At 42.2% G+C, this 59,094-nt stretch overlaps 1 protein-coding gene across 1 annotated transcript; it reads right to left on the reverse strand.

Moving 5' to 3' along the window:
- Nucleotides 1-9,677: 9,677 nt before the first annotated feature.
- Nucleotides 9,678-54,982, reverse strand: LOC308531455 (uncharacterized protein; the record flags this gene model as incomplete). The annotated part of the gene is made up of 3 exons (XM_081108383.1): nucleotides 9,678-11,862; nucleotides 50,424-50,519; nucleotides 54,844-54,982. The coding sequence occupies 3 exons, from the start codon at nucleotides 54,980-54,982 to the stop codon at nucleotides 10,442-10,444; spliced, it is 1,656 nt and encodes a 551-aa protein (XP_080964509.1). The 3' UTR covers nucleotides 9,678-10,441.
- Between the last annotated feature and the right edge of the window lie 4,112 nt (nucleotides 54,983-59,094).

Below are 59,094 nucleotides of genomic sequence, written 5' to 3' on the forward strand. Positions count from 1 at the left end.
TTGCTTGTTGTCAGTATATAGAGTTCAGTTGACTTTGTACGTTAATCTTGTATTCTGTGACCTTACTCAATTCACTTATTTAGGTTTTTCCTTATAGATTCATTCTTATAGACAATTAAACCATCTTCAAATAGATATTTTTATTTCTTTTTTCCAAACCTGTGCCCTTTATATCTTTTTATTGCCTTACTAGAAGCCCGGTGCATGAAATTCGTGCACTTGGGGGGGGGGGTCCCTCAGCCTCGCCTGCACCCTCTTGTGGGAGCCCATGGGGGATGTCTGACTGACGGCTTAGGCCTGGTCCCCTGGTGGTCAGTGCACATCATAGCGACTGGTCGATTGGTTGACTGTCTGCACCATGGTGGTCAGTGAATGTCATAGTGAGCGGTTGAGTGGCCTTAGCATATTATTAGCATACTAGAGGCCCGGTGCACAAAAATTTGTGCACTTGGCGGGGAGGGGGGGCCCCTCAGCCCAGCCTGTGCCCTCTCGCAGTCTGCGACCCCTCGGGAGATAACAACCTGCTGGCTTAGGCCTGCTCCCGGGTGGGAGAGGGCAGGCCCAGTCCCTAGGTGCAGCCCCTGGTCGGGCTCAGAGCAGGGCCAATTGGGGAGTTGGGGCGCCGCCCCCTGTCATGCACAGAGCAGGGCGATCGGGAGGTTGTGATGCCAACCTCAGTCATGCTCAGGGTAGGGCCGATTGGGGGGTTGGGGCACTGTCCCCTGTCACACTCAAGGTAGGGTCGATGGGGAGGTTGCGGTGCCACCCCCTGTCACGCACAGAGCAGGGCCAATCAGGGGGTTGGGACACTGCCCCGTGTCACTCACAGAGCAGGGCCCATCAGGGGGGTTGGGGCTCTGTACCCTGTCATGCACAGAGCAGGGCCAATCAGGGGGTTGGGGCACTGCCCCCTGTCACGCACAGAGCAGGGCCCATCAGGGGGTTGGGGTGCCACCCGCTATCACCCACAGAGCAGGGTCGATCAGGGGGTTGGGGTGCCGCCACTGTCACATTCAGGACATGGCCAATGGGGAGGTTATGGCTCTACCCCGTCACACACAGAGCAGGTCTCATGGGGGGGTGGGGGGGGCGTTGTTGGGGCGCCGCACCCTGTCACACACAGAGCAGGGCCGATCAGGGGGTCGGGGAGCTCCCCCCTATCAGGCACAGAGCAGGGCTGATCAGGGGGTTGGGGCGCCTTCCCCTGTCACGAACAGAGCAGGGTGGATAGGGAGGTTGTGGCCCTGCCCCCTGTCACACACAGAGCCACAGGGTGATCAGGGGGTTTGGGCGCTGCCCCCTGTCAGGCTATCCCGGTGCTGGGAGGCATATTATGCTTCTACTATATAGGGTAGAGGCCTGGTGCACAGGTGGGTGCCGGCTGGTTTGCCCTGAAGGGTGTCCTGGATCAGGGTGGGGGTCCCGCTTGGGTGCCTGGCCAGCCTGGGTGAAGGGATGATGGCTGTTTGCAGCTGGTCACACATCCTTCAGGGTGGGGGTCCCCACTGGGGTGCCTGGCCAGTCTGGGTGAGGGGCTGAGGGCTGTGTTCAGGCTGGGGGTGACTGAAGCTCCCAACCGCTCCTTTTTTTCTTTTTTTCTTTTTTATTCTGGGCCAACTTTAGCTTTGAGGCTTGGCTCCAGCTCTTAGGCCTCCGCTGCTGAAAGTAGGTTTCTGGCCTTTGCTTACAATGTTGTGATCCTGCTGGCTGAAGCCCAGTGGACTAAAGCAGGTTTCTGGGGTTTTGTTTAGTTTCTATATTTGTTACATAGTTGCTTAGAGTTGCAGCACAGAGGCCTGCAGCGGCAGGCTGGGAACATTGGAGTCCTCCGTCACTGAAGCAGGCAAGCCTCATCTTAGTTTCAAGCTGCCTGACTGCCGGCTGCCATCTTGGCTGACAGTTAATTTGCATATTGCCCTGATTAGCCAATGGGAAGGGTAGCAGTCATATGCTAATTACCATGTTTCTCTTTTATTAGATAGGATTACGCTTCAATTGGTTCAATGGCCAACCAAACGACTGGACACTTAGCATGTTAGGCTTTTATTATATAGGACTAGAGGCCTGGTGCATGAAATTTGTGCACTGGGGGAGTGTCCCCTCAGCCCAGCCTGCACTCTCTCCAATCTGGGACATCCCTCTCACAATCCTGGACTGCTGGCTCCTAATCGCTCACCTGCCTGCCTGCCTGGTCACCCCTAATGGCCTCTGCCTGCCTGCCTGATTGCCCCTACTACCTCTCCCCCCCCCCACCAGCCTGATCACTCCTAACTGCCTCTGCCTGCTGGCCTGATCACCTGTAACTGTCCCCCCTGCCAGCCTGGCCACCCCTAACTGCCCCTGCCCATCACCCTGGTTGCCCCCAACTCCCCCCCTCACCTGCCTGGTTGCCCCTAACTGCCCCCCCTGACAGCCTGGTCACCCCTCACTGCCACCCCCTGCTGACCTGGTTACCCCACGCAGCCTGCTGTTTGGTCGTTGCATGAGGGTGTCCCAACCAATTTGCATATTACCCTTTTATTAGTATAGATTGGAATGGCTAAAACATTAGTAAGAGCAGACATCCTTGCTATTTTCCCAGTTTTAGAGGGAAAGCATTCAGGAGTTCAGTCTTTACCATGAAATAGGATTTTAGCTGTGGGGTTTTTTGGTTTTTTTTTGTCAAAGCTCTTTATGAGATTGAGGAAGTTCCCCTCTGTTCCTAATTCCCTAAGATTTTTTTGGTTATATTAATATGATTGTGTGATTTTTTCTTCTTTGGTTATTGATATGAGGGACTACCATGATAGGTATATTGCTAGATTTTTGAATACCGAACCAAGCTTTTATACCTGGAATAAATACCACTTAGTCATGACATGCTATTCTTTTTATTTATTATTGTATTTGATTAGTAAAATTTAATACTGGATTTTTTCATCTAAGTTCATGGGAAATATTGATCTGTACTTTTCTTTTTTGTGCTGCTTTTGCCAGGTTTTGGTATCAGAGTAATAATGGCCTCATAAAGTAAGTTGGGAAGTGCTCTCTTTTATTCCTTTTTTTTTTTTTTTTTTTTTAGAAATTGTGCAAATCATTCTGTGACTGGTAAAATTCTTCAGTGAGACCATCTTTACATGGGGATTCGTTATTTTTTGATCTATTAAATTACAAATTCAGTTTCTATAGTTGTTATAGGACTATTCAGATGACCTACTTCATTTTGGCTGAATTTTGGTAGATTGTGATTTTCAAGGAATTGGTTCATTTCTTCTGTGTTGTTAGTTATTTGTGTAAAGTTATATGTAGTGTTCTTATTATCCTTGTAATGGATTATCTATGTACTAGAGGCCTGGTTCATAAATTCCTGCACAGGTGGGGTCCGGCTGGCCCACCCTGATCAGGGCCAATTGGGCCGGGCCGGCCAGGGGGAAGGGGTGTGGGAAATTGGCCAGCTGGCCTGCCCCCAATTGGAGTGGGGGGAGCCGGTTGGGGCCGGGGCTGGCTTGGGGGAGGGACTGCGGTGGTTAGCAAGCCAGCACTGGCCCCTGGTCGAATTCCCGGTTGAGGGGACAATTTGCATATTAGCCTTTTATTATATAGGATAATTCATTAAAAAGTTGATCCTTGAACAACAAGGGGTTTGAACTGCACAGGTACACTTATTCAGGATTTTTCCCAATAAATATAATTCATATTCATTTCCTATCAACATTGCACCTGCAGATCTAACCATATATGCAGAGAGTCTACTGTATGCATTGTTCTATGTCATTTTATATTAGGGACTTGAGCATCTATAGATTTTGTTATCAATGGGGGTCCTGGAACCATTTCCCTGTGGAAACCAAGGGATGACTATAGTTAATTTTGGGGGGAGTCAAATGTTATACAGATTTTCAACTGTGCAGGGGTTGGCGCCCCTAACCCCCATGTTGTTTAAAGGGCAGCTGGATTCTATATCCATGTATATGAAGGATATATATATATATATATATATATATATATATAATCTCCTTGTAATCATAAAAAAAATTTTAGACTTTCTCTTTCCATTCATGGATTATTTAGAAATATGTTATCTGGAAGTGTTTGGAGATTTTCCTGTTGCTTTTCTTTTATTGATTCATAGTTTGATTCCATTATTGTCTCATGTGAGGGCACAGTCCACAAAAGTCTTCCCTTATTTCTGACACCAACAGCAATTTCAGGAGTTTCCAAGACCACCCTTAGGTTTAATAATTCACTGGAACAGTGATGGTGAACCTATGACACGCATGTCAGAGGTGACATGCGAACTCATTTTTTTGGTTGATTTTTCTTTGTTAAATGGCATTTAAATATATAAAATAAATATCAAAAATATAAGCCTTTGTCTTACTATGGTTGCAAATATCAAAAATTTTCTATATGTGACATGGCACCAGAGTTAAGTTAGGGTTTTTCAAAATGCTGACACGCCGAGCTCAAAAGGTTCGCCATCACTGCACTAGAAAGACTGATAGACCTCACTGAAAGCTATCATATTCACAATACAGCAAAAAGATACACATTAAAATCAGCCAAGGGAAGAAGTACATAGGGCAGAGCCCAGGAAGGTTCTAAACACAGAACCTCCAGTATTCCTTTAACCCCAGAATCATAAGCATTGTTAACTTTTCCTATCAACATGCATAACAATATGCATGGAGTATTGCCAAATATGGAAGCTCACCTGAGCCCTGATGTCAAGAACTTTTATTGTGGCTCCTGGTTGCCGGCTGACTTTTAGTGTCCAACCTCCCAGGAGGTAGAACTGATACCTTAGTCTCTAGTCTCTTTAGAGTAGAATTGATGCCACATGGCTCAAAGCATCATGAATTCCACTGTTAGACTCTCTGGTGGCTGTGGTCTCCAGGTAACAAAGACTCTGTAGAGATCACCTCCCTGGAGATGAATACAAAAGCCAGAGCTCTCTTTGGTTAAGGTTAAGTTCTTTACTATATATATCACAAGAACATACTCTATATGAGTTTGTTTTAAATTTAAAATTTGCTTCATGACCTAGAATATGGTCTATTTGAGAAATGTTCAATGTGTACCTGAAAACATTGTGTATTCACTGTTGTTGGGTGGCATGCTCCATAAATGCTGGTAACATCCTATTGGTTGATGGTCCCATTCAGTTCTTCAATATCCTTGCTGATTGTCAGTCAAGTAGTTCCATCAATTGCTGGGAGTAAGGTATTTGAGTAAAGTATTTGTATATTTCTCCTTTAAGCTTATAATCAGGTTTTGCTTCCTGTATTTTGAAGTTCTGTTGGTGGTACTAATTTTCTTTACTCTGAAGTCTGATTTGATATTATTATAGCCATTTCTATTTTCTTTTATTACATTTACTATTTATATATTTTACTATTTACATTTACTATTTATATATTTTTGCTTTCAACATATCATTATGTTTGACATGACATTTTTATAGTCACCATGTAATTGGGTCATGTTATTTATTTATTGTGCCAATCTCTGCCTCTCACCTGGTGGTTTAGACCATTTACATTTAAAGTAATTATTGATATGTTAGGGCCATGGTTGGCAAACTGTGGCTCGCGAGCCACATGCGGTTCTTTGGCCCCTTGAGTGTCGCTCTTCCTAAGCCTTAAGAGTACCCTAATTAAGTTAATAACAATGTACCTGCCTATATAGTTTAAGTTTAAAAAATTTGGCTCTCAAAAGAAATTTCAATCGTTGTACTGTTGATATTTGGTTCTGTTGACTAATGAGTTTGCCGACCACTGTGTTAGGGTCATTTTATTTGTTCTTTGCTGCTTCCCTCTGTTTCTTTTTCTTCTTTCTTTTTCCTTGCCTACTTGTAAGTTGATCAAATAATTTTAGAGTTCCATTTTGATTTATTTATAACTAGTGGCCCAGTGCACAAAATTCGTGCACATTAAAAGGGGATTAATTAGAGGAAATATTTTAATATTGCTATTTGCCCTTTCTCTGTAATGGAAGTGTCAGAGATAAAAGAAAATTAATAAAATGTATATGAAAATTTTCCACCTGTCAGAGTCTGGGGCACACTACGGGACCCAGAGTCAAGTCCCTGCACAGCCATAGCAACTCAAAATCATGCGAGACCCAGACACAGCCAGCCCCACCCACATTGGGCGAGATCCAGACCTGGCTGGCCCCACCCTTGTCAAGCCCCACCAGGCAGGGGGCGCAGCTTCAGGTCCCCCACAAGCCCTGCCAGGTTGGGGGGCACAGCTTCAGGGCCCCCGTCAAGCCCTTCAGGGTAGGGGGTGCAGCCTAAGGTGCCCCGGCCTGGCTCTGGGGCAGGGGCCGCACCCTGAGATCCCCCAGCCTGGGCTGGGGGGCACACCTTGAGGTCCCCATCAAGCCCTGGCAGGTCGGGGGCATGGCCTCAGGTCCCCGGCCTGGGCTGGGGCAGGGGGCGTGCCTTGAGGTCCTCCGTCAAGCCCCATGGGTGGGGGGCACAGCCTGAAGTCTGTCATCAAGCCATGTATGGCAGGGGGCACAACTTCAGGTCCCCCAGCCTGGCACCGGGGTAGGGGGCATGGCCTGAGGTACCCTGTCAAGCCCCATCAGGCAGGGGGCACAGCCTCAGGTCCCTGCTGATTGCTCATTAAGGCTCATTACAGGAACTCAGCCTCCACTGTGGGTGCAGCCATCTTGTGTTATGGAATTCCTGCCTCCACTGTGGGTGCAGCCATCTTGTGTTACGGAATCCCTGCCTCTGCTGTGGGCGCAGCCATATTGACCATTACAGTGTGATGGTCAATTTGCACATTCCCTCCTTATAAGATAAGTTGCTTTTTTAAAAAATATATTTTACTGATTTTTTACAGAGATGAAGGGAGAGGGATAGAGAGTTAGAAACATCGATGAGAGAGAAACATCAATCAGCTGCCTTCTGCACAGTCCCCACTGGGGATGTGGCTGTAACCAAGGTACATGCCCTTGACCAGAATCAAACCTGGGACCCTTGAGTCCGCAGGCCAACGCTCTATCCACTGAGCCAAACTGATTAGGGCTGGGTCTGGGTCTCGTGCGATTTTGAGGTGTGGCAGGTGTGCGGGGACTTGACTCTGGGTCCCGTAGCATGCCCCAGATATGTAAATAGTAAACATATCAAATTTAATTCAAAACATGTCACCATTTTGTAGGTCAGGAATTTGAGAAAGCCTTGGCTGAGCAGTTATTGATTGGGGTCTGTCATGTGGTTCTGGGTGGGTGCCAGTGGGCTTCAGTCATCTGAAGAGTTGGGTGATCACTTGGAACTTAGCTGGGGCTAATGACCAGGGTGACTACACGAAGACTCTAGCATTATGCTCTCAGTATGGGTGGACTTCTTTGATGGAAACTCCATTTCTCAGAGTTAAGAGTTAAAAGCCTCATCTGGTCTCCATTTAAATTTCCTCTGTAGTATGAATTGTTGTATAAGGAGTAAGATATGGCTAAAGTCATTCTTACAATAATTTCATTTGAAAAGTTCTCATCTAATGTAACTTTATGGTGTTGTATAAGACTTGAGCTATGGCTAACTTTCATATTTATCATTTTTATATGACCAGTAAGATATAGGCCATAGGTAAAGATTATGCCCTACACCCTTTATTTTATTCATAGGGTTTTTATCCAGTTAGAATTCTCTAATGTTGAGCAAAGAAGATGCTAAGTGCCTCCCTTTCTCTAGTATAACTTTCTGATGTCATATAAGGCATTATTGTGGCTAAAGGTAATCTCACATTTATTACATTTGTCTGCTATTATATTAAGATTTAAACTACAGTTAAAGTCTTTGTACATGCATTATATTCAGATTCCCAGTTTTCACAACATTCATAGTGTCCCTCTACTATGAATTCTCTGATTTGAACCATTACCATACTGATAATATTCAGTTTTTTCTCTTCAGAACAAATTATCTCATACTGTGAAAGTGCCGAGTTGTTTGGTAGTATCTACCAAAGCCACCAAATGTAGATATGCCTCAGGACCCAGAAATTCCACTCCTAAGTATATACACGAGGGAAATAAATACATGTACATTTAATGACTAATATATTCACAAAAGCATTACTTATTATGACCCTAAGCTGTAAACAAAGAAAAAGCCCACCAATAGATTGGATGTGTTGCGATATACTATCTAATAAAAGAGAAACATGGTAATTAGCCATACCTCCACTACCCTTCCCATTGGCTAATCAGGGCGATATGCAAATTAACTGCCATCCAAGATGGCAGCCAGCAGCCAGGCAGCTTGAAGCGAACAGGAGGCTAGCTTGCTTCAGTGATGGAGAACTCCAATGTTCCCCGCCTGCTGCTGCCGGCCTCTGAGCTGGCAGTTTGAAACATTGTTACAAATATAGAAGCTAAACAAAACCCCAGAAACCTGCTTTCAGCCAGCCGGGATCTCAGAGCTGGCTGGAGTTGAAACAGTGTTTCGATTATAGAACCCAAATAAACCAGATACCTGCTTTCAGCAGCCGAGGCCTCAGAGCTGGAACCAAGCCTCAGAGCTAAAGCTGGCCCAGAATAAAAAAGAAAAAGAAAAAAAGGAGCGGTTGGGAGCTTTAGTCACCCGCCAGCCTGAAAACAGCCCTCAGCCCCTCACCCAGGCTGGCCAGGCACCCAAGCGGGACCCCCACCCTGATCCAGGACACCCTTTAGAGCAAACCAGCTGGCCCCCACCCGTGCACCACGCCTCTATCCTATATAGTAAAAGGGTAATTTGCCTCCCAGCACCATGATCAGTGGAGCCGCGAGGCCTCCCGACACCGGGATCAGCGTGACAGGGGGCAGCGCCCAAACCCCGATTGGCCCTGCTCTGTGTGTGACAGAGTGCGGTGCCCAAACCCCCCCACGCCCACGGGCCCTGCTCTGTGTGTGATGGGGTAGAGCCATAACCTCCCCATCGGCCCTGCCCTGAGTGTGACAGTGGCGGCGCCCCAACCCCCTGATTGGCCCTGCTCTGTGGGTGATAGTTGGCGGCGCCCCAACCCCCCCCCCCCTGCCCCCACGGGCCCTGCTCTGTGTGTGACAGGGTAGAGCCATAACCTCCCCATCGGTCCTGCCCTGAGTGTGACAGGGTGTGGCGCTCCAACCCCCTGATCTACCCTGCTCTGTGTGTGACAGGGGGGGTGCCCCAACTCCCCTATTGGCCCTACTCTGTGAGTGACAGGGGGGAGTTCCTCAACCCCCTGATGGCCCCTGCTCTGTGCGTGACAGGGGGGAGCTCCCCAACCTCCTTATCGACCTTGCTCTGTGCGTGACAGGGTACGGAGCCCCAACCCCCCTGATGGGCCCTGCTCTGTGAGTGACAGGGGGTGGTGCCGCAACCTCCCCATCTACCCTGCCTTGAGTGTGACAGGGGGCAGCGCCCCAACTCCCCAATCAGCCCTGCTCTGAGCCCGATCAGGGGCTGCACCTAGGGATTGGGCCTGCCCTCTGCCACCCGGGAGCAGGCCTAAGCCAGCAGGTCATTATCTCCCAAGGGGTCCCAGACTGCGAGAGGGCACAGGCCGGGCTGAGGGACCCCTCCTCCCCCCCGAGTGCACAAATTTTTGTGCACTGGGCCTCTAGTACTTATATAATGAATAATGAAATTCTATACAGAATAAAAATACACAAATTTCTGCCACATGCACTAATGATGAGTTTTTTTTGTTTTGTGTTTTTTTAAAAATATATTTTATTGTTTTTTACAGAGAGGAAGGGAGAGGGATAGAGAGTCAGAAACATTGATGAGAGAGAAACATCAATCCGGTGCCTCCTGCACACCCCCCACTAGGAATGTGCCCACAACCAAGGTACATGCCCTTGACTGGAATCGAACCTGGGATCCTTCAGTCCGCAGGCTGATGCTCCATCCACTGAGCCAAACCAGTTAGGGCGCTAATGATGAGTTTTAGAGACACAATAATGAATGAAAGCCAAATATGAAAAAATACATGATATATAATCCAATTTATATAAAAGTTAACAATAAGTAAAAACTATAATGTTAGAAGTTAGAACTTTGGTTAACTCTGAGGAGGTAACAGTTTTTATTCCATATTTTCAATGAGAAATACAATTCATACCTCCTTTCTTTTCAAGTCTTTTGTTCACAGTGTGGTTCACATACCAACTGTATATTACTGGTTCACAATTAGGTAGGTATTGAAATTAAAAATAAGTAATTTTAAATATGTATAGCAACTTGACAGAGACATTTTATATCTAATGAATGTAACAATAGAAAACTGGGGATTGTATTTTCAATGACTTTTGTCATTTAATTTGTCTAGTAATTATTTTGTGTGTATGTTTTATAGGCTAGCAAACAGTAAGTAAATATGTGATATAGTACCTTAAACTGTTGACTATTATTACACTTGCAAGCAACATCATATACTGGGTTTACTATGACTTGAAAAGTTTTTTACTAAAAAAAGAGTCACATCCTTTACTATATTCCAATGATTTCTACCTTGTGAGTTTTCTGATGGACAATGAGATTTGACTTACAACTGAAGAACTTACCACATTCTTTACATTCATACAGTTTCTCTCCTATGTGAGTTTTCTGATGGCGAATGAGGTTTGACTTCCTACTAAAGGCTTTGCCACACTGAGGACATTGATTGGATTTCTCTCCTGTATGTATTCTCTGATGAACAGTGAGGATTGCCTTCTGGCGAAAGGACTTCCCACATTCATTACAACTATAGGGTTTCTCCCCTGTATGAATTCTTTGATGGAGAGTGAGGGTTGTCTTTTGGCAGAAGGACTTTCCACATTCATTACAAATATAGGGTTTCTCTCCTGTGTGAGTTCTTTGGTGTACAGTGAGGGTTGTCTTCTGGATAAATGCCTTCCCACATTCATTACATTGATATGGTTTCTCTCCTGTGTGAGTTCTCTGATGATCAATGAGGTATGACTTCTTTCTAAAAGCACTTCCACACTGAGTACAATCATAGGCTTTCTCCCCTGTATGTATTTTGTGATGCCTGGTGAGGGTTGCCTTCTGGCGGAAGGATTTCCCACAATCCATACAAATGTAGGGTTTCCCCTCTACATGTGTTTTCTCATGAAGAGTGAGGGCTGTCTTTTGACGGAAGGCTTTTCCACATTGACTGCAAACATAAGGTTTCTCACCTGTGTGAATTCGCTGATGCTCAATGAGATATGACTTCCTTCTAAAGCTATTCCCACAATAAGAACAATGAAAGGGTTTCTCTTCTGTTTCAGATCTCTGATGTATAATAAACATGGACTTCCTGCAGAGGAAATTCCCATATTTGCTATATGCATGGGACTTCTTCTCCATAAGATTTTGTGGATGGACACTGGAATTTGACTTTTCAATGAAAGGCGTTCCATCTTTATTGTATTCAAAGAGTCCTTCTCCTCTATGAGTTCTAGTATGTGTAAATAACATTTCTTTCATAAGGAAGGAATTTTCACATTCATTATGTTCAAATGATTGCTCTGGAGTTTGAACCTTCTGATGTTTAATAAGCTCTTGTTTATTACTCAGACTGCTTTCTGTTTGTTTACAGAGATTTTCTGCAGTATGAGTTTTCTCATGCTTTGTATTGAGAAGTGATTTCTCCCATCCGTAACCCTCACCAAACTTCTCTCTTACAGGGCTTATATTTCTAATGACTAATTCTGAAATATTTTTCAAAACCTTTCCATCAGGTTTATATTCATGTAGTGTTGTTTTTGAAATAATACAGTTCTTGCCTACAGTAAGTGTCTTCCCCAAAATATTATTTTTTTCCTTAATTAGTCTTTCATGGTTGATGAATACAACTGATCTAAAATGCCTATCTTGGTATTGTTTAAACTTCATTAAGACATCTTCATCTTTCCCATCTTCTTCTAGAAAAGAATACAATAAACAGTGTAAGTCTTGATATAAATGTTATGAATTAGACATATATACAAACAATCTATTGTACAACTGTCTGTCTCACTATTGTGATCTACAGAAAGGCCAAAATAAACTACCTCTTGGTAGACAAAATGCATGGAACTTAAACACAAATCCTGCTATACTGTTAAAATGAAGAATAATTGGAATAAGCAAAGAACACTCATATCTTTGACATATTGTAAATATAAGTTACATCAAGCAGGTCTAATTAATACAAGGGCAAGTAAGCAAAAGATGGTGAAAGTGGCATTATTCTTGGAATGGGGAGGGTTAGAGATGATGGAGTGAGCCTATCAAGAGTACTAACCAGTAAACAAGCAAAACTGTTCAGGTGGAGATGAAAGCATATATACTTATTTCCTCATGCCTAAAAAGGTGTTATAAAGGTGTCATTTGCTATCTATAACAAATGAACTTTATCAAGCACTCATTTTATTATTTTGAAAGAAACGCTTATCTATATCTAGGCCCTAGCTCTCCATATAACTGATTTATTTTCTCTTGAAAGGGAAGAATTAGAAAAACATTTAATTAGGAATTATAAAATAAACCAGAGGACAAAGCATACTTTCAAATGAACATAATCACTGATTGCTGCTATATCTATTTATTTTTCCAGGGGGATGGTCAATAACTAAATTCTACTGATCATCAATTCTAATTGTCCCTCCTTTCAATTTGCTGAAGTACTTTTTCAGTGTTAGAGAAAGATGGGTTCAAGTTTTCCTCCCAATGCAGTAACATGCCTTAAACTCTGCTATTCCCTACTGGGACTGTGAAGGACTAGATTCTTCAGTATATGTGTATAGCACTCATTGACCTTACCTATTATCCTATATAATAAAGAGCTAATATGCTAATTAGACAGACAGCAGAATGACCTTCCACAATGACCTTCTGGAACAACCAGTGGTTGGGGGGCAGGGTCGCAGGGCCATGAGGCAGCAGGGGCTGCAAGGGCCTACTTTTGCACGAATTTTGTGCATCAGGCTTCTAGTTTTTCTTATAAATTCTTGGCAAATTTTACTACTGTTATCTTACTACAACCCACATCCGGTGGAGCAGTTTTAAAGATGGGTTTATCTTACCCATATTTGTACCTTATTTACAATAGCCCGACTGGAAACAGCCCAATTATCTATGAAAAGGTAAACAGGCAATATTGTGTCATGTAATTATACAAGGTAATACTACTCAGCAATAAAAAAAGGGGGAGAAAACCTACTGATGACAAAGGGATGAAGCTAAAACATTTTTCAGAGTGAAAGCTTTATGCAAAAGAGTAAATATTGCACAATTCCACTATGTGTAGTCCTAGAACATGTAAAACTAATCTGTATTGTAACGGGAGTTACATTGCCATCCTGAGAATCTTAATCACCTTCAAGAACATGCTACTACTCAATTTATCCAAGCCTTCACATATTCTTTCTATCCTTCAATGTCTAATTTGTCTGAAATTAGAATATAATTATAGTCTGGACTACCCATTTCAAGAAATATTCCAACAGTTTCAATGCGGGAACAAGGAGACATATGAAACACTTTCAATAATAAAGAATTTATATTAAAAAAGACTACTAGTATATTTTGAGGATTAAAAATGGTGGGAGAGTAGGAGGATGCTGCACAGACATGCTCCCAGGAATAAGCTGGAATTACAACTGAAATATGGAAAGGCTTCCTGAAAAATCAATAGAAAACTCACAGGATAGAAACTTGATACCCAAGGACTGAAGGTGGAGACCGCATAGAGACTGGTAGGAGGGACGGAGGCACCAAAGGGCTGGCCAGGCACCCACAGATGGCAACTGAAGTCCTGGAGAGACATATCAGCTGTGGTGGGGTGCCACTGAGAACTCTGGGATCTAATCCCCAATTTTGGCTCCCCAGCGGAGAGCACCAAACTGAGGAGGGTACCCACATAACCTCTAGCTGTGAAAAGCTGTGGGGTGCTGTCTGCCAGGGAGTGGCAGCTGAAAGTTCAAGCACCCTCTTAAAGGGCCAATGCATAAAAATTCCCTGTGAAGCCACCCACCTTATGCTCTGGCAGAGGGAGGGTGAAGTGGACTGGGGCTGTGAGAGCAGAACCCAGGACTGGGGATTCGTGGGGATAAAGCTCAAAAGGCATGCACCCCAAGTTTCCTGGGCTGAGTCATTCCCTCACACAGTGGAGGACATATTTCCCAGATAGACATTTGTCTTGCCTGGGGAGAAGACAGTCAACACAACCTATTGGAAAACACCTTGCCCTGAGGCCACTTAAGAGATTAAAAGTAACAACTAGCCTCCAGGCAGAAGCAACTGCCCCACCCTGTTGAAAAAACTCTCACCACACCTGAGGACAATTGCCTGGTGGCAATTCAAGTCAGAATCCTGTTAGTCTGTAGACAGAGGTAGTCTCTGGAGGCTTTGAGTCTTTGCCTGGTTCAATTTGTAAGAAATAGCCTTGCCCTAGCCAGTTTGGCTGGGTGGATAGAGTGTTGGCCTGCAGACTGAAGGGTCCCAGGTTCGATTCCGGTCATGGGCATGTGCCCGGGTTGTGGGCTCGATCCCCAGTGGGGGGTGTGCAGGAGGCAGCTGATCAATGATTCTCTCTCATCATTGATGTTTCTATCTCTCTCTCCCTCTTCCTTCCTCTCTGAAATTAATAATATATATATATATATAACAGCCTTTAACATTGTCCTGCACTAGAGATTGAGAGGTATAGAGGATCTACCTAAAACATAGTCACAAACCCAAACAGACAACCAAAATGAGGAAACAAAGGAACAACCCCCAAATGAAAGAACTAGTGAATTCTCCAGAAGAGATAAATGAAGCAAAGATAAGAAATTTATCTGAAACAGAGTTCACAGTATTGACTGTAAAAATGCTCAACAGCATGAAAAAAGATATAGTAACTATGAAAAAAGAACAGTTTGAGATAAAAGAATGACATAACACAAATAAAGAACACATTGGAAAGAATACATACCAGATTAGGGGAAGCTGAGGAGCAAATCAGTGAATTATAAGACAGTTGAAAATATCAGTCAATCAGAGAACAAAAAGAAGAAAAAAGTAAAAAATAGGAAGACAGTTTAATGGAACTGTGGGACAGTGTGAAACATAACAATATTAGAATAGTAGGTGTGCCAGAAGAGGCAGAAAGGGAGAAAGGAATAGAGAAGGTGTTTGAAGAAATAATGGCAGAAAAATTCCTTAACCTGGTAAAGGAAAAAGTCACACAAGTTCAGGAGGCACAGACAACCCCAAACAAGAAGAACCCAAACAGACCCATGCCCAGACACATCATAATTAAAATGCCAAAAATTAAAGACAAAGAGAGAATCTTAAAGGCAGCAAGAAAAAAAAAAACCTGTTACCTACAAAGGCGTTCCCATAAGGCTGACACCTGATTTCTCATCAGAAACTCTACAGGCCAGAAGGCATGAAGTACTCAAGGTAATGAAAAGCAAGGATCTGAGACCAAGATTACTATATCCAGCAAGGCTATCATTCAAAATAGATGGTCAAATAAAGAGCTTCCCAGATAAAAAAAAAAGGCTAAAGGAGTTCATCACCACCAAGCCAGCATTACAAGAAATGCTAAAGGGATTTCTGTAAGGGATTGCTGAGAAGAAACAGAGAGAGAAACCTAGCCATACAGAATTGAGATGACTATAAATAAGTACCTCTCAATAATAACCCTAAATGTAAATGCATTAAATGCTCCAATCAAAAGGTGTAGGGTAGCTGAATGGGTACAAAAACATGACCCAACTATATGCTGTCTACAAGAGACCCACCTCAAAACAAAAGTCACACACAGGATGAAAGTGAAGGGAAAGAAAAAAATTTTCCATGCAAATGGAAAAAGAAATAAAAAGCTGGAATAGCAATACTATATCCAACAAAATAGACTTTAAAAGCATCATGCCAAGCAAAATAACCCAGTTGGAGAAAGATAAATATCATATGATCTCACTCATTAGTGGAATATAATGAAAAACAAACTGATGGACAAAAATAGAGCCAGAGGGGGGAAAATATACTAGAATATAATAGAAGTAATCCTGTTATTTGCAGATTTTTAATATTTCCTACTTTTGTGGTATTAAACTATGTTAGTACAGTTTTGGTAATATTATTATACTTAAATCCTTTTATTCTTGAAATATTAATGTTTATTGCATGTAATATTATTATATGTAAGATCATTTTTCTGGAATAATTGGTGTTTATTGCATGTAACATTATCATATTTAAAATCGTTTTTCTTGAGAAAAAAAGACTATATTTCAAATTAGAATTATCAGGGTTAGAGTTGATTGGATTCATTTTATTGGATTCATGAGCTCCAGGTCTGATCGTTTCAATTCCACTTATTATGGGATTTTCTCTTTCCAAAAATTATATTATATCACTACTGATTCTATAATTTAATAAAGCAAATATTTTCATTTAAAAAAATATTTCAACAATCTGCTATTTCAACATGAACATTCTATGTAAAATGCTTAATTTGAAAATATTGTCTTCCCAACTGTAACCTATGCTCTCAAAAGTCATTATTTTATTATCTTCTTTGAAACCTCTGAGTATACATTAACACACTTGTTATGTGAAGTAAAGGGATGTGATCTTGGCATGAATGTCAGGATTTTATTTTATTTTTTTAAAAATATATTTTATTGATTTTTTACAGAGAGGAAGGGAGAGGGATAGAGAGTTAGAAACATCGATGAGAGAGAAACATCAATCAGCTGCCTCTTGCACACCCCCTACTGGGGATGTGCCCACAACCAAAGTACATGCCCTTGACTGGAATCAAACCTGGAACCTTTCAGTCCGTAGGCCGATGCTCTATCCACTGAGCAAAAACGGTTAGGGCCAGAAATCAGGATTTAAAAAAGATTCCCAGGTGATTCTAATGTGCAGCCAAGGTTGAGAACCACTGAACTAGAGAATAGGATTACATAATTTAAAATATAACTGAGAAAGAGCAGAAAAAAATATTTGGCCAAAGTTTTCCAAATATTGGACAAAATGTTCCCTAATTTGATTTAAAACATGAACCCTATGAACTCACTAAATTGACATATTAGTTTTAATAGTTCTTTTCTTTTAGATTCCTTGGGAGGGATTTACTATGTACACAATCATGTCATCTATAAATGAAGATAGTTCACTTTCTAATCTGTTGCCTTTTAACTTCATTTTCTAATCTTATTGAAGTGATTTGTGTCCAATTCAGTGTTTAATAGAAGTGGTGATAGTGGGCATTCTTTCTTTGTTTTTGATCATAGAGGGAAAGCATTCAGGCTTTCACCACTGAGTGTATTGGTAGCTATAAGTTTTCCAAAAATATCCTTTATGAGGTTGCTAATCTGCTCTAAGTTTTTATAATAAATAGGAATGGAATTTAACTATTTTCCTGCATCTACTGACATGATTACATGGCTTTCTCCTTTATTTATTTCTAGTTACCTTTTTTTTAAATCCTCACCTGAGGATATTTTTTCCATTAATTTTTAAAGAGTGGAAGGAGGGAGAGACAGAGAGAAACTCTGACGTGAGACACATTGATTGGTTGCCTCCAGCATGCCCCAGGTCAGGGCCAGAATCCTGCAACTGAGGTACATGCCCTTGACCGGAATCGAACCTGGGACCTTTTGCTGCAGTCTTTTTGCAGCAAGGGTTCAGGAATCTAGAGAAGGGGCTGCGACATAAATGAAGAGACTAGACAAGAAAAATAAATTTGGAAGGCATGGGGGAAAGCCAGGCAGAGGCCTCACCCTCTAGTGAAGTGGGCTCTCTGAGTGTCTGGATCCAAGGCTTTTTATTCACACATCTTGCCCTTTAGCAAAGCAAACACACATATCAAAGGTAAGTTTTGGTAAACAGTAAAAGATTATCAGGTTAGGGAAACTGCCTACAGCTGATCAGCCAGCAGCAGGTAATAATATGCAGATTTTCAGCCCTGCTGAATATCATGAAATCCATCAGCCTTCCGGGGACCTGCTGGTCTTAGCCTCCAGCAACCCTTCAGTCTGCATGCCGACATTCTATCCACTGAGCCAAACCAGCTAGGATTCTAGTTACTTTTAGAGCTTTTTTCACCTTTACATGGTGAATTATACAGTTTGCTTTTTGAATACCAAGTTAAATTGTTTTCTTGGGATAAATACTTTTTGGTCATGAGGTATGATACTTTTTATTTTTTGATTTCAGAGAGGAAAGGCGAGGGAGACAGAGAGAAACATCAATGAGAATCATTGATCGGCTTCCTCCTGCATGTGCCCTGACCAGGAATCAAACCGTGGCCTGCTGGCTCATAGGTCAACGCTCAACTACGGAGCCACACTGGCTGGGCAAGGTGTTATCCTTTTTAAATATTGCTAGATTTAGTTTTAAAATAATTTGTTAAGGATTTTATATCTAGTTTCATGAGAGATGTTGGTGTATAGTTTTCTATTTGTGCCTTTGGTTGTGGATAATGCTGGCCTTATAAAATGAGTTAACTATAAAACAAAAGGAATCCGTACCTTTTGCAACAGCATGAATGGACCTGGAGATTATTATGCTGAGTGAAACAAGCCAATCAGAGAAAGACAAATACCATATAATCTCACTTATATGTAGAATCTAATCCTATATAATAAAAGCCTAATATGCTAAGTGTCCGGTCATCCAGTGACAGGTCAACTGTTTAACCAATCAAAGCATAATATGCTAATGATATGCTAAGGCTGCTCAACCGCTCGCTATGACTTGCATTGACCACCAGGGGACAGACGCTCCGACCCGTAGGTTAGCTTGCTGCTGGGGTCTGGCCAATCGGGACTGAGAGAGATGGGCCTGAAACACCCTGGAGCCCTCCCGCAGTGATCTTGCACCAGTGGGGTCCCTCGGCCTGGCCTGTGCCCTCTCGCAATTGAGGATCCCTCGGGGGATATCAGAGAGCTGGTTTCGGCCCAATTTCACAAGCCACTCCCCTCAGGAGGGCACCAGACACAGGGCTCACGGCTGGTGAGTGCTGCTGTGGCATGAGCCTCTCCCAATCAGGGCAGGGATAAGCAGGAGCAGCAGATAGGAGCTGCAGGCAGCTTTGGACTGTGGGTTTAGGCCCCATCCCCGCAGGCCACACAGAGGGACCACCCATGCTCGAATTCGTGCACTGGGCCTCTAGTGACTATAATAAAATGAAAAACAAATAGAACTAGAGGCATGGATTCATGGAACAGACTGACAACTGTCAGAGGGTAGGTAGGGTGGGGAAAACTGGATGAAAGAAGATGAAGAGATAAGCCAAAGAACATATATGCATAGCCCATGTACACAGACAATAGTGTGGTGAAGACAAGGGGGAGTGGGTGGTGGGTACTGGGCAGAGGTGGTCAAAGAGAGGGAAAATGGGGGTCATCTATAATAGTGTAAACAATGAAAAATAAAAGTAAGTTGGGAAGTGTCCACTCCTACTCTATTTGTTGACATAAAATTGCTTGTATATTCCCTAATTATCCTTTTAATGTCTGTAGGATTTGTAGTGATATAACCACTTTAATTTTTTATATTGATGATATGTCTTTCTGTTTTTCCTGTGCTTTACTGATTTTATTAACAATAAATCAGCTTTTGGCTTCACACATTTTCTCTATTATTCTGTTGTGTATTTCATGATTTCTGCTTTAGTCTTTTATTATTTTTCTTTTCCTACCTTTTGGGTTTAATTTACCTTTCTTTTTCTAGCTACTTAGGCTGAGAGTTTAAATCTGTGATTTGATGGAATAATTTTTTAAATGCTGTTTATTTGCATCCATAAAATTTTGATATGTTGTTTTAATTGTCATTCAGATAAAAATTTAGTTTTACATTTCTTTCTTGATTCATGAGTTATTTTGGAAGTGTGGTGATTAATTTCCAAATATTTTGGGGACTTAGAGGTATCTTTTTATTTTTAAATTAATTCTATTGTGGGCAGAGACCATGCTCTTTGATTTCAGTTCTTTTTAATTTGTTGATACTGTTTTGTGGCCCAGCATATAGGGTTTATCTTGCTGAATGTTCCATGCAATATATTCTATAAAGATTAGCTAGGCATAATTGATTGCATTTTCAAACCTTCCATAACCTTATTGATTTTCTTTCTCTTTATTCTGTCAATTATTGAGGGAAGGGTATTTATATCTCAAGCTATAATTATACTGCCTCTTTCAGGTCTATCAGTTTTGCTTTGGTATTTCATGCCTTCTCAATGGGGGTGATATTACTCCCGAGAGAGCAAAACTAGTTCTTGGGAAAATGGGGAAAATTCTTAGACCTCCAAAGGGCAATGAAACATAAATAGATTATGGTATTAAAATGTCATGGACTGGTGGCAATTAGAGTATAAATCTCTAAAAAAACTCATTAGGGAAATGATAATGATTTTTTAAAAAAAATGCGAAGGCCCTAGCCGGTTTGGCTCAGTAGACAGAGTGTCGGCCTGCAGACCAAAGGATCCCGGGTTCAATTCAGTCAAGGGCACATGCCCAGGTTGCAAGCTCGATCCCCAGTGTGGGGCGTGCAGGAGGCAGCCGATCAATGATTCTTTCTCATCATTGATGTTTCTATCTCCCCCTCGCCCTTCCTCTCTGAAATCAATAAAAATATATTTTTTTAAGAAAGATGAGAAGCACCCTAACCGGTTTGGCTCAGTGGATAGAGCATCGGCCTACAGACTGAAAGGTCCCAGGTTCGATTCCGGTCAAGGGCATGTACCTTGGTTGTGGGCACATCCCCAGTAGGAGGTGTGGAGGAGGCAGCTGATCGATGTTTGTCTCTCATCGATGTTTCTAACTCTCTATCCCTCCCCCTTCCTCTCTATAAAAAATCGATAAAATATATTTTAAAAAAAAAGATGAGAAGCACTGGTGTATTTTTTTTCAATAAAAACAATTTTAAATATAATATGGTATATGCAATAAACACCAATTATTCAAGAAAAATGATCTTAAATATATTACATACAATAAACATTAATATTTAAAGAAAAAAGGATTTTAAGTATAATAATATTACCAAAACTATACTAACCTAGTATGATATCACAAAAGTTGTGGGAAATATTAAAAATCTGCAAATAACAGAATTACTTCTTTCTCTTTCTCCAACTGACTTATTTCACTTAGCATAATGCTCTCCAGGCCCATTAATGCTGTTACAAATGGTAAGAATTCCTTCTTTTTTACAGCAGCATAGTATACCAGTTTTTTATTCCACTCATCTGCTCATGGGCACTTAGGCTGTTTCCAAATTTTAGCTATGGTAAATTGTGCTTCTATGGACATAGGGGTGTATATGTCCTTTCTGATTGGTGTTTCTGATTTCTTTGGATATATTCCTAGAAGTGGGATTATTGGGTCAAATCAGAGTTCCATTTTTAATTTTTTGAGGAAACTCCATACTGTTTTCCATAGTGGCTGCACCAGTCTGCATTCTCACCAGGAGTGAAAGAGGTTTCCTTTTTCTCCACATCCTTGACAGCACTTGTTTATTGATTTGTTGATGATAGCCATTCTGGCAGGTGTGAGATGGTACCTCATTGTCTTTTTAATTTGCATCTCTCGGATGATTAGTGACTTTGAGCATGTTTTCATATGTCTCTCGGCCTTCTTTATGTCCTCTTTCAAAAACTGTCTATTTAGGTCCTTTGCCCATTTTTTTATTAGATTGTTTATCTTTCTTTTGTTAAGTTGTATGAGTTCCCTGTAAATGTTGGAGATTAAACCCTTATCGGAAATAACATTGGCAAATATGTTCTTCACATATTTGTGGACTTTCTTGTTATTTTGTTGATGGTTTCTTTTGCTGTGCAGAAGCTTTTTATTTTGATGTAGTCCCATTTGTTTATTTTCTCCGTAGTCTCCATTGCCCTAGGAGCTGTATTGGTAAAGATATTGCTACGACAAATGCCTGCTATTTTGCTGCCTATGGCTTCTTCTAAGATTTTTATGGTGTTCCGTCTTACGTTTAAGTCCTTTATCCATTTTGAGTTTATTTTTGTGTATGGTGTAAGTTGGTGATCTAGTTTCATTTTTTTTGCATGTATCTGTCCAGTTTTCCCAACACCATTTATTGAAGTGGCTGTCTTGTCTCCATTGTATGTTCTTGCCTCCTTTGTCAAATATTAATTGAGCATAATGGCCTGTGTTGATTTCTGGGTTCTCTGTTCTGTTCCATTGGTCTATATGTATGTTCTTGTGCCACTACCAGGCAGTTTTGAGAACAGTGGCTTTGTAATATAGCTTGATATCTGGTATTGTAATCCCTCCAACTTTGTTCTTTCTCAGGATTGCTGCAGCTATTCGGGGTGTTCTTTTTATTCCAGATGAGTTTTTGGAGAGTTTGTTCTAGGTCTGTGAAATATTCCACTGGTATTTTAATGGGGATTGTATTGAACCTATAGATTGCTTTGGGTAGTATTGACATTTTAATGATGTTAATTCTTCCAATCCATGAACACGGTATATTCTTTCATTTGTTCATGTCTTCCTCTATCTCTTTTTTCAACATCTTGTAGTTTTCCAAGTTTGGGTATTTTACCTCCTTAGTTAAGCTTATTCCTAGGTATCTTAATTTTTTGTTGTTGTTGTTGCAATGGTAAAGGGGATTGTTTAGTTTCTTTCTGTGAGTTATTGGTGTGTAAAAAAGCCATAGACTTCTGGGTGTTAATTTTGTGTCTTGCTACATTGCCAAATTCATTTATTAAGTCTAGTCTTTTTATGGAGTTTTTGGGGTTTTCTCTGTACAATATCATGTCTTTTGAGAATAATGACAGTTTTACTTCTTCTTTTCCAACTTGGATGCCTCTTATTTCTTCTTCTTGTCTGATCGCTATGGCTAGCACTTCCAGTACTATGTCGAACAGGAGTGGTGAAAGTGTTTTATTCCTGTTCTTAGGGGAAATGGTTTTAGTTTTGCCTATTGAGTATGATGTTCGCTGTAGGTTTGTCATGTATGGCCTTTATCATGTTGAGATATGCCCCCTCTATTCCAACTTTCTGAGAGTTTTTATCAAAAATGTGTGTTGGATTTTTTCAAATGCTTTTCCTGTCTATTGATATGATCATGTGATTTTTTTTCCAATTTGTTTAAGTGATGTATCACGTTTATTTATTTGTGAATATAGTACCAGCCTTGCATCCCTGGAGTAAATCCCACTTGATCATGATGTATGATCTCTTTAATATATTGTTGGATGTGATTTGCTAATATTTTGTTGAGGATTTTAGCACCTATGTTCATCAGGGATACTGGACTGTAATTCTCTTTCTTTGTGGTGTCTTTATCTGGTTTTGGAATTAGGATAATACTGGCTTTATAAAAAGAGTTTGGAAGTGTTCCTTCCTCTTGGATTTTCTGAAATAGTTTGAGGAGTATAGGTGTTAGTTCTTTGAATGTTTGGAAAAATTCCCCTGTGAAGCTGTGCAGACCTGGGCTTTTGTTTGGGGGGAGTTTTTTGATTACTGCTTCTATTTCATCGTGGTTATTGGCCTTTTCAGGTTTTTTTATCCTTCCTGATTCAGTTTTGTGAGATTGTATTTTTCTATGAATTTTTCTATTTCATCCACATTGTCCAGCCTGTTGGCACGTAGTTGTTCATTGTATTTTCTTACAACCCTTTGTATTTCTGTGGTGCCCATGGTTACTTCTCCATATTTGTTTCTGATTTTATTTATTTGGGTCCCTTCTCTTTGTTTCTTGATGAGTCTGGCTAATGGTTTATCAATTTTGTTTATCCTTTCAAAGAACCAGCTCTCAGTTTCATTGATTTGTTTTGTTTTGTTTTTAGTCTCTATGTTATTTGTTTCTGCTCTAATCTTTATTATTTCATTCCTTCTACTTACTCTGGGCTTTTCTTGTTGTTCTCTTTCTAGTTCTTTATGTTGTAGGGTTAAATAGTTTATTACTGATTTTTCTAGTTTTTTTTTTTTTTTTTGAGGTATGCTTGTAGTGCTATGAACTTCCCTCTCAGGACGTCTTTTGCTGTGTCCCAGGGACTTTGGGTTGTTGTGTGTTCATTTGCATTTGTTTCCAGGAACTTTTGATTTCTTTCTTGATCTCATTGATAACTCATTCATTGGTTAATAACATGCTATTTAGCCTCCATGTGCTTGAATGTTTTTGGTTGTTTTTACTGTAGTTGATTTCTAATTTCATTCCACGGTGATCTGAAAAGATGTTTGATAAGATTTCAATCTTCTTGAACTTATAGAGACTTGTTTTGTGTACTAACATGTGGACTATCTTTGTGAATGATCCATGTGCACTTGAGAAGAATGTATATTCTTCTGTGTTGGGGATAAATGTTCTATAAATGCCTATTAAATCCATCTGATCCAGTGTGTCCTTTAGAGTCTGTTTCCTTGTTAAGTTTTTGTCTGGAAGATCTGTCCAGTGAAGTCAGAGGGGTGTTAAAGTCCCCTACTATGACTGTATTGTTGTCAATCTCTCCATTAAAGTCCTCTAGAACAGCAGTTCTCAACCTGTGGGTCGCGACCCCTTTGGTGGTCGAACGACCCTTTCACAGGGGTCACCTAAGACCATCCTGCATATCAGGTATTTACATTATCATTCATAACAGTAGCAACATTACAGTTATGAAGTAGCAACGAAAATAATTTTATGGTTGGGTCACAACATGAGGAACTGTATTTATTTATTTATTTATTTATTTTAAAATATATTTTATTGATTTTTTACAGAGAGGAAGGGAGAGAGATAGAGAGCTAGAAACATCAATCAGCTGCCTCCTGCACATGTCCCACTGGGGATGTGCCCACAACCCAGGTACATGCCCTTGACCGGAATCGAACCTGGGACCTTTCAGTCCGCAGGCCGACGCTCTATCCACTGAGCCAAACTGGTTTCGGCTAGAAGTTTTTTTTATATATTTACATGCACCTATATTGGGTGCATATATGTTTACGAAGATTATATCCTTTTGTTAGATCGATCCCTTTAGTATTATGTAGTGACCTTTGTTGTCTCTTGTGATGGCCTTCATTTTAAAGTCTATTTTGTCAGATATGAGTATTACTACTCCAGCTTTTGTTTTTCTTTTCTATTTGCATGGAAAATGTTTTTCCATCCCTTCACTTTCATCCTGTGTGTGTCTTTTGTTTTGAGATGGGTCTCTTGTAGACAACATATAGTTGGGTCATGTTTTTGTACCTATTCAGCTACCCTACACCTTTTGATTGGTGCATTTAATCCATTTACATTTAGGGTTATTATTGAGAGGTACTTATTTATAGTCATCTCAATTCTGTATGGCTAGGTTTCTCTGCCTTTTCTTCTTCTCAGGAATCCCTTACAGAAATCCCTTTAGCATTTCTTGTAATGCTGCCTTGGTGGTGATAAACTCCTTTAGCCTTTTTTTTTTTTTTTTTTTTTTGGTTTGGGAAGCTCTTTATTTGACCGTCTACTTTGAATGATAACCTTGCTGGATATAGTAATCTTGGTCTCAGATCCTTGCTTTCCATTACCTTGAGTACTTCATGCCTTCTGGCCTGTAGAGTTTCTGATGAGAAATCAGGTGTCACCTTATGGGAACTCCTTTGTAGGTAACAGTTTTTTTTTTAGTTTTTTTTTTTATTATTTACTAGGGGCCAGGTGCACGAAATTCGTGCACTGGGTGTGTGTGTGTGTGGGCGGGGAGAGTGTCCCTCAGCCCAGCCTGCCCCCTCTCACATACTGGGAGCCCTCAGGCGTTGACCCCCATCACCCTCCGATCGCCTGATCGGCCCCTTGCCCAGGCCTGACGCCTCCGCCAGAGGTGTCAGGCTTGGACAGGGGACCCCCAATTCCCCCAATCACTGGCTCTGGCCCCCGCCCAGGCCTGAGGCCTCTGGCCCAGGAATCATGCCTGGGCAGGGGACCCCCATCTCCCTCTGATCGCTTGCTCCACCCCCCGCCCAAGCCAGACGCCTCTGACCCAGGCTTCAGGCCTGGGCAAGGGGACCATCATATCCCCCCAATCCCCGACTCCGCCCCCCACCCAGGCCTGATGCCTCGGCCAGAGGAGTTAACCCTCATCACCCTCCGATCACCAATCACCTCCGGCAGAGGTGTCAGGCCTGGGCAGGGGACCCCCAGCTCCCCGCGGTTGCAGGCTCCGCCCCTGCCCAGGCCTAATGCCTCTGGCCTAGGCGTCTGGCCCAGGCAGCAGGGACCTGCAGTGGCAGCGGGGGGCGCCGCGATCGTGGGCTTCGCTTTAGGCTCAGGCAAGGGACCCCTAGCTCCTGGGACTGCCAGCTTCGACCGTGCCCAGCTCCCATCGCTGGCTCCACCACAACTTCCTGCTATCACTGGCCAGGGCGGCAAAGGCGCCTGATTCTCCAATCATGGCTGGGGCCGCCTTTGCCCTGCCCCCCAGCTCTTAGCTCCCCCCTGGGTTTCCAATCACTGTCAGTGGCAGGGGGCTTCTTCCTGCTTTCCCTTTGGCCTCCCTGCATTGTGCCTACATATGCAAATTAGCCGCAATCTTGTTGGCAGTTAACTGCCAATCTTAGTTGGCAGTTAATTTGCATATAACCCTGATTAGCCAATGAAAACGGTATCGCCGTACGCCAATTACCATTTTTCTCTTTTATTAGTGTAGATTGCTTAAAGTATTACAAAGGGTATTACATATGTGTCCATTTTATCCCCCCGCCCTAGACAGTCCCCTACCCTCCCCTATCCCCCAGTGTCTTATGTCCATTGGTTATGCTTATATGCATGCATACAAGTCCTTTAGTTGATCTCTTACCCCCCTACCTCCTGCCCCCCAACCCTCCCCGGCCTTCCGCTGCAGTTTGACAATCTGTTTGAGGCAGCTCTGCCTCTGTATCTATTATTGTTCAAAAGTTTATAATGGTCTCTATTATCCATGAATGAGTGAGATCATGTGGTATTTTTCCTTCATTGACTGGCTTATTTCACTTAGTATAATGCTCTCCAGTTCCATCCATGACGTTGCAAATGGTAAGAGTTCCTTCCTTTTAAGAGCAGCATAGTATTCCATCGTGTAGATGTACCACAGTTTTCTAATCCATTCATCTACTGATGGGCACTTAGGCTGTTTCCAGATGTTAGCTATGGTGAATTGTGCTGCTATGAACATAGGGGTGCATATATCCTTACTCATTGGTGTTTCTGGTTTCTTGGGATATATTCCTAGAAGTGGGATCACAGGGTCAAATGGGAGTTCCATTTTTAGTTTTTTGAGGAAACTCCATTCTGTCTTCCGTAGTGGCTACACAAGTCTGCATTCCCACCAGCAGTGCACAAGTGTTCCTTTTTCTCCACATCCTCTCCAGCACTTGTCGTTTGTTGATTTGTTGATGATAGCCAGTCTGACAGGTGTGAGATGGTACCTCATTATTGTTTTGATTTGCATCTCTCGGATGATTAGTGACTTTGAGCATGTTTTCATATGTCTCTTGGCTTTCTGAATGTCCTCTTTTGAAAGGTGTTTATTTAGGTCCTTTGCCCATTTTTTGATTGGATTGTTTATCTTCCTTTTGTTAAGTTGTAAGAGTTCCCTGTAAATGTTGTAGATTAAACCCTTATCAGATATGACATTGGCAAATATGTTTTCCCACACAGTGGGTTTTCTCGTTGTTTTGTTGATGGTTTCTTTTGCTGTGCAGAAGCTTTTTATTTTGATGTAGTCCCATTTGTTCATTTTTTCTTTAGTTTCAAGTGCCCTAGGAGCTGTATCAGTGAAGAAATTGCTTCGACATATGTCTGAGATTTTGTTGCCTTTGCATTCTTCTAGAATTTTTATGGTTTCCTGTCATACATTTAAGTCCTTTGTCCATTTTGAGTTTATTTTTGTGTATGGTGTAAGTTGGTGGTCTAGTTTCATTTTCTTGCATATATCTGTCCAATTTTCCCAACACCATTTATTGAAGAGACTATCTTGGCTCCATTGTATGTTCTTGCCTCCTTTGTCAAATATTAATTGAGCATATTGGTTTGGGCCAATTTCTGGGCTCTCTATTCTATTCCATTGATCTATATGTCTGTTCTTGTGCCAGTACCAGGCAGTTTTGAGAACAGTGGCTTTGTAATACAACTTGATATCTGGTATTGAGATCCCACCTACTTTGTTCTTTTTCAGGATTGCTGCAGCTATTCGGGGTCTTTTTTTATTCCAGATGAATTTTTGGAGAGTTCGTTCTAGATCTCTGAAGTATGCCGTTGGTATTTTAATGGGAAGTGCGTTCAATTTATAGATTGCTTTGGGTAGTATGGACATTTTAATGATGTTGATTCTACCAATCCATGAACACAGTATGTTCTTCCATCTGTTTATGTCTTCCTCTATATCTTTTTTCAACGTCCTGTAGTTTTCTGAGTAGAGGTCTTTTACCTCTTTAGTTAAGTTTATTCCTAGGTAGCTTAATTTTTTAGGTGAGATGGTAAACGGGATTGTTCTTATAATCTCTCGTTCTGAAAGTTCACTATTGGTGTATAGAAATGCCTCAGATTTCTTGGGGTTAATTTTGTATCCTGCTACATTGCCAAATTCATGTATTAAGTCTAGTAGCTTTTTGATGGAGTCTCTAGGGTTTTGTATGTATAATATCATGTCGTCTGCAAATAAGGACAGTTTTACTTCCTCTTTTCCAATTTGGATGCCTTTTATTTCTTCTTCTTGCCGAATTGCAATGGCTAACACTTCCAGTACTATGTTGAACAGGAGTGGTGAGAGTGGGCATCCCTGTCTTGTTCCTGTTCTTAGGGGAAATGGTGTTAGTTTTTGTCCATTGAGTATGATGTTGGCTGTGGGCCTGTCATATATGGCTTTTATTATGTTGAGGTATGATCCTTCTACTCCCACCTTGCTGAGAGTTTTTTGTCAAATGCTTTTTCTGCATCAATTGATATGACCGTGTGGTTTTTTTCTTTCAATTTGTTTATGTGATGTATCACGTTTATTGATTTGCGGATATTGTACCATCCTTGCATCCCTGGAATAAATCCTACTTGGTCATGGTGTGTGATCTTTCTGATGTACTGCTGGATCCGATTTGCTAAGATTTTGTTGAGGATTTTGGCATCTATGTTCATGAGGGATATTGGCCTGTAATTCTCTTTCATTGTGTTGTCTTTACCTGGTTTTGGTATTAGGGTGATGCTGGCTTCATAGAATGAGCTTGGAAGTGTTCCTTCCTCTTGAATTTTTTGTAGTAGTCTGAGTATAGGTTTTAGTTCTTCCTTGAATGTGTAGGTAACAGTTTTTTGTGTGTGTTTTTCTCTTGCTGCCTTTAAGATTCTCTGTCTTTAATTTTTGGCATTTTAATTACGATGTGGCTGGGCATGGGTCTGTTTAGGTTCTTCTTGTTTGGGGTTGTCTGTGCCTCCTGAACTTGTGTGACATTTTCCTTTACCAGGTTAGGAAAGTTTTCTACCATTATTTCTTCAAACACCGTCTCTATTCCTTTCTCCCTTTCTGGCACACCTATTATTTTAATATTGTTACATTTCCCGTTGTCCTAGAGCTCCCTTAAGCTGTCCTCGTGTTTTTTTACTTGTTTCTTTCTTTTTGGTTCTTTGACTGAGTGATATTTTCTTTTTTAAAAATCTTTATTGTTCAGATTATTACAGTTGTTCCTCTTTTTTCCCCCCATTGCTCCCCTCCACTCGGTCCCCACCCCACCCTCTGCTCTTACCCCTCCCCCCCCCACTGTCCTCATCCATAGGTGTACGACTTTTGTCCAATCTCTTCCCGCACCCCCGCACTCCTTTCCCCCTGAGAATTGTCAGTCCACTCCCTTTCTATGACCCTCATTCTATTATATTCATCAGTTTACTCTGTTCATCAGATTTTTTATTCACTTGATTTTTAGATTCATTTGTTGATAGATATGTATTTGTTGTTCATAATTTTTATCTTTACCTTTTTCTTCTTCTTCCTCTTCTTAAAGATTCCTTTTAGCATTTCTTATAATACTGGTTTGGTGGTGATGAACTCCTTTAGCTTTTTCTTTTCTGTGAAGCTCTTTATCTGACCTTCAATTCTGAATGATAGGTTTGCTGGATAGCTTTGCTTGGTTGTAGGTTCTTGCTATTCATCACTTTGAATATTTCTTGACACTCCCTTCTGGCCTTCATAGTTTCCATTGAGAAATCAGCTAACAATCATATGGGTATTCCCTTGTAGATAACTACCTGTTTTTCTCTTGCTGCTTTTAAGATTCTTTCTTTGTCTTTTGCTCTTGGCATTTTAATGATGATGTGTCTTGGTGTGGTCCTCTTTGGATTCCTTTTGTTTCGGGTTCTATGAACTTCCTGGACTTGTAAGTCTATTTCTTTCATCAGGTAGGGGAAGTTTTCTGTCATTATTTCTCCAAATAGGTTTTCAATATCTTGCTCTCGCTCTTCTTCTGGCACCCCCATAATTCGGATGTTGGTATGCTTGAAGTTGTCCCAGAGGCTCCTTACACTATCTTCATATTTTTGGATTCTTTTTTCTTTTTGCTTTTCTGGTTAGGTGGTTTTTACTTCTTCATACTTCAAATCTTTGACTTGAATCTTGCGATCCTATACTCTGCTGTTGGATCTCTGTGTAGTATTCTTTATTTCAGTCAGTGTCTGCTTAATTTCTAGTTGGTACTTTTTCATATCCTCGAGGGTCTCACTACATTTATCGGTGGTTTCTAGAAAATACTTGAAAAACGTTAAAACTATGGTTTTGAACTGTATATCCAGTAGTTTGCTTTCCTCCATTTCTGTCATTCCTGACCTGTTTTTTGTCTCCGCATTTTGGCTGCTTTCCTGTGTTGATAGAGTGGTTTTCTATGCTAGGTGTCCTATAGTGCCCAGTGGCTCAGCCTCCCAAAATACCTGAGGTGGACACTCTTGGTGCACCCCTTTGTGGGCTTTGTGCACAGTCTTGTTGTAGTTAAGCTTTGATTGTTGTTGGTATCACTGGGAGGAATTGACATCCAGGCCAATTGGCTGTGAGAATCAACTGTGTCTATGGTGGGAGAACTTCTGTGCTGGAGACACCCTTAGGGGGCAAGACTTGTTTCAGTGGGGCTTTGGTGCTCACTGAGTCTGCCCCCTGAGTGTGTCCTTTATGGATCTGAGGAGTTGTAATCTGGATGGTCCCACTCTGACCATTGGGTACACTGGCACTTGGATCTCTAAGGAGGTGCTAATTTAGCCTCTGCCTGAGGCTACCCAGCAGGAGCTATGGAGAGATATGCAGATTCCTCTTTGTTTGGGATTTGGAGGTGCCCAGATGAGGCCCAGCTGTGAAGCAATGCAATCTGCTGTGGGGCCTTGAACCTTCTTTTGGATGATCTGGGTCTCTCTGACCCAGCTTCAGTTTGTTAGATAATTTTAGATTGCAAATGGCCAGGCCATTCATATGCAAAAGCCTCTGCACACAGCTTGGGTGGGGCGGGGTCTTAGAGAATCAACAGGGCAGAGGACACAGCTATGGCTGATCCTCAGTCCTGCCCTAAGAGGCCCCTGGACTCAGTGTCCCACGGTAATCGCTGCCAGCACCTCTGAGAGAAAGCCGCCCTCGAGTTCTGCCTGATGCCAGACAGTCCAGTTTCTCCCCATATGTGTCTGGGTCCCCAGAGACTCGCCCGGAACTGGAGTTCAGAGCAGTTTGGGAGCTTGAGACTCCCTCCCGATTGAGAAAGACAACCGCATTTTCAGTTGCTAGCCCTTTCCATGTGCGCCTCCGTACCTCTGCACTTTACTTCCGCACCTCATCTGAGTCTCACTGTGCTTTTCTCTTTCCCTGTAGTTGTAGAATTTCCACTCAGCCAGCCTTCCTGTGGTTCTGGATGATGTCCGTTTTGTCTTTTAGTTGTATTTTGAAGTGGTTGTGTGAGGCAGCAATTTCAGGTGTTTACCTATGCCGCCATCTTGGTTTTTCTGATTGAGTGAAATTTTCAACTATGTCTTCCAATTCACTGATTTGATTCTCAGCTTCCCCTAATGTGCTCTGTATTCCTTCCAGTGTGTTATTTGTATTATGTCATTCTTTTATCTCAGACTGTTCTTTCTTCATAGTTACTATATCTTTTTTCATGCTGTTGAGCATTTTTACCAGCATTACTCTGAACTCTGTTTCAGATAAATTTCTTATCTCTGCTTCATTTATCTCTTCTCCTGGAGAATTTGCTAGTTCTTTCATTTGAGGGTTGTTCCTTTGTCTCTTCATTTTGCCTGTCTGTTTGGGTTTGTGACTATGTTTTAGGTAGATCCTCTACACTTCTCAATCTCTAGTGCAGGACAGTGCTAAAGGTTGTTTCTTACAAATTGGATCAGGCAAAGACTCAAAGCCTCCACAGACTTGAATTGCCCCCAGGCAATCATCCTCAAGTGTGGTGAGTTTTTTTTCAACCGGGTGAGGCTGTTGCTTCTGCCTGGAGGCTAATTGTTACTTTTAATCTCTTAAGTGGCCTCAGAGCAAGGTGTTTTTCAATAGGTTGTGTTGACTGTCTTCTCCCCAGGCAAGGCAAATGTCTATCTGGGAAATATGTCCTCCACTGTGTGAGGGAATGACTCAGCCCAGGAAACTTGGGGTGTCTGCTTTCTGAGCTTTATCTCCCCGAGTCCCCAGTCCTGGGTTCTGCTCTCACAGCTCCAGTTCACTTTACTCTCCCTCTGCCAGAGCACAAGGTGGGTGGCTCCACAGGGAATTTTTATGCATTGGCCCTTTAAGAGGGTACCCGAACTTTCAGCTGCCATTCCCTGACAGACAGCACCCCGCTACTTTTCACAGCTAGAGGTTATGTGGGTACCCTCCTCAGTTTGGTGCTCTCTGCTGGGGAGCCAAGATTGGGGATTAGATTCCAGAGTTCTCCGTGGCACCCCACCACAGCTGATATGTCTCTCCGGGACTTCAGTGGCTGTCTGTCCGAACCTGGCTAACATGCCTCCACCCTTCCTACCAGTCTCTATGTGGTCTCCACCTTCAGTCCTCGGGTATCAGGGTTCTCTCCTGTGAGTTTTCCATTGATTATTCAGGAAGCCTTTCCATTTTTCAGTTGTAATTCCAGCTTGTTCCTGGGAGCATGTCCATGCAGCATCCACCTACTGTCCTGCCATTTTTAATTCTTTTCCACTGGTGTATTTTGCAGCTCTGTTAGAACTTCTGATGAATTAACCCTCTTTATCACAGTAATATTCTGTTCTGAAATCTACTTTGATGTGTACCTACTTCCATTTTCTTTTTAGTGTTTGCATGTGTTAATAGAGTCTGATTCCATTTTTTATGTCTTACTGCTGACAACTTCCTTAAATCCACCCTTCATTTTCCCCTCTTGCCCTACACCTGACCAAGCCAATAAGAAAGCTTGCATGTTCTCTCTCATTGGTGCTCGTGGGAAGTTTAAACCATGCAAGCCCTAGTCCACAAGTAGAACTTCCACCTGGCCCACCCTCTAACCACAATAAACATCAAAGAAAAATACTTCTTCTTGCTCTCTCAAGTCATTTTAGGAATAGCTTGGGAATCTTTCCTGCTCTCCCCAGAAAGTCTTAAGTCAGATTTCATCTTGACATTTGGACCAAATTCGGAGTGAGTAGGGGCATTGATCTTATCCTCACATTGGATAACCTATAATACAGCATGGTATCTATATTTTTCATCTTTTTATATTTCTCCTGCCTGTGTTTTACATTTAATATGTGTTTTTTACACACATAGTTGGATATTCCTTTTCATTTCAGATATAGAATAGGCAACATTAGATGTTTTATTTGGTTTTTATTTCTATGGTTAACATTTTGAAGAGATACGTTATATTCATTTTTGCTTTCCATCTTGATGATGCTGAGGCCATTTATAATAACTGTTTTAAAATCCTTACCTGTAAATTCATCACCTCTACCTTTTTTACATCTGTTTTTATTGACTTATTTTTACTATAGACTATGAGTTTTTTCCTGTTTATGGGTCATAATTTTCTTGTTTCTTCATATGTTTACTAATTTTTTGATTGGACATCAGACATTATCAATTTAATGTTGTTGAGTTTAGATATGGTTGTATTTTCATAAAGAGTATTGGTCTTTTTATGAAAGACTGCGTTGCATTTGTGGCAGCCATAGAACTGCGCCACAAGGACCTCCTTTCAAAAAACAACTTGACATTCATGTGCATGCAGTGTAGTACCTTGACAGCCTCCAATTTTTAGCATCTTCAGGATGCTCTTTGAATTTTGAACCAAACTAGGGTCTCCCAAGGGAATCTCCATCCAACATCTGTACACTGAGGGGACAGGCCATTTCTGTCCATATGGGATATCTTTGATGGATAATCTTTGCTTCAGACTGCTCTGTTAGGTTGGTTTTTGGTCACCTCTATATAATGGTCTGAGGCTCTCCCTTCCCAATCCTGTTAGCATCTGCCTTTCATTCTGCAGGTATCAGATCTGTACCATGGTTTGATAGATTTCTATGTCCAATCTTACTTCTGTCTTTAAAAATATATATATTTTTATTGATTTCAGAGAGGAAGGGAGAGTGAGAGATAGAAACATCAATGATGTGAGAGAATCACTGATTGGATGCCTCCTGCACACGCCCCTTACTGGGGATAGAACCTGCAACTTGGGCATGTGCCCTGACCAGGAATCAAACTGTGATCTCCTGGTTCATAGATCTACGTTCAATCACTGAGCTATGCCAGCTGGGCCTTACTTTCTTCTCTTCTCTTCCATAGATGTCACCTTTAAGAAATCTATTATACTCCTAACTCCATCTTAGCTTTTCCATCCTGGAGAACCCAACAGATATACAGCAATTATATGTGGATTGGTTTAATCCTTTGTATGCTTTTGTTTACATTCTTTTATGGCAAATCTTATAAAGTCTTTCATCTATGGCAAATCCAACCTCATTTATCAAGTGTGGCCTTTCTATGGTGTCTATTTAATGTCCATCCTATATATTAACAAGTTCTCTCCACTCAGGCTAGAGGAAACTAAAATTATTTCTCGTACAGTAGGCCATGGGAATTGTCTTAAAACACTATGATAATTGTGTTTTCCTTAGAACATGTCCTTGTCTAGTTTAAAGGAGTTTTTACCTACATAGGTGCAGACTTATATTTTAGCTAAAGACTCAAGGGAAACTCTTTCTCTGCATAGCTCCCTTTTGGGGGAAAGTGTGTTTTATATATTCTAGCCACCTTACTCTTCTTGAGTGACAACATTGGTCCCCTCAAGTCAGTAAATTGCTAAGTTCTTTTTGGATTAATTTCTCTGTACTAAAATCTGGACTGGGCCTTCAGATGAAATCCTGGAATGAAGTAGAGTTAATCTCATTTGTCTCTATTCTCTCCAGAATCCAGATCTGTGCTGCCTATTGTTCAATATCTGAAAATAGTTTTGTCCAGTTTTCTAGTTGTTTCTTGTAGAAATATAACTCCAGCCTCTGTTATTTCCTCAGGGCTGTAAGCAGAAGTCTTGAATTATAAAAATGAAGGTAAGGCCCAGGTGGCTTAATAATGACTTTCATGAAGGATTTAAGGAAACAATAGTACCAATCTTACAAAAATCTGTAAGAAAACAGATGAAGATGAAACATCCCATTTGTTTTATATGGCTGACAACAATTCTGATAAAAACTTTTCAAAGACATTTCAAGAAAACTACAGACTACTTTCTTTGGTAAAATTATGCATAGCTTGGCTCAGTGGTAGAGCATCAACCTATGAATCAGGAGGTCACGGTTCGATTCCCAATCAGGGCACATCCCCAGGTTGCCGGCTCAGTCCCCAGTGTGGGGCATGCAGGAGGCAGCCAATCAATGATTCTCTCTCATCACTGATGTTTCTATCTCTCTCTCCCTCTCCCTTCGTCTCTGATATCAATAAAAATATTTTAAAAAATCACCCATAACAGCTTACTAAAATATTAGCAAACAAATTTCAGCAATCTATAAGAAAGTTAATGTGCTTTGTTAAAATGGGGTTCAAATCAGGAGTCTGAAGTTGATTTAAAATTCAAATTAATCAATGAGATACACACAGTAACAGATTTAAAAAGAAATATAGTATGGTCATTTTAACAGATACAGAAAGAGTATATATTAATATTAACACCCATTCATAATAAAACTGTTGGAAAACTAGGAAAAGGAGAGAACTTCCAGAATCTAATTAAGAGCACTTATAGAGACCCAAGATATTGGAGGAGTATGTGGAAGCTACAAACTCCTCCAAGGAACAAACTGGAAATACAACCAAATTATAAAACAATCATCCTGAATAATCAACTAAAAACTAGCTAGAGATGAGTCTTATAATGAAGGATCTACATAAGAAGCCATATTGAGACTGATTGGAAGGGTGGAGAAGCAAAAAGGGCTGGTCCTGTTACCATGGGTGGCAGCTGAAGATCCAGAGGGATATGTGACTTGCAGGAGGTTCCACCTGCGAAGCTGGGGTCTCAACCCAAAGCCATATGCTTCAACCCAGAGCATTAGAACCTGGAAGAGGTGACCATTTTACATCAGTCTGTGAAAAGCAGAGGGGTTTCTGTCCAGCAGAAAGAGATGGGAGTCCACTAAAGACAATGGTATCCTCTTAAAGGGTCAACACAAAATTTTGTTCGCAGCTACTTATCCTGGGCTCTGGTGGAGGGAGGACAGAGTGGACGAGAGTCACATGAGGAGAGACTGAGGTTTGTGGCTCTAAGGAGAAAGCCGAAGGGAAGGCTCCAAAGATCCTTGTGCTGAGTCATTCTCCCATACTGCAGATGCTGTCTACTTGGGTGTAGTACTTCCCTCTTTGTGGCATCAGCCTGGGTGAAAGCAATAGCCTCACTCTCTAGATTCCCTCTCACCATACCCTGTGGAGCTTATATCCTGCTGAGGCGTACAGCAGAAGCTCTTTCAGTGATGGAGCCTAACAGGCAGGTAGAAGCCAGCAGAAGCAGATCCAGATTGCCTTGGAACTTTTGCTGACCTGCCCTCAGGCCTGATGCTGATGAAAGCTGGCCTTAGTGTGCAGCTTGGTCTTTCCCACATGCACTCAGGACCGGAAGAGACAACACAAACTGTGGATCACTTGTAGCTCCAAACAGGTTTCTTTCTTTTTTTTTAAAAAAAAAAAAATTTTATTGTTCAGATTATTACATTTGTTCCTCTTTTTTCCCCCCATAACTCCCCTCCTCCTAGTTCCCGCCCCACCCTCCGCCCTCACTCTCCACCCACTGTCCTCATCCATAGGTGCACGATTCTTGTCCAGTCTCTTCCCACAACTCCCACACCCCTTTCCCCCCGCCAAGAATAGTCAGTCCATTCCCTTTCTATGTCCCTGATTCTATTATAATCACCAGTTCATTCTGTTCATCAGATTATTTATTCACTTGATTCTTAGATTCACTTGTTGATAGATGCATATTTGTTGTTCATAATTTGTATCTTTACCTTTTTCTTCCTCTTCCTCTTCTTAAAGGATACCTTTCAGCATTTCATATAATCCTGGTTTGGTGGTGATGAACTCCTTTAGCTTTTCCTTATCTGTGAAGCACTTTATCTGACCTTCAATTCTGAATGATAGCTTTGCTGGATAAAGTAATCTTGGTTGTAGGTTCTTGGTATTCATCACTTTGAATATTTCTTGCCACTCCCTTCTGGCCTGCAAAGTTTCTGTTGAGAAATCAGCTGACAGTCGTATGGGTATTCCCTTGTAGGTAACTGAGTTTCTTTCTCTTGCTGTTTTTAAGATTCTCTCTTTATCTTTTGCTCTTGGCATTTTAATGATGATGTGTCTTGGTGTGGTCCTCTTTGGATTCCTTTTGTTTGGGGTTCTCCGCGCTTCTTGGACCTGTAAGTCCATTTCTTTCACCAGGTGGGGGAAGTTTTCTGTCATGATTTCTTCAAATAGGTTTTCAATATCTTGCTCTCTCTCATCTTCTGGCACCCCTATAATTCTGATGTTGGTACGCTTGAAGCTGTCCCAGAGGCTCCTTACACTATCCTCGCATTTTTGGATTCTTTTTTCATTCCGCCCCTCCGGTTGGGTGTTTTTTGCTTCCTCGCATTTCAAATCATTGACTTGATTCTTGAGCTCCTCTGGTCTGCTGTCGGGAGTCTGTATAATATTCATTATTTCAGTCCGTGTATGCTTAATTTCTAGTTGGTTCCCCAACATAACATCGAGGGTCTCATTAGTTTTCTTGTAGATCTCATTAAGTTTATCGGCGGCTTCTAAACAGTTCTTGAGAGACCTTAAAAGTGTGGTTCTGAACTCTATATCTTCCATTGACAATTTTTTCCTGTTTCTTTGTCTCCGCATTTTGTTATGCTTCCTTGGTGCACCCCCTAGTGGTCTTTGTGCGCAGTCTTGTAGTTAAGCCTTGATTGTTGTAGCTAATACCAGGGAGGGTTTGACCTCCAGGCCAAGTGGCTGTGAGAATAAGCTGTGTCTGCAGTGAGAGAACTTCTGTCCTCTAGGGAGGTACTAATCTAGCCTTTGCCTGAGGCTATCCAGAAAATGCCTCTGTGCAGGGCTTGGGTGGGGCGGGTCACACAGGATCAACAGGGTGGGCCGGAGAGAGCAGTTATGGTGGCTCTCAGTCCTGTCCCCAGGGGCTCTGCCTCTCTGAGTCACAGCACCCGCTGCAAACCTCGGAGAGAAAGCTGCACTCGCTCTGACCGAAGCCAGACAGTCCCGCTTCTCCCGTTTGAGTCTGGGTCCCTAAAGACTCGCCTGTATCTGGAGCTCAGAGTCTGCGACTCCTTCCCGATTGAAAACGCCAACCGTGCCCTCTGCCGCCAGCCTGCTCTGCGCACTCCGCACCTCAGAATTTGACTTCAGCACTGCGCCTCCTCTGAGTGTCCGTATGCGTTTCTCTTTCCTCCTAGTTGTAGGACTTCCACTCAGCCAGCGTTCCTGTGGTTCTGGGTGATGTCCGTTCCGTCTTTTAGTTTCACTTTTGAAGTAGTTGTTCAAGGCAGCAAACTCCGGCGTTAACCTATGCCGCCATCTTGGTTCTCCAAACAGGTTTCTGAGAGCCGTCACAGGCAGTGTCATATATTAGCCTGCACCACAGTCCCCCCCCAAAGTGTCCCAGAACCAACAACCCAATGGCCAGTTTCAAACAACATCAGAGAAGGATCCAATAAGCTCCACAAGCAGAATATCCAAAGGGAGATCTTGGCAGGCACCAAAGCCTGCTAAGATGAAGTCTGCTTCATTTGGTCAGCATCTGCACAGCAGCTTGCATGCCTTGGTTTGGGCTGACTCTCAACCCTACTCACAAATGGGCTAATAGTCATCAAGACTCAATTAAAATAGAAGGATCCACATAACCTATACAAGGGACATTTCTGGAGCACTCAGATCAGGTGATCAAGGAGACTGAACCACTGGATCCCACAAGACACCTATTACATAATGCCATTCCATGAAGACTGGGAATTGTAGCAGATCTATCTAATACATATAACAAACAAAAAGAGGCCGAAACTGGTTTGGGTCAGTGGATAGAGCGTCGGCCTGCGGACTGAAGGGTCCCAGGTTCGATTCTGGTCAAGGGCATGTACCTGGGTTGCAGGCACAATCCCCAGTAGGAGATGTGCAGGAGGCAGCTAATTGATGTTTCTCTCTCATCAATGTTTCTGACTCTCTATCTTTCTCCCTTCCTCTCTGCAAAAAATCAATAAAATATATTTTAAACAAACAAACAAAAAAACAAAAAGAGGCAACCAAAATGGGAAGACAAAGAAATAGGCCACAATGACAGAACAGGGGAAATCTTCAGAAAAAATAGCTAAATGAAATAAAGGTAAGCAATTTATCAGATATAGAATTCAAAGTAATGAATATAAGGATGCTCAACAGCATGAGCAGGGACATGGAAACCATAAAAAAGGGAACAGTCTTAAATGAAGAATACAATATCTGAAATAAAGAATTATTGGAAAAAATGAACAGTAGGCTAGATGAAACAGAGGACTGAATCAACAATTGGAAAAACAAGGTAGAATAAAACAACTAATCAAACCAGCAAAAAAGAAAAAAAGTTTGAGAAACAGTATTTGGGTCCCCGCTGCAGACACCACTCCAGACATGCAGGGGGGCAAATGCCAGAGGGACCTCAAGCACATCCCCCCCTCCCCTCCCCTTCCCCCTGCTGCAGACACCATCCTGGACCACCCAGTGAGGCAAAAGCCAGTGGGAACTCAAGCACCTGCAGCTGACACCTGTGGGACCAGCTCAGTGGGGAAAGGGAATACAGCTCAGAACAAGGACAATCAAGGCATGAGACTCAAGGCAGACCCAGCCTCTGTGTGCTAAGAAGTTTCCGACCACTGGACTACTAAGGGTGCTTCAATCTCTCAGACCTCAGTCAGGTTGCCCAGGATCAGAAAGGGACAGTGACTCACATTCACCTGCATTAGAGAAGCTCCCAGGAGACCCAGGATAGACACACCAAGGGTCCAGATTCAACAACATCAAAGAAAATTCAGTGAACCCCACAAATAGCGGACCCAAAGCAAATGTATAACAGCTGGAACAATGACATTGGGGTTGAACCTCTCTGTTTCCAGTCAAGATGGCAGAGTAGGACAATGCTGTGCTTGCCTCCTCCCATGACCACACATCAAAATTACAACTAAATTATGTATTAACCACCATTGAGAATCACCTGAAGTCTAGCTGAACAAGAAGTTTTATAACTAGGGATATATAGAATAAGTCATACGGAGACTGGCAGGATGGGCAGAGATGCATAATGGGCTGGTGCTTCACCCATGTCTGATGATTAAAAATTGGGTATATCTCAACTACAGGGGAAAAAACTCCAGAAAAAGAACTAAACAAAATGGGAGACAAGCAATCTACCAGATACAGAGTTCAAAACACTGGGTATGGGATGCTCAATGAATCTCAGTGAGAATGTCAATAAAGAGACAGGAAACATAAAAATGTAGATAGAAAATATAAAAAAAGAACCAGTCAGAAATGAAAAATACAGTACCTGAAATGACTATATTAGAGGAAGTCAACAGATTAGATGAAGCAGATGATCAGATCAGCAATTTAAAAAATGAGGTAGCAGAAAACACCCGATCAAAACAAGAAAAGAAAATTAAGCAAAATGAGGATAGTTTAAAGGGCTTCTGGGACAGCATCAAGCATAAAATCATTCACATTATAGGGGTACCAGTAGGAGGAGAGAGAGAGCAAGGGGTGGAAAAATTATTTAAAGAAATAATTATGGAAAACTTCCATAAGCTGGCAAAGGAAATAGACATACAAGCCCAGGAAGCACAGAGAGTCCCAAACAAGATGAACCCAAAGAGGCCCACATTAAGAAACATCATAATTTAAATGGCAAAGTTTAAAGACAAAGAGAGAATCTTAAAAGCAGCAAGAGAAAAGCAGTTAGTTACCTACAAGGCTGCTTACATAAGACTGTCAGCTGACTTCTCAACAGAAACTTTGGAGGCCAGCAGCAATTGGAAAAAAATATTTAGTGATGAAAAGCCTACAACCAAGATTACTCTACCCAGCAAAGCTATCATTTAGAATCAAAGATAAAGAATCCAACAGAGAAGAAAAAGCTAAAGGAGTTCATCACTACCAAAACAGTACTAAAAGAAATGTCAAAGGGACTTCTTTAAGAAGAAGGAAGAAAACTCAAAAAATATGAATAACAAAAGGGCAATAATTACATACCTATCAATAATCACTTTAAATGTAAATGTCACAGGGTGGCTTAATGGATAAGAAAACAAGAACTTTAAATATGCTGCCTACAAGATACTTACCTGAGATCGAAAGACACAGAGACTGAAAGTAAAGGGATGGAAAAAGATATTTAATGAAAATGGAAATGAAAAGAAAAAGCTGGGCTAGCAATACTTACACCAGACAAAATAGACTTTAAAACAAAGGCTATACCCAGCAATTCCACTTCTGGGTATTTATCCCAAGAAATACAAAACATTAATTCAAAAAAGACATGTGCATCCATATATTCACTGCAGCATTATTTACAACTAGAGGCCCAGTGCACGAAATCCGTGCATGGGTAGTGTCCCTAGGCCTGGCCTGGCAATCAGGGCCAATCGGGGCCTTCCGGCTGCCAGCCAGGGCCTTCCTTCCCTGGCTGGCAGCCCAGGTCTTCCTTCCCCAGATGCCAACTGCCGGATGGGGCCTTCCTTCGTTCTGCACTGCCCCCTAGTGGTCAGCGCACATCATAGTAAGCGAGCAATCTCCCAGTTGAACTCCCGAGGGGGCACTTTGCATATTAGCCTTTTATATATATAGATAGCCAAGATATGGAAGCAACCTAAGTGTCCATCAATAGATAAATGTATTTTAAAAAGTGGTACCTAATTTAATGAAATATAACTTGGCCATATAAAAGAATAGAATCATGCCATCTGGAACGATATGGATGGACCTAGAGGGGATTATGCTATGTGAAATAAGTCAGACAGAGAAAAGACAAACACCAAATGATTTACTTGAACATGTAGATTTTTAAAAACAAAGGAATAAACAAAACAGACTTATAGGCACAGAGAACAGATTGATGGTTGCCAGGGAGAGGGGAGTTGGTGGATGGGTGAAAAAGGGGAAGGGATTAAGATGTAATCTATTTCTCTCTCTCTCTTCCTCTCTGACATCAATGAAAATATATTTTTTTAAAAAGAAGTACAGCCCTAGCCAGTTTTGCTCAATGGATAGAGCGTTGGCCTGTGGACCCAAGGGTTTCGGGTTCAATTCCAGTCAAGGGCAAGTACTGTGGTTGCAGGCTACTCCCTGACCCGGGCCCTAGTCAGGGTGCATGCAGCAGGGAACCAATTAATGTGTTTCTCTCACGTGGATGTTTCTCTCTGTCTTTCCCTGTCTTGCACTCTCTCAAAAAAAAAAATCAATGGAAAAATATCCTCGGGTGAGGATTAACAAAAAAAAAAAAAAAGAGAGAGAGAGAGAGAAAGAGAGAGAGAAACCAAGATGGTGGCATAGGTAAACACCTGAAATTGCTGCCTTGCACAACCGCTTCAAAATACAACTAAAAGACAAAACAGACATCATCCAGAACCACAGGAAGGCTGGCTGAGTGGAAATTCTACAACTAGAAGGAAAGAGAAAAGCACAGTGAGACTCAGAGGAGGTGAGGAAGTAAAGTGCAGAGGTACAGAGGCGCACGTGGAAAGGGCTGGCAACTGAGGACGCGGTTGTCTTTTTCAACCAGGAGGGAGTCACAAGCTCTCAACTGCTCTGAACTCCAGTTCTGGGTGAGTCTCTGGGGACCCAGACTCATACGGAGAGAAACTGAACTGTCTGGCAGTGGGCGGAACTCGAGGGTGGCTTTCTCTCAGAGATGCTTTCAGTGATTACCGTGGGAGACTGAGACCCGGGGCCTCTTAGGACAGGGCTGAGGATCAGCCAGACATGTTTGTTTCGCCCTGTTGATTCCCTGAGACCCCCGCCCCACCCAAGCTGTGTGCAGAGGCTTTTGTATACGAATGGCCTGGCCCTTTGCAATCTAAAATTACCTAACATATGGCACCTGGGTCAGAGAGACCCAGAACATCCAAAAGAAGGCCCAAGGCCCCACAACAGCTTGCTTTGCTTCACAGCTGGGCCTCATCTGGGCACCTCCAAATCCCAAACAAGGAAGAGCAATCTGCAGATCTCTCCATAGCTCCTGCTGGGTAGCCTCAGGCAGAGGCTAAATTAGCACCTCCTTAGAGATTCAAGAGCCAGTGTAACCCAGTGGTCAGAATGGGACCATCCAGATTACAATTCCTCAGATCCATAAGGGACACACTCAGGGGGCAGACTCAGTGAGCACCAAAGCCCCACTGAAGCAAGTCTTGCCCCAGAAGGGTGTCTCCAGCACAGAAGTTCTCCCACCATAGACACAGCTGATTCTCACAGCCAATTGGCCTGGAGGTCAATTCCTCCCAGTGATACCAACAACAATCAAGGCTTAAATACAACAAGACTGTGCACAAAGCCCACAAAGGGTTGCACCAAGAGTGCCCACCTCAGGTAATTGGGGAGGCTGAGCCACTGGGCACTATAGGACACCTAGCACAGAAAGCCACTCTATCAACACAGGGAAGCATAAAAAATGCGGAGACAAAGAAACATGTCACAAATGAAAGAAATGGAAGAAAGCAAACTACTGGATATAGAGTTCAAAACCACGGTTATAAGGTTTTTCAAGTATTTTCTAGAAACCGCCGATAAATGTAGTGAGACCCTCGAGGATATGAAAAAGTACCAACTAGAAATTAAGCATACACTGACTGAAATAAAGAATATTATACAGAGATCCAACAGCAGACTAGAGGACTGCAAGAATCAAGTCAAAGATTTGAAATATGAAGAAGCAAAAAACACCCAACCAGAAAAGCAAAAAGAAAATGAATCCAAAAATATGAAGATAGTGTAAGGAGCCTCTGGGACAACTTCAAACGTACCAACATCCGAATTATGGGGGTGCCAGAAAAAGAGAGAGCGCAAGATATTGAAAACCTATTTGGAGAAATAATGACAGAAAACTTCCCCTACCTGATGAAAGAAATAGACTTACAAGTCCAGGAAATGCAGAGAACCCCGAACAAAAGAAATCCAAAGAGGACCACACCAAGACACAACATAATTAAAATGCCAAGAGCAAAATACAAAGAGAGAATCTTAAAATCAGCAAGAGAAAAACAGTTAGTTACTTACAGGGGGGTACCCATACGACTGTCAGCTGATTTCTCAACAGAAACTATGCAGGCCAAAAGGGCGTGGCAAGAAATATTCAAAGTGATGAATAGCAAGAACCTACAACCAAGATTACTCTATCCAGCAAAGCTATCATTTAAAATTGAAGGTCAGATAAAGAGTTTCACAGAAAAGAAAAAGCTAAAGGAGTTCATCACCACCAAACCAGTATTATATGAAATGCTGAAAGGTATTCTTTAAGAAGAGGAAGAAGAAGAAAAAGGTAAAGATAAAAATTATGAACAACAAATACATATCTATCAACAAGTGAATCTAAAAATCAAGTGAATAAAAAATCTGATGAACAGAGTAAACTGGTGAATATAATAGAATCAGGGGCATAAATTGGTGAATATAATAGAATCCAGGGGAAAGGAGTGTGGGGGTGCGGGAAGAGACTGGACAAAAATCGTACACCTATGGATGAGGACAGTGGGGGAGAGGGATAGGGACAGAGGGTGGGGTGGGAACCAGGTTGAGGGGAGCTATGGGGGGAATAAAGAGGAACAACTGTAATAATCTGAACAATAAAGATTTATTAAAAAGAAGTACAAATTGATAGTTACAAAATAGTCATGGGGATATATGGTACAGCTTAGGGAATGTAGTAATTAATACTGTTATAACTATGTATAGTGTCAGATGGGTACTAGATTTATTGGGAAGGTCGCTTTGTAAGTTATATAAATGTCTAATCACTATGTTGTACACCTGAAACTAATGTAATATTGAATGCCAACTATAATTTAAAAATAAAATATTATTAAGTAATACAAATAAATAATATTTTTATTTTAAGAATAAGTAATATTATAATAACTTTACATTATGTCAAATGGGTACTAGACTTAACAGGTTGATTCCTTTGTACTTTATATAAATGTCTAATCTTGTACACCTGAAATGAATATAATATTGTTTGTCAACTGTAATTGAAAAATAAACAATAAAATTTTAAAAAAATATTAAAAGCTTTGAGATAAACTTAATGAAATATACAAAAGACTAATACACTAAAAATAATAAACCACTGTACAAGAATTAGAGAAGTAACTCAAATGGAAAGGTATAATGATGGACTGAAAGACAATATTGCTATAATGTTAGTTTTCATCAATAAAAATCTTAGCACATTTATTTAAAGGAATCTACAAATTGATTTTAAAATGTATTTTAAAAAGAAAATGACCTAGAATAGCCAAAACATTTTTAAAAAGAAGAAATTTAGAGGACTTACTCTGACTTCAAGACTTATTATAGCTTGGCTGAGCGCCAATCCATGAACCAGGAAATCATGGTTCAATTCCTGGTCAGGGTACATGCCCGGGTTTCAGGCTCTATTCCCAGTAGGGGGCATGCAGGAGGCAGCTGATTAATGATTCTCCCTCATCACTGATGTTTCTATTTCTCTCTCCCTCTCCCTTCCTCTCTGAAATCAATAAAAACATATTTTTAACAAAGATGTATAATAAAGCTAAAATAATCAAAGACCACATGGCATTGATAATAGGATTTAAAACATATCAAAGGAAAGAATAGTCTAAAAATAGACTGACACAAACAATTTATGATAAGATTAACAGAGCAATTTCATTCACCAAGTGATGAGACAAATTGATATCCATATGAAAGAAAACAGATTATCTACCCTTACTTTACATTATAAAAAACTCCTAACATGAGGTGGGCCACAGAACTAACATTTCTAAAAGAAAATACAGAGAACTATCTTCACAACCCCGGAGAAGACAAATATTTGTTTGATAGGTCAAAGAAATAATTATAAATGAAATAATAATAAACTGGACTTCATCAAAGTTAAAAACTTATGCTCATTGAAAGACACCATTAAAATGAATAGGCAAGCCTCAGACTAGAGGAATTTTTGCAATACCTATAACAAACAAAATACTTCTATCCAGACTACATAAAAAAATTCCTATTATTCAAGGTAAAAATATATTATCCAATAAGAAATGGGTAAAACATTTAAATAGGCACCTCTAAAGAAGATATTAAAAGCACTTGAAAAGGTTTTCAAAATAAACTGACTGCAAAAATATACTTCCATATCTTTCAGAATGACCATAATGAAAATATTGATAACAATCAAAATTCTCATATATTGCTGGTAAAACTTTAAAATGGTGTAGTAACTTTTAAAAACTGACTGTTTCTTAAAAAAGTAAAATTGATACTGCCTTTTGAATGAACAATATCAACTGCTAGGTTTCTACTGAGAAGCATATACATGTCCATAAAAGTGCATTAGAGTATGTTCACAGTAATTTATTCACAATAGCCCCAAACTGGAACATTTCAAATGTCTATTATTAAGAGAGACATAAATAAACTGGTGAATTCATATAATTGAATACTATTCTACTATTAAAATAAACTACTTATACATGCAAAAATGTGTATAAATCTCTCAGACATTAAGCAGAGTGAAAGAAAGTATACATGAAAAAGATCTAGAATAGACAAAACTAACTTATGCTGGTAGAAATCACAACTGTGATTGTCCTAGTGGGAGGGACTGACTTGGAAGAGGCTTGATGGGGAGAGAAACTAAGATGGCGGCATAGATAAACACCGGGAAATAGTCGCCCCACACAACAATTGAAAATTAGCCCAAAGGACGGAGCAAACATCGTCCAAAACAACAGGAAGGCTGGCTGAGTGTAATTTCTACAACTAGAAGAAAAGAAAAGAAAAGCACGCTGAGAGCCAGAGGAGCTGCGGAGGCTGAGTGCAGAGGTACGGCGGCGGCTCGCGCGCGGAAAGGGGGTGGCACCTGAGGACGTGGCTGTCTTTTTGAATCACAAGCTCCCGACTGCTCTGATCTCCGGCTCCGAAAGTCTCTGGGGACCCAGGTCTCATACGGGGAGAGGCTGCTCTCTCAGGCGGCAGCGGGCGAACTTGGGGGCAGATTTCCCTCGGAGGTGCTTGCAGCCATTGCCGGGACACTGAGACGCGCGACTCCGGGCGCGGAGAATCAGCCATTGCTTCTTTCTACGCCCTTTGACTCCCTGAGACCCCGCCCCACCCGGGCTGCGGCAGAGGCTTTTGCATGTGAATGCCCCAGAACTTTGCAACCTGATAATTACCTAACTGCAGCCGGGCCAGCCAGACCCGGAACTTCCAAGAGAAGGCCCAAGGCCCCTCAGCGGCTTGCATTGCTTCACAGCTGAGCCTCTTCGTAGTTCCTGCTGTGTGGCCTCAGGCAGGGGCTGAATTAGCACCTCCTTAGATCCAGGAGCCACTGTACCCAGTGGTCAGAGGGGGACCATTCTCCCACTTCAGACACAGCTGCTTCCCACAGCCAATTGGCCTGGAGGTCAATTCCTCCCAGTGATCCTACAACAAGCGAGGCACCAAGAGTGCACCAAGAGTGTCCACCCCAGGTAACTGGGGAGGCTGAGCCACTGGGCCCTACAGGACACCTGGCGCGCAGGCCACTCTATCAACACAGGGAAGCAGCCAAAATGCGGAGACAAAGAAACAGGTCACAATTGGCAGAAACGGAGGAGGCCAGACGACTGGATATAGAGTTCAAGGCCACGTTTATAAGGTTTGTCAAGAATTTTATGGAAACCGCCGATAAATTTAATGAATCCCTCAAGGAGTATGGTGAGACCATGGAGGTCATGAAAAAGGACCAATTAGAAATTATGCATACACTGACTGAAATAAAGAATACTTTACAGAGCTCCAACAGCAGACAAGAGGATCCCAAGAATCAAGTCAAAGATTTGAAATGCAAAGAAACAAAAAATACCCAACCGAAAAAGAAAAAAGAAAAGAGATTCAAAAAATATGAAGATAGTGTAAGGAACCTCTGGGACAACTTCAAGCGTACCAACATCAGAATTATAGGGGTACCAGAAGGAGAGAGAGGGCAAGATATTGAAAACCTTTTTGAAGAAATAATGACAGAAAACTTCCCCCACCTGGTGAAAGAAATGGACTTACAAGTCCAGGAAGCGCAGAGAACCCCAAACAAAAGGAATCCAAAGAGGACCACACCAAGACACATCATAATTAAAATGCCAAGAGCAAAAGATAAAGAGAGAATCTTAAAAGCAGCAAGAGAAAGACAGTCAGTTACCTACAAGGGAGTACCCATCCGACTGTCAGCTGATTTCTCAACAGAAACCATGCAGGCCAGAAGAGAGTGGCAAGAAATATTCAAAGAGATGAATAGCAAGAACCTGCAACCAAGATTACTTTATCCAGCAAAGCTATCATTCAGAATGGAAGGTCAGATAAAGAGCTTCACGGATAAGAAAAAGCTAAAGGAGTTCATCACCACCAAACCAGCATTATATGAAATGCTGAAAGGTATTCTTTAAGAAGAGGAAGAAGAAAAAGGAACTCTTACCATTTGCCACAGCATGGATGGAACTGGAGAGCGGATAAATACCACAAGATCTCACTTATTTGTGGAATATAATGAACAACATAAACTGATGAACAAGGACTGATCCAGAGACGGAGAGGCATTGATTGGACTGTCGGGCCTTGGAGGGAAGGTAGGGGAGGGTGGGGGCAAGGGGGAAAGATCAACCAAAGGACTTATATGCAAGCATATAGGCCTAACCAATGGACACGGACAACGGGGGGGTGAGGGGGTGAGCGGGGAGAGGGGGGGTAGAGGGTACACATATGTAATATCTTAATCAATAAAAAATATTAAAAAAAAAAAGAGGCTTGATGGAATATAATAGGCTAATGGAAGTGTCCTTTATTTTGACTGGGGCATGAGATACATGGCTTTTATTTCTGTCAGAACTCAAAGAGCTTAACACTTAAGATCTCTATGTACTTTATACCTACAAACATGGAGTGAATTCTTGGTAAGATAATAACAACTAATATCTGTATGCACTAAGGCAACAAAGAAAGCACTTACAAGGGGAATGATATTCAAACTAAATTTAGACTATAGAGCTATGGAAGGCAATCATGTATAGGCTCTTCAAAGATCTCCAGCCTTAGGAAGATGGCTACTATCAAAAACACCAGAAAATTATAGGTGTTGGTGAAGATGTGGAGAAACTGGAACCCTTATACATTGCTGGTGGGAATGTTTAGTTGTGTAGCCACTATGGAAAACAGCATGGCAGTTCCTCAAAAAATTAAACAGAATTACTGTATAATCCAGAAACTCTATTCTGGTTTTATACCCAAGAGAACTGAAAACAGTGACTCAAATAGATACGTGTACACCCACTTTTGTAGCAGTATTATTCACAGAAGCCAAAAGGTGGAAGCCATCCAAGTGAGCACTGACAGATGAATGGATAAGCAAATTGTGGTATGTACATACAAAGGAATATTATTCAGCCTTCAAAAGGACATACATACTACAACATGGGTGAACCTTGAAGACATTATATTAAATTAAATAAGTCAGTCTCAAAAAAGGACACATACCATATGATTTCTGTTACATGAAGTACCTACAAGTAGTCAGATGCACAGAGATAGAAAGTAGAATGGTGGTTGCCAGAGCCAAAGGGGAGGGGGAAATGGGAGTTATTGTTTAATGAGTACAGAGTTTCAGTTCTGCAAGATGAAAATATTTCTGGAGATAGATGATAGTAATAATTGCATTAATGCCACTGAACTATATGCTTAAAAATAGTTCAGATGGTAAATTTTATGTATTTTACCACAATTAAAAAACATATATATCCCTAAAAACATTCAAAGATGTCAACTGCCTGAGTTCACTGGTCTTTATCTGTATAGACTCACCTAAATAACTCTGACTTGAAAAAATTCTCTCTGTTGTCCATAGTTCTTTTCCTTCTTCCAACTTGCGGATCATATCAGGTTTAGTCATGTGAAACCCTGATAATAAAAAAATGAGACATATTTCCAGGCTTTTTATTCTGTTCCATTAATCTATATATCTGTTTTTATGCCAGTACCATGCTGTTTTGATTACTGTATCTTTGTAGTATAGTTTGATATCAGTTAGCATAATTCCTGCCTTATGATCCAGCAATTCCACTTCTGGGAATATATCCAAAGAAATCTGAAACACTAATTCAAAGGAATATATATGCACCCCTATGTTTATAGCAGCATTATTTATAACTAGAGGCCCAGCGCACAAAATTTGTCTACTCAGGGGGGTCCCTTAGCCTGGCCTGTGCCCTCTTGCAGTCTGGGAGCCCTCAGGATGTCTGACTGACGGCTTAGGCCTACTCAGGAGCAGGCCTAAGCAGTCAGTCGAACATCCTTAGCACTGCTGTGGAGGCGGGAGAGGGTCCCGCCACCGCCACTGCACTCCCTAGCCGTGAGCCCAGCTTCTGGCTGAGTGGAGCTCCCCCTGTGGGAGTGCAATGACCACGAGGGGGCAACTCCTGCGTTGAGCATCTGCCCCCTCATGGTCAGTGTGTGTCAAAGCGATGGGTCATTCCGCCATTTGATCAATTTGCATATTAGCCTTTTATTATATAGGACTAGTGGCCTGGTGCACAAAATTCGTACATGGGGGGGGGGGGTGTCCCTCAGCCCGGCCTGCACCCTCTTCAATCTGGGACTCCTCGAAGGATGTCCTACTGCCAGTTTACAGGGATTGGGCCTAAACCAGCAGTTAGACATCCCTCTCACAATCTGGGACTGCTGGCTCCTAACCGCTCACCTGCCTGCCTGCCTGATTGCCCCTAACCACTCTGCCTGCCGGCCTGCTTGCCCCCAACTGCCACCGCCGCAGGCCTGCTTGCCCCTAAATGCCCCCCCTCCGCCAGCCTGATCACCCCCAAAAGACCCCTGTGCCAGCGTGCTTGCCCCCAACTGGCCCCCCTGCCGGCCTGCTCACCCCCAACTGTCCCCCCAATGGCCTGCTCACTGCAAACTGCCCCCGCACAGTCCTGCTCACCCCAACTGGCCCCCCTGCTGATCTGCTCACCGCAACTGCCTCCCCTGCTGGCCTGATCACCCACAACGGCCCCTCCCACCAGCCTGATCACCCACAACAGCCGTCACATCCTGGCCTGATCACCCACAACTGCCCTCCCCTCTTGGCCTCTAACCGCCTCTACCTCGGCCCCGCCACCATGGCTTTGTCCAGAAGAACGTCCGGAAGGTCTCCTGGAAGGTCTCCCAGTCTAATTAGCACATTACCCTTTTATTAGTATAGAGGCCTGGTGCACAGGTGGGGGCCGGCTGGTTTGTGCTGAAGGGTGTCCCGGATCAGGGTGGGGGTTCCCTTAGGGCGTGAGGCGGCATGGGCGAGGGGCTTGTTGTGGTGGTTTGCAGGCCAGCCATGCCCCCATGGGGTGAGGGTCCCCATTGGGGGGGCGTGGCGAGCCTGGGTAAGGTGCTGAGGGCGGTTTTCAGGCTGGCCACAGCCCCTTCAGGGTGGGGGACCCACTGGGGTGCCTGGCCAGCCTAGGTGAGGGGCTGAGGGCTGTTTTCAGGCTGTCCACGCCCCCTGGCGACCCAGGCCCCCAGCACCTCCTTGAGTGTAGGCCAGGGCCAGCTGGAAGCCTGGATTGCCAGGCTTCTCCTTCAGCAGCAGCCAGGGCGGGCAGGAAGCTTGGCTTCCTCTGTCGCCAGGGGCAACACAAGTCTCGTGCTCACTCCAACTCCATGGCCACTGCCATCTTTGTTGGGTTAATTTGCATACTCGCTCTGATTGGCTGGTGGGCGTAGCAGAGTGATGACCAATTTGCATGTTTCTCTTTGATTAGTGTAGACTAGAGGCCCAGTGCACAAAAATTTGTGCACTCGGGGGGAGGGGGCAGGGTCCCTCAGCCCAGCCTGTGCCCTTTCGCAGTCTGCGACCCCTCGGGAGATAATGACCTGCTGGCTTAGGTCTGCTCCCAGGTGGCAGAGGGCAGACCCAATCCCTAGGTGCAGCCCCTGGTCGGGCTCAGAGCAGGGCTGATTGGGGAGTTGGGGTGCCACCCCGTCATGCACAGAGCAGGGTGGATCGGGAGGTTGCGATGCCACCCTCAGTCACGCTCAGAGTAGGGCTGATTGGGGGTTGGGGCACCGCCCCGTCACACTCAAGGCAGGGTCAATGGGGAGGTTGCGGCGCCACCCCTGTCATGCACAGAGCAGGGCCAATCGGGGTTGGGGCGCTGCCCCCTGTCACTCACAGAGCAGGGCCCATCAGGGGGGTTGGGGCTCCGTACCCTGTCACTCACAGAGCAGGGTCGATCAGGGGGTTGGGGAGCTCCCCCCTGTCACGCACAGAGCAGGGCTGATCAGGGGGTTGAGGAGCTCCCCCCTATCACTCACAGAGTAGGGCCGATAGGGGAGTTGGGGCACCGCCCCCTGTCACACACAGAGCAGGGCGGACCAGGGGGTTGGGGCGCTGCCACTGTCACACACAGGGAAGGGCCGATGGGGAGGTTATGGCTCTACCCGGTCACACACAGAGCAGGGCTGATCAGGGGTTTGGGGTGCTACACCCTGTCACACACAGAGCCGCAGGGCGATCAGGGGGTTGGGGAGCTCCCCCCTATCAGGCACAGAGCAGGGCTGATCAGGGGGTTGGGGTGCCTTCCCCTGTCACGAACAGAGCAGGGCGAATAGGGAGGTTGTGGCCCCGCCCCCTGTCACACTCAGAGCCGCAGGGCGATCAGGGGGTTTGGGAGCTGCCCCCTGTCATGCTGATCCCAGTGCTGGGAGGCCTCGCGGCTCTGCTGATCCCGGTGCTGGGAGGCATATTATCCTTTTACTATATAGGATAGAGGCCTGGTGCACAGGTTGGGGGCGGCTGGTTTGCCCTGAAGGGTGTCCTGGATCAGGGTGGGGGTCCCCACTGGGGTGCCCGGCCAGCCTGAATGAGGGGATGATGGCTGTTTGCAGCTGGTCACACACCCTTCACGGTGGGGGTCCCCACTGGAGTGCCTGGCCAGTCTGGGTGAGGGGCTGAGGGCTGTTTTCAGGCTGGCGGGTGACTAAAGCTCCCAACCACTCCTTTTTTTCTTTTTTCTTTTTTATTCTGGGCCAGCTTTAGCTCTGAGGCTTGGCTCCAGATCTTAGGCCTCGGCTGCTGAAAGCAGGTATCTGGTTTGTTTGGGTTCTATAATTGAAACACTGTTTCAACTCCAGCTCTGAGATCCCAGCTGGCTGAAAGCAGGTTTCTGGGGTTTTGTTTAGCTTCTATATTTGCAACAATGTTTCAAACTGCAAGCTCAGAGGCCGGCAGCGGCAGGCGGGGAATGTTGGAGTCCTGTGTCACTGAAGCAAGCAAGCCTCATGTTCGCTTCAAGCTGCCTGGCTGCTGGCCGCCATCTTGGCTGGCAGTTAATTTGCATATCACCCTGATTAGCCAATGGGAAGGGTAGCGGAGGTATGTCTAATTACCATGTTTCTCTTTTATTAGATAGGATAGTCAAGATCTGAAAGCAGCCCAAGTGTTCATCAGTAGATGATTGGATAAAAAAGCTGTGGTATATCTACACAATGGAATACTACTCAGCTGTAAAAAAAAAAAAAAAGGAAATCTTATCTTTTTGCAACAGCATAGATGGACCTGGAGAATATAATACTAAGTGAAATAAGCCAGTCAGAGAAAGACAAGTACCATATGATTTCACTTATATATGGACTCTAACAAACAAAATAAACTAACAAAATAGAAATAGACTCACAGATATGGAGAACACACTGACAACTGTTAGATGGAAAGGGGCTTGGGGCTGGGTGAAAAAGGTGAAGGGATTAAGCAAAGAAAAACACAGATAACAGTATGGTGATTACAAGAGGGAAAGTGGGATGGGAAGAGGTGGAAGAAGGTAAAGGGGAGATTAAATGGTGCTGGAAGAAAACTTAACTTGGGATGGTGAACAAACAATATAAGATGCAGATGATGTACTATAGAATTGTATACCTAAAACCTATATAATTGTATTAACCAATGCCACCCCAATAAATTCAATAAATTTTTCAAAAATGAGACTTAACCTAATCTCCTTGGGCTTCAAAATAATTAAAGGAAGACAAAGATATATCTTCAAGGCAGCAGACAAGGTATACATTAACATCTTACCAAAGTTAACACCCTGCACTAAGCAAGTGAGAACATACCAGACTTTCTGCTAACACAAAGGGATTCACCAACTATGTTCCCTGAAATTCAAAGTTCTATTAAGTTTCAGAAACTCTTGAAAGGAGATGCATGGCACTGAAAGATTCAAGGAGTTCTCCTTACCCACAGAGATAAGGTGGTAATAGTTTTCCAACATGACATCCCTGTAGAGGGCCTTCTGATCAGTGTCCAGTTGCTGCCACTCCTCCTGGGTGAAGTCCACAGTCACATCCTTGAATGACACTGATCCCTGTAAGGGCATACTCTAGTTCATCCTAAAGTGATTGCAACTAGTGAAAACTAGATATTGGAGATCTACCTTTGACCATGTTCAGTGGTCAGACTAGCTTTCTTATTTTGTTTTATACTGCATAACATTTTCTCTGAAAATACATTCACCTGTATTTACTTATTATCTCATGATAAAAATATATGAGAACATACTATTTTCTTTGAATGTGATTGGTTACCTGGTGGACCAAAATGAATAAAACTCTGACTGCAATAATGAGAAGTTGCAGGGTAAGAGAGAGGCATTGCATTATACACTCAATAGATATTACATATGCAATGATAGGAATGTGAACAAGGGAAAGTGCTACAAAGTGAAGGAAAATTTCATTATGTATTCCAAAGCTTCATTGAGGACATAAAATTTTTAAGTTCACAATGCATTTGTTTTGTAGGAATATAGGGCATCAGCTTTTAAAATTCATGGGTATAAAATAAACAGTAAATTCAGGAAACATAAAAGACAGTTTTTAAGAAAGAGTCTTTGAGCTCTAAGAAGGAAAAAGTACATGGAGATAGGCAGTGTGTATATTTATGAAATAATATTAGGTATTTTTCCAATAGAGCAGTAGTCTTAAAAATGTACTGAGAACACACTCACAACAGATGAGTATTTATCAATTACCAGTAGGCATTAATGGCAAATCCACATTGTTAATGACTAGAGCTCTTGAATGCAAACTGTAGTATTTTCCTTCCTTTCAATACACTGTCTTGTACATTCCATTATAATTAAAACTTCACTTTGGGCCTACTACTTTATGGAGTATAAAGAAAATGAAGAAACATTAAGTCAACACATATGTAATAACTTTTGTACTTTAGAGGAAATAATCTTGAAGACTAGAGATGGCTTGAGATGTGTTAGGTGAGAAAAACAATAAGGTAACCATTGTTAGAGATGTCTCTGAGATTAAGGTGTTATTAGTGGTCTAGACATGGGACTACTGATTGGTATGATGAGTTACAACAGAATTGGTCATAAATTGGTTGTAGAATGGAAAAAATAGGCATAGCTCTTCAGTTACCTGCATAAGCAAATGGGTAGCTGCTGGGACTAAAAAATGGAAATGGGAAACAGAAGAAAGTATAAGCTGGTCGTGAGGTCAGCCTTGAAAATGTACTTGAAGTGACTATAGAACATACAGGTGGTGATAGCTGTTGGAGGTTGGATATATGGTTCTGACACTCTATCAGTGGTTGGCAAACTGCGGCTTGCGAGCCACATGCAGTTCTTTGGCCCCTTGAATGTGGCTTTTCCACAAAATACCACGTGCGGGCCGAAACCGGTTTGCTCAGTGGATAGAGCGTCGGCCTGCGGACTGAAAGGTCCCAGGTTCGATTCCGGTCAAGGGCATGTACCTGGGTTGCGGGCATATCCCCAGTGGGAGATGTGCAGGAGGCAGCTGATCGATGTTTCTCTCTCATCGATGTTTCTAACTCTCTATCTCTCTCCCTTCCTCTCTCTAAAAAATCAATAAAATATATTAAAAAAAATACCACGTGCGGGTGCGTGTGTACAGTGCAATTGAAACTTTGTGGCCCATGTGCAGAAGTCGGTATTTTGTGGAAGAGCCACACTCAAGGGGCCAAAGAGCTGCATGTGGCTCGTGAGCCACAGTTTGCTGACCACTGCCTAGATCAGTGGTTCTCAACCTTGGCTGCACATTAGAATCACCTGGGAATCTTTTTAAAATCCTGATTTCTGGGCCTCATCCTCTGGAAATTCTGTTTCTTTGTTACTAATGTTGTGGCCCCACCCCATAACGAAGAAACAGAACTTCCAAAGGATGAGGCCCAGAAATCAGGATTTTAAAAAGATTCCCAGGTGATTCTAATGTGCAGCCAAAGTTGAGAACCACTGCTCTAGATAGAGGTCTAGGATAGAGAGAGGTATTTGAGAGAGAGGTATTTGAGAATCACTAGAATCAGGTCAGTATAACCTTTACAGTGAATTTGATTGTGAATATAGAAAAAGAGACAGTGAAGAGAAGAGAACCAATTAGCATTTTTGGAAAACCAATATTTTAAAGACTGGGTGATGAAGATAAATCTTCTGAAAGAACAATATGAACACAGGACATTATATCACCTTTGATTCAAAAGTAGAATATTTTAAGAGTGGGCTAGCATAGGCATTTCCTTCTCTTGTACCCACATATAAAAATTAGAAGAAATAAAAACTATAATAAATCTATAACAGCACTGACATACTAGAAATGTTTTCACTGGCAGGCCACAGTTTGTAGAAATTGCTGGCAGACATGGAGAAAATAGGGGATCAAAGAGGAGAAATGCAAAATCTCAGTTTTCTGATAAGCTTGCAAATAAATCTATATCCTGAAAACCTCACAAAACAGGACATCTTACCACAAACTCATAATGCTATCCATAACTGCAAAACCTAGGTCAGTGGGTATGATCAAGGTTTTTCCATGTCTGCACCTTTACTCCTCACAACCTAGATCTCAAATCCATGTCTGGACTAGATTCATTCAAGTAACATATCCCCATTTAGATCAAGATAATACATTTCTGTTTCAGCAGTAACTTTTGTGAGAAGACAGAAATAATGATGATATACTCAATCTATATGTGAACATTGGCTCCAACTAGAAAGTGCACTTGGGGAAGGCTTACATTTATCTGGTTGGAATAAGAGAAACTGGGAACAGAGCTGTAACTAAGTTGAGGCAGGCAAGGTACCTATGGTGCAAAATTTAGGGATGCACAGCTCTGAGAGTACTCCTTAAATTTTGTACCTAGGCCACCCAATCTAGGCCCTACTGGAGGCTAGTTTCACGGATGCCAACCCTCATATCCGAGAAATTTAAGAATAGGGAAATAAATGTTCATATAATCTGAAAACAAGTTTTTCAGAAAGAGAGGAAACATCATCTCACCTGAGGCATAGCTGTGAGATTTGCAAGAGATGAACCTTCTCTTTTGAGCTCTTCTTTTGGAAAGGGAAGAGTCCTGAGAAGGCAGAGATGGTAAGATACAAGGAACCATATGAAACCATATTTGACTTAGATCTCTCAGAATAACTCAGTTAAATCTACATCTGTTTTCACTGTTTCAGCACTTGTCCACTCTGTATCCCATATAAATCCAGGATATAAATTAACTGGGCAAATCCTGCTCCGTCACCAACATCAGAAACCTAATCTCTTGGTGGGGTAGAATAAATTCTGGGGAATTTGTTGTGGCTTGGAGAGGGGGAACATTCCCTCTACAGATCTACTTTCATCTTCCATAGAGGATGGGTTTATTATATATTTCCAGTTATTTTTTTTTTCATGGACTTTCTACCAATTTCTACTGCCACCAGTAGTGCATAAGAATACCTCCTCATACCTTGATGAATGCAGCTAGCTGACAATAATTTTTCAATTTCTACTATCAATATTATAATTCTAATTTACACATTCCTTATGAGATAAACTCCTTTTAATAACTTTAAAGAAGACCCTAGCTGGGTAGCTTAGTTGGTTAGAGCGTTGTCCTGATACACCAAGGTTGAGGTTCAATTCCTGGTCAGGGCTCATAAAAGAATCAACCAAAATAAGTAGAATAACAAATCAATGTTTCTCTCTCTCTCTCTCTTTCTCTCTCTCTCTCTCTCTCTCTCTCTCTCTCTCTCTCTTTCCCTCCCCATTCCCCTCTCTTTAAAATCAATAAATAGCTGAAACCGGTTTGGCTCAGTGGATAGAGCGTCGGCTTGCGGATTGAAAGGTCCCAGGTTCGATTCCGGTCAAGGGCATGTACCTGGGTTGCGGGCACCTCCCCAGTGGGAGATGTGCAGGAGGCAGCTGATCGATGTTTCTCTCTCATCGATGTTTCTAACTCTCTATCTCTCTCCCTTCCTCTCTGTAAAAAATCAATAAAATATATTTAAAAAAAAATAAAATAAAAATAAAATCAATAAATAAAAATTTAGCGGGGGGGTAGGGGATAACGTGGGGATAAGGACACATATGCAATATCTTAATCAATAAAAATATATTAAAAAATAAATAAAAATTTTAAAAAATAAGTTTAAAGCTTTTATTTCCTTTATGTGATGGCATCTTCTTATAATAT

Source organism: Myotis nattereri, assembly GCF_964212035.1.
Source record: "Myotis nattereri genome assembly, chromosome: 15".
Lineage (NCBI taxonomy): Eukaryota > Metazoa > Chordata > Mammalia > Chiroptera > Vespertilionidae > Myotis > Myotis nattereri.